The sequence below is a fragment of the Meriones unguiculatus genome, chromosome 1 (genome assembly GCF_030254825.1).
Source record: "Meriones unguiculatus strain TT.TT164.6M chromosome 1, Bangor_MerUng_6.1, whole genome shotgun sequence".
In the NCBI taxonomy this organism is placed as follows: domain Eukaryota; kingdom Metazoa; phylum Chordata; class Mammalia; order Rodentia; family Muridae; genus Meriones; species Meriones unguiculatus.
In genome coordinates, this window is record NC_083349.1 from 74,221,566 (window position 1) to 74,293,654 (window position 72,089).

The following is a 72,089-nucleotide window of genomic DNA, read 5'->3' on the forward strand; positions in this document are numbered from 1 at the left end:
GGTCACTTATATATAGTATCATCTCATCTCCAAATAGCAATATTTTTACTTCTTCTGTTCCAATGTGTATCCCTCTGATCTCCTTTAGTTGTCATATTGCTCTAGCTAAAACTTCATGTACTATATCAAATAGAGAGAAAGAGATAGTGGGCAGCCTTGTCTTGTCCCTGATTTTATTGGGATTGCTTTAAGTTTCTCTTCTTTGAATTTGATGTTGGCTATTGGCTTACTGTATATTGCCTTTATTTGCTTAGGTGTGTGTCTTGTATCCCTGATCTCTCCAAGACTTTTATCATGAAGGAATGTTGGATTTTGTCAAAGGCTTTTTCACCATTTAATGAAGTGATCAAGTGGGGTATTTTTTTTTCATTTTGTTTATTTGGTAAATTACATTGATGAATTTTCATATGTTGAACCATCTCTTCATCCCTGGGATGAACCCTACTTGATCATGGTGTATGATTTTTGATGTGTTCTTTAAAAAACCCTTTATTGAGTATTTTTGCATTGATGTTCATAAGAGAGATTTGTCTGAAATTTTCTTTCTTTGGTGAGACTTTGTGTGGTTTAGTTATAAGAGTGACTGTGGCCTCATGCAATGAGTTTGGCAATGTTCCTTTTGTTTTTAGTTTGTGGAATAGTTTGAGGAGTATTGGCATTAGCTCTTTGAAAGTCTGATAGAATTCTGCACTAAAACCATCTGGTCCTGAGGGTTTTTTTTGGGGGGGAGGACTTTCAATAACTGCTTTCATTTCCTTAGGGTTCATAGGTCTATTTAAGTTGTATACCTGATCTTGATGTAAAGTTGGTAAGTGGTATCTATCAAGAAACTCTTCCATTTTGTTCAGATATTCCAATTTTGTGGCATACAGGCTTTTGAAGTAAGACCTAATGATTCTTTGTACTTCCTCAGTGTCTGTTGTTGTGTCACCCTTTCATCTCTGATTTTGTCAATTTGAATATCTTCTCTCTGTCTTTTAGTTAGTTTGGCTAAGGGTTTGATTGTCTTGTTAATTTTCTCAAAGAACCAGCTCTTGTTTTCATTAATTCTTTTTATTGTTCCCTTTGTTTTTAGTTTATTGATTTCAGCCCTGAGTTTAATTATCTCCTGTTTTCTCCTCCTCTTTGGTGTATTTGCTTCTTTTTGTTCCAGAGCTTCTAGGTATGTTGTTAAGTTTCGAGTATAATATTTTTCCAAGTTCCTTATGAAGGCACTTAGTGTTATAAACTTTCTTCTCAGTACTGCTTTCATTGTGTCCCATAAGTTTGAGTATGTTTTGCTTTCATTTTCGTTGAATTCTAAAAAGTCTTTAATTTTTTTTTCTTTATTTCTTTCCTCACCCAGAAATCACTGAGTAGAGAGTTGTTCAGTTTCCATGTGTCTGTAGGCTGTCTGTTGTTTCTGTTATTGTTGAAGACCAGCTTTAATGCATGGGGGTCTGAGAAAATACAAGGAGTTACCTCAATTTACTTGTATCTGTAAAGGTTTGCTTTGTGACACTATGGTCAGTTTTGGAGAAGGCTCCATGAAATGCTGAGGAGAAGGTATATTCTTTTGTGTTCGGGTGAAATGCTCTCTAGATATCTGTTAGGTCCATTTGATTTACAATATCTGTTGGTTTAATTATTTTTTCTGTTTAGTTGCTGTGTAGATGACCTGTCCAGTGGTGAGAGTGGGGTTCAATGTGTGATTTAAGCTTAAGTAATGTTTATTTTATGAATGTACCTGCCCTTGCATTTGGGGCATAGATGTTCAGAATTGAGATGTCATCTGGGTGGATTTTTCCTTTGATGAGTATGAAGTGTCATTCCCCATCCCTTTTGTTTAATTTTGGTTGAACATCTATTTTATTACATATTAGAATGGCTACTCCAGCTTGCTTTTGGGGTCTGTTTGCTTGAAAAACTTTTTCCAGCCATTTACTCTGAGGTAATGTCTATCTTTGTTACTGATGTGTGTTTATTGTATGTAGCAGAATGACAGATCCTGTTATTGCATCCATTCTGTTAGCTTGTGTCTCTTTATTGGGGAATTGAGTTTACTAATGTTGAGAGAAATTGATGATCAATGGTTGTTAATACCTGCCATTTTGATATTGATGGAAGTTTTATGTGTGTGTGTGTGTTTGTGTGTGCGTTTTTCCCTTCTCTCAGTTTTGCTGGTGTGAACTTATTTATTTCTTGTATTTTCTTGGCTGTAATTAACTTTCCTGTGTTAGAGTTTTCCTTATAATAGCTTTTGTAGGGCTGGATTTGTGGAAAGTTATTTTTTAATTTGGTTTTCATAGGATATCTTGCTTTTTCCACCTATGGTGGTTGAACATTTTCCTGGGTATAGTAGGCTGGGCTGACAACTGGTCTCTTAGAGACTGCAAGACATCTGTCTAGGGCCTTCTGGCTTTCAAAATCTCTGTTGAGAAGTTTAATGTAATTCTAATAGGTCTGGCTTTATATGTTACTTGGCCTTTTCCCCTTGTGGCTTTTAATATTTTACTTTGTTCTGTACATTTGGTGTTTTGATTATTATGTGACAGCAGGTTTTTCTTTTTTGATTTAATCTATTTGGTATTGTGCAAGTTTCTTGCATGTTTATAGGCACCCTTTTCTTTAGGTTAGGGAAATTTTCTTCTGTGATTTTGTTGAAAGTATTTTCTGGGCCTTTGAGCTGGGAAGCTTTCAGTCATCTATTCCTATTACTTTTAGGTTTAGTCTTTTCTTGGTGTCCCGAATTTCCTGGATGTTTTGTGTTAGAAACTTTGTAGAAACTTTTTAGCATTTTCTTTGACTGATGTATCAATTTCTTTTATCATGTCTTGTACAGCTGAGATTTTCTCTTCTATCTTTTGTAATCTATTGGTGATGCTCTTACTTAGGTTTTCCATCTCCAGGATTCCAGGATTCACATGTTTTTTATTGCTTTTATTTTCGTTTTCGGTTCTTGAACAGTTTCATTATTTTCCTTCATCTGTGTGATTATATTTTCCTATATTTCTTTGGGAGATTTCTTTATTCCTCTTTAAAGTTCTCTGTCATCTTCATAAGATTGGATTTAAGGACATTTTCTTGTGCTTCAGCTATGTTAAGATATCCAGGGTTTGCTGTAGTAAGATATCTGGGTTCTGGTGGTGCCATATTGCCTGACCTCTTCTTAATTCCTCTCACATTGGCCTTTAGCCACCTGGTTGTCTATGGTGTTGACAGGCCTGTAGTAACGCAGACTGTGTTGTGGGCCAGAAAGTAGTGCCCAGGGAAGCAAATGCACATTACTGCTGTTGGTAGGAGCAAACCACTGCTGGGGAAATGGGGATGATGGGACCAGCAGGCAGGGGATTGGTGCATAGGTGTCTCACCTAGCTGTCCTGGGTGGCAGCAGGCCTTAGGGGAGGCAGGCGGAACTGTGAGGTGCACAGGGGACAGGGCAGCACTGCTCAGTTTGCCTTTTCATTTTGATTTTACAAGGGATTACAGGTAAGAGACTGCATGATTGCAGAAGAAACTTTGAACTTGAAACTCTTAAACAAATTTGAAATTAGACTAAATGCATTTTGCATTATGATATACAAGCCTATGGAGAACAGGAAGTGGAATGTGGTGGTTTGAGTAAAAATGACCCCATATGCTCATAAAGAGTAGCATTATAAGGGGTGTGGCCTTGTTGGGGTGGGTGTGGCCTTGTTGGAGTGGGTGTGGCCTGTTGGAGTGGGTGTGGCCTTGTTGGAGTGGGTGTGTCACTGTGGAAGCTGGCTTTGCTATCTCATAGGCTCAAGTCACTCTGCCTGCTGCCAGCAGATCAAGATGTAGAACTCTCAGCTCCTTCTCCAGCACCGTGTCTGCCTACAATCTGCCATGTTTCCTGACATGACAATAGTGGACTAAACCTCTGAAACTGTAAGCCAGCCGCAATTAATGTTCTCCTTTATAAGAGCTGCCATAGTCATGGTGTCTCTCTCACAACAGTAAAACCCTAACTAAGGTACTCCATTAAAATAAAAATAAGGAAATTCTTAGTTTAATAAATTAAATGTATAATGAACCTATTTACTTAAAAAGATCTTGCAGGCAAATGTGCTTCATTTACACACATCCCTCTGCCAACATAAAGAAAACACTAAGCTGGTAGCATTTTCTTAGCACGTACAAGGCTCTGGGCTTGTTCTGCACCATAAGCTGGGTGGTGGCACATGCCTATGAGGTCATCCTTAGCCATATAACAGATCTGAGGCCAACCTGGGCTGTATGATATGCTATTTTTTAATAGGGAAGAAAAACTATGGTGATTTATTCATTTCTACTATCATTGCCTTGCTTGTGATGCACCACAGCCTCCCCAGCCCATCCCAAACATACCTGAGATCTCCATCTCACTGCCCCAGTCTCAGAAAAATTAACTTTTCTCTGATATGGTAGAGCTGTGATTGTATGTTGAAACCATTTGGTGTTAATTGGATGGTATTCTGTGTGCCACGTTTTTCTTTATTGTTGCAACCTGCCATTTAAATATTTTATTGTTGGTCCACTTTTGACATTTTATGCCTTATCAAAAATATTAAATTAAATTATTAAAATTTGCTAAAGAAATCTATGACCAATGCCTGCGCATTTCCCCATGTGCCTGGCATCTGTTCATCCATTCAACAATTAGTTCTTGAGAACCATAATAGTGGAGTGGTTGATTAATAACCCAAATAAGGTAAAATACATGTACATAACTGAATTTAATGCCCTAATATTGCACAATCCAGGCCCTTCTGCACATAACATCCTTTGTGACATCCTCCTGAAGCAGATGGGTTAAACTGTCATACACGGCACTTAATTGGTAAATTCACTTTGACAGAGTTTCAAGCCAGCATGTAAAAAACAAAGATATTAAGTGGAATAATATAAAATTTAATTGTGGCATGTCAAACAAAGTCTTAGAACAGCATCATAAAAGTAGCAGAGTAGAGCAGTGATTTGGAAACTAAGACACGCTGGATCGATTTATGGCTGATTTGACTGAATCAACAATCCAGTAAGGAAAGCTAGCTTTTAAATTTGGACTGAAAGCTTGACAGAGAGTAAGACAGCCTGACCTCCATGCTTAACACATTCCATAAGTAGACAGCAAACATTAAAAATGCCCCGTAGCTCAATGTCTTCAGCCAAAAAGAACTAATCCAATTGAGCGAGACCAAAGCAAACGACTGGGAATGTATGGTTCTGGGGTGTCTCTGAGGTATTCAAACCTGAGTCAATTTAAGGACTTGTAAGTTAATAACTAGGACTTTACACATAATCCTGTACTTTACAGGTAGCCAGTGAAGGTTTTATACAACCAGGGTAATGTGATTTTCATGCTTGGTGTCAGTCAAAATGTCAGTAGCTGAGTTCAAGACCAAGAGGAGTTCCTGGTTCAGTCTGTTAGAGTCCCAGAAGGACAGGCAGGCAGGTGAAGTCTACATGCTGGGGAGCAAAGAGCACATGACAGTGAGGAAGAGCAGGGCCGGAAGCAGGATGTGAGGGGAGAAGGCTGCTGGACCACAGAATGTTTAAAGGCGTTTCTGGTAAATAAACAGGAAGCTTAAAAGATATGTCATGGTGGAAAATTAAGTGCAAATTCATAGTAGAAATCTGAGGAGTGAGCAGCCTTCAAAGCTGCAGTTCTGGGCAATTTTCAGATTTGCAGTAATGGTGAGAAGCCAGAAGCAGTATGGACTTTTCTTAGTGTGATTCATCATCAGCTGTTAGGCAGGCAGAGACCATACAGAAGACAGGCAATTAGGGAGTGAGTTTAAGTTCCAAAGGGCAAATAAGAATGCTTTTAAAAACACACACACACATAAACACACACATATACACAGAGAGAGGAAGACAGAGACAGCGAGACAGAGAGGAGACAAAGATAGAGATAGGGACAAAGATAGACAGACAGGGAGAAACAGAGACAGGCAGACAGAGGAAGAGGAGAGAGAGAGAGAGATGTTTGCATCTGTTTTTTGAGATGGGATCCTGCTATGTAGCCCAGGCCAGCCTTGAACACATGATCTTCCTGCTTCAGTCTCTTGAGTGCTTGGAATTACCCAAACGTACTACCACCACCCTCCATTGAGAAGGATATTGTTAATGCGTTAATTGGTTTTCTTCTTAAAAAGAGAATGAGCCAAGAACTGTGTGTGAGTAAAGGTCTATGTTTTGATTTCTCAGTAGAAGTACTCTGATGTAAGGTGGTAAGATCATTACAGAGTTACCCTTGTTTATGTTGAGAAAAACAAGATGGGAAAGACGCCCAAATCAGTCGACACCTTTAACATGTTCCAAACGCTGTGCTGCGTACTCGGCACATCCTTTTACTCTCATTTAAGTTATTGCAAGGCAGGTAGTAATCGCAAACAGTTGTTCAGAGGAGCATATAATGCTAGCTCCTGACCACCTGACATCTGTCATCTGTGTGTAAACCGGTCACACAAGCACCTCCTGGCTGTAGTTTGAAATGCAGAATTTCAGGACTGGCATTCCACCTGCTGCCTTAGTCAACAGCCATCCCAAGGGTCCCTTTTGATAGATAAAAATGAGTGATAATGTTGGGCCCCTCACCAAGAAAGCCCACTCAGAGAAGATCCCTGGGGTAGGACTAGGCAGCCAAATAAAGAAATGAGATCTGGCGGCTCTCAAGTGCAGAAGCTTATGGGCCTGAGGAGGAAAGATTCCAGGGAAACATGCTGAGCAACAACTATGCATCACAAAACAGAGGTCAAGATAGAAGGTTCTAGAGTCAAATTATCTAGATTTTGTTTTGGAACTTCTGAGCACTGGCTTTGCATGCCGGAGCCTCAGCGTTTGTCTAGTGGAGTTGTGAGGTGGTTTCCAGCTCCCCAAAGGTCACATGCTGGACTATGGAGGCTGTGTGTGGTATGGGACAGGCCTGTATGGTGCACCCCTGCTCTATTGAGGAACTTAGTTTTGAAAGAGGAAGCAGTCATTTTACTGTAATGTTAACAAAAGCTGCACTTTAAGAGCAGGGGACTCTGGGAATGGTAAGATTGCTGCCTGACCTATAGAGAGAAGGAGGGACTATCTCTGAGGTAATGGAACTTTCTCTTCTTGTGGTCTAAAGCTTGATAAGGAGACATTCATGGTGGAGAAACCAGCATTAAATGTTCTAATAAGGAATTTCTCTCTGTGGTGTCCAGATGATGCCTGAACAAGGGTAGTGAATGCAGAAGGCAGGGTGTCCTGGCCTGCGGAAGAGGTTGACGCCTGAAAACTCCTCCTATTCAAACAACTTGGAGATAATGCTACAGAATCAAAAATATTCTTGTCACTGGGATGGCAGGGGTAGCTCAGTTGACAAATGCTTGCAGCATCCTCAGAACACACAAAAAAGCCAGACATGATGGCACGTGTTTGTAATCTGAGTGGTGGGTAGGTAGAGACAGGTGGATTCCTGGGGCTCATTGTCCAGCCAGTCTAGCCGACTGGGTGACCTTACAGTCAGTAAGATACCCTGTCTTAGAAACAAGTGTGGGGCTAGAGAGGTGGCTGGTCTAGAAGTTGCCTTGGTCATGGTGTGTTATAATGGCAATAGAAAAGAAGCCAACACACAGGCCTAACTGTTTTAGGTTAAAATCACCGGTATGGCATATACTCACTTATAGGTGGATTTTAGTCATATAGCACAGGATAGACATACTACAATGCACAGACTGCAAGAAGATAGGCCTGATGGGCATCTTGGGCTTCATGTCGGCCCACTAGTGAGGGCATGGGGGAGATCTCTGACTCAGACTATGTTGCCTGCTTCCTTATCACGTCCCCCCACCAGGCCACTGGGGAGGAAGAGGAGCTCAGTCCTCATGTCAACAGATGAGCTGGGGTATCTGGGAGGGGGGTCCCCTATTCTGAGGAATAGAGGAGAGGGAATGTGGGAGGGAGTGTGGGACTGAAAGGAGAGGAGGGAGGGGCCTATGACTGCAATGTAAACTGAATTAATTAATAAAAAAAATTAAATCACAGGTACAGCAGCTTCGCATTAAAGAATCTTCCCCCAAAATCATTCATTAACACCTCCTGAGCTGCCATTGGTGCTGCATCTGGGATTTCTATTCCCCTTAGTGCATATAGAATTAGTTCACGGCAACAGTAACAGCAGTTTCATGGGTACTGGTATCCACACAGTGAATGCATACTGAGCATCATCTACCATGCCAGACAGTGAGACACAGCAGTAGGCATGACTTGATATATATGGTCCTGATTCTTAGGTACTTCAAGACTACAGGATCAAATCTCCAACTGTTGCAGCTCTCACTGCTTTCCCAAGTCCTCTTCTGACCTCTGTGGATACCAGGCATACAAATGGCACACAAATATAAATGCAAGCAAAACCCCCATATATATAAATTTTAAAACAAAACAAAAAAGAATAAGTATAAAGAAAACAAACCTGGGAGTCCCAGCATGTGGGAGACAGAGGCAGGAAAATTAATGTGAGTTCAAGAGAACCCTAGTCTACATAGAGAGTTTTATGCTAGGCAGAGTTACAGAGTAGGAGCATGTCTCAATAAGAAGCAGAAGAGAAAGGAGCTGGTGGGGTGGGGAGAGCATGGGAGGGCAGGAAGGAAAAAGGAGGTCTGATATTTGCTTGTCTGTTATTTTGCTAGATAACAATATGATGAATGCATCAGAAATGTCTTTCTGTGCTTAGTTTTTAGAAATTACTTTCTTTGAACTTCAGTATACTTAGAGTTGTAAGGTATGAAAGTTGACATAAATATGTAAAATTCTCATCGAATCACTATACTTGCTTTACTTTTTCTTATTAAAACCTAAAATTCTGGCACACTCTCTGATATTCTATCACTTGCATCTCTTGGGAAGAAATGTGAGATACGGTGTAAGCCTTGGCGTCCTTGTGTCTCCAGAGGGTCTGCTGGTGCTCGTGGCTGTGAGAGAAGAACTATCAGCTTAACTCCAGAGCTGCAGTGTGGAAGGCTAGAACTTGTCTCTTGGCTACAGCTGTGCAGAGGCACATCTGGGTAAGACCAGAGTTTTCCACCCTGTCTGCTTCCAGCTGCCCCCACCCGTTGCCATAGTAATCCGTGCACCTGTGAGTCACACTATTCGCTCTCTATTGAGATTGCTGTCACTAAGTAAAAACAACAGCAAAATTGGGTTCCTTGGTAAAAAGCAAGTAGGAGTTTGAATTTTGTGACAAAGAATGTAAGACAGTTCAATCAGACATTAATGTTAATCACTTGTGATATAACTTTCAACAGAAGACTTTAAATATATGCTTATCTCTCTATATATCTGTCTAGATATTAGATATCTATATGTCTGTCGATCTATATAGATACATAAATATATATGTGTATAAAGCAATCCTTTCCCTTTATACCCTAAATGGAACATGTATGTCACATGGGAGCACGTGCACAGACATACACACACACACACACACACACACACACCTCAAGGAACATTGTAGAAGGAGTGGAAAGAATGTAAGAGCTGGGAGACAAAGGGGTGCTGTGAAAATGCTGTCTTCTAGACAAGACATGACCATGTGTTCATTAGCTCACGGCAGCCATGGTTCCTGCCCAAGATCAAGCCAAGATCAGCCAATACTCCAACAGGCAACAATAATTAGACTCAGTGGCTACCAAAAAAGGAGGGAGGATATAAAGGGAAAAGTCGCTGGAGGAGTCTGGAAAGATGTAACGTGAGGTTGGGGTAGATATGATCAAAGTACATTGTCTGCATAAATGAAGTTATCGAAGAATAAATAAAAACACAATTCTTATTTTTTAGAGAACTTCAGCTAGAGGTTCTATCAGGTACTTAATCAGCCTTTTCTCTGATGTTCCTAATTTATAGATCCTTTATTTTTATATATGTGTGTGTGCATGTGTGTGTGTGAAGTACGAACAGAGGGAGGCGAGGGCACACTCACTCTGTAACCAGGCTGGCATGTATTTTATAATCCTCTGTCTCAGCCTCTTGTGGATTGCAGGAAAGTTGCATCTCTGCCTGATTGCTTTAACTGTTTGAGTACATTTTGTCTAAAGTATGAGAGGCCAAAGTTTATTATTTCATAAGTAAAAATTCAATTGTCCCACAAATATTATTGTTATTATTTACAGTTTATTCACTTTGTATCCCTGCTGTAGCCGCTCCCTCAACTCCTCCCAGTCCTACCACCCTTCCCCTAGTCCACTTATAGGAGAGGACCTCTTCCTCTACTATCTGACCCTAGCATATCAGGTCTAATCAGGACTGCCTTGATCCTCTTCCTCTGCGAGCTGGCTAGGTCGCCCTATCAGGGGGAAGTGATAAAAGAGAGGGCATCCAAGTTCATGTCAGAGGCAGCCCCTGCTCCCCTTACTCAGGAACCCACATGGAGACTGAGCTGCCTATGGGCTACACATGAGCAGGGTACCTAGGTCCTCTCTGTGCATGGTCCTTGGTTGTAGTATCAGTCTCTGCAGGGACTCCTGGGCCCAGATTTGTTGGCTTTGTTGGTCTCCTTGTGGAGCTTCTGTCCCCTCTGGGTCCTTCTATCCCCTGCTTCTTCCATAAGACTCCCTACACTATGCTCAAAGTTTGGCTGTGAGTCTCTGCATCTGCTTTGATCCCATGCTGGGTGGAGTCTTTCAGAGGACATCTATACTAGGCTCCTGTCCTGTTTCCTCTCTTCTGCAGGTTCTGGTGTCTATCCTGCTTCCCTTCTAAATGAGAATTAATCATCTTCTCTAGGGTCCTCCTTGTTGTTTAGCTTCTGTAGATTTTAGTATGTTTATCCTATATTATATGGCTAATATCCACTTATAAGTGAGCATATACCATGAATGTCTATCATATCTTCTGTGAATAGTGATACTTTGGCTTTTTCCTTTCCAATTTGTATCCCCTTTAGTTGTATTATTGCTCTAGCTAAGACTTCAGTACTTTGTTGAAGAAATACAGAGAGAGTGGGCAGCCTTGACTTGTCCCTGATTTCAGTGGGATTGATTTAAGTTTCTCTCCATTTAGTTTGATGTTGGCTATGGGCTTGCTGTATATTGCCTTTACTATGTTTAGGTATGTGCCTTGTATCCCTGATCTCTCTAAGACTTTAAATATGAATAGGTGTTGGATTTTGTCAAATGCTTTTTTTTTTTTTTGCATCTAAGGAGATGATTATGTTGTGTGTGTGTTTTTTTTCCCAGTTTGCTTATACATTGATAGATTGTCATATATTGAACCACCCCTGCATGCCTGGGATGAAGCCTACTTGGTCATGTTGGATGATATCTTTGATATATTCTTGGATTTGGTTTGCAAGTAATTTATTGAGTATTTTTGTGTCAATGTCCATAGGAGAGATTGGTCTAAAATTCTTTCTTTGTTGGGTCTTTGTGTGATTTAGATATCAAGGTGACTGTGGCCTCATAGAATGAGTTTATTAATGTTTCTTCTGTTTCTATCTTGTGAAATAGTTTGAAGAGTATTGGAATTAGCTCTTCTTTGAAGGTCTGGTAGAATTCTGTGCTGAAACCATCTGGCCCTGGGCCTTTTTTGAATGGGAGACTTGATGACAGCTTCTATTTCCTTGGAGGATATAGAACTGTTTAATTTAGTTACCTGATCTTGATTTAGCTTTGGTAAGTGGAATCTATCAAGAAAATTATCAATTTCATTTAGATTTTCAAATTTTGTGGCATATAGGCTTTTGATCCTTTGAACTTCCTCAGTGTCTGCTTTCTTTTCGTTTCTGATTTTGTTGATTTGGATAGTGTCTCTCTGCCTTTTAGTTAGTTTGGCTAAGGATTTGTCTATCTTGTTGATTTTCTCAAAGAACCAGCTCTTGGTTTCATTGATCCTTTGAATTATTTTCTTTGTTTCTAGTTTATTGATTCCAGCCCTGAGTTTGATTATTTCTAGCTGTCTACTCCTCTTGGGTGTGTCTGCTTTTTTTTTTCCCCTAGGGCTTTCAAGTGTGACATTAAGTTGCTTGTATGAGATGTTTCAAATTTCTTTATGAAGGCACTTAGTGTACCAATTTCATTGTGTTGCATAAGTTTGGATAAATTGTGCCTTCATTGTTATTGAATTCTAGGAAGCATTGAATTTCTTTATTTTTTCCCTGACCCAGCTGTCATTGAGTAGAGAATTGTTCAGTTTCCATGCATGTGTAGGGTTTTTGCTATTTCTGTTGTTGAGGTTTCCAAGCAAACAGACCCAAGAAGCAATCTGGAGTAGCCATCCTAATATCTAATGAAATAGACTTTCAACCAAAATTAATCAAAAGAGATGAAGAGGGACACTTCATTCTCATCAAAGGAAAGATCTGCCAAGAGGACATCACAATCCTGAACATCTATGCCCCAAAGGGCTCCTGCATTCATAAAAGAAACATTACTAAAACTTAAATCACACATCTATTCCAATGTGGCAGACTTCCCAAATCTACTCTCAACAATGGACAGATCATTGAGACAGAAGCTAAATAGAGGAATAATAGCACTTACAGAGGTCTTAAATCAAATGGACCTAATAGATGTTTACAGAACTTTTCACCCAAACACAAAAGAATAAACCTTCTTCTCAGCATCTCACAGAACCCTCTCCAAAACTGACCATACAGTTGGGCACAAAGTGAGCCTCAACAGATACGAGAAGCTTGAAATAACCTTGTATTCTATCAGCCCATAACCATTGTCGAAGGTGCTATTCTTTCCCCAGGAGTTACTAGTGCTGGGTTCTTATCGAACCAACTAGCTGTAGGAGTTTGGGTTTTGTCTGCGTTAAAACCTCGATGCCTGCCCTTAGTGACCCGCATCCTCCAGCAAGACAATGCCTGAACCTCAGCTCAGACTTGAGGCTCAAGGGTTTGAAGTACAATGCTTACCATTATGACGTCTTCTGCTCTTATAGACACATTGTAAGATCTTCAATATTTTCCTAACATTGGTCCTCAGCAAACATCTAAGCAGGACATCTCTGGATATACAAAGTTAGGGCATTTGGTTATAAAAGTTGCTGACTTGAATTTAGTTACAAATCATTCAATAAAATTTGGATTGGGATTAGAACAGAATTTCTAAAATTTCCCTAAACATACCTCTGCTGTTGGAGTAAATATTTATGTGAAGTGGCTCAGCATTGATAATTATCAAGTCAAACTATCAATCAACCCTGAAAAATGTTGAAAATGTTCTATGTCCTGTGTATTGATATTCAACCTCAAGTAACTCTTTATGTAAAAATAAGCAAGTACATCTCTCTCTTTAGTATCCAATTTTTAAAAAGATTTAATAAATAGTAAAGTTACATATATATCAAAGAATAATTTTAAATAAATTTCTTTAAGACTTATTATTGGCGAAAATTTGATTTGTATACCTATTTTATATACCCAGAGTCACATTTAAAAGATAAAAAAGAAGACACTAATTTGGGAGAGGATAGGAGTAGATTGGGAGGAGTTAGGGAAAATGGCAGATGTTGAACAGGATTGAAGAACATGTATGAGATTCTCAAGAGATTAATAAATTGTTAATTTTAATTCTTATCTGGTGAAGAAAGACACAAGTGACAGAAGTTCAAGAAGCTTTGCTTGAGATGCCCTGGGTCCTTCTATTGGAGAACAGGAGCAAAAAGGTCTGGCCTCAGATAAGTTCCTGTTATTAGGATGCTAATGCTTGTAGACCCAAATTAGTTTTGGCAGGGTCTGAATGCAGTATGTAAAGGTCTCACAGCTCTCCTACATCCCTGAGCACGAGACAGTAGGATACATTTGGGGGAACAAGTGACCCCCCAAATCCACACCCAAAGCCAGGGTAAACCCAAGAGTTTTCTCTTGCTTCCAAGTCCAACTCCTTGACAGCTTCTCTTACCTGGGGTTGGGGTGGGGGATCTAACTCTCCACCCTACCCTGCTTCCTTGGAAGCAAGAAACAGACTCTGCCTTAAAGATGAAAACAGTAAGATTTGGGGTAGAGCCTGTGAGAAGCCACACCAGCTTTCTGATAATAAATAAGAGAACCCTGACCTGTTTTCTGTACATGAGAGCACACCCATCTGTACATTGATACACGAATGAGAAAACATTTCCAGTTTTAAGGCCAACAGTCCACCACAAAGCTATGCACACCAATTGTTTTTAAGTATTTTTCTCTGATTGCTGGGAATTATTTGTGGCATTTAGCATTATTACATTCAAATTTTAAAGTTGTTAAATTTTGTTGTTAACAAAACTAAAGTAAACTACTTTGTCATGTAACTAAAGTCTATGAAGATATTTATAAAAGTCTATTCATGTGCAATAAAAAATCATACTGTAGTGTAAAATAGTTATTTGATAGTCATTTTCAAGTCTTTATAAACATTCACATTTTCTATTTTCTCATATATTACATCCCAACTGCAGTTTCCCCTACTATCCCTCCAGTCCTTTCACCTCCCACATCCTCTCTCCCTCAGGAACACCACCTCCTCTTCCTCTCAGAAAAGAGTAGGCCTCCCAGAGACATTAACCAAACTCAACATATCACAGTAAGACCAGGCACACACCATCACATCAAGGCTGAGGCAACCCAGTAGGAGAAGAGTCCCACAGACTGGCAAAGAGTCAGAGAGAGCCCCCTTCCACTGGTGGGAATCCCACAAGAATACCAGGCTCCTCAGCCATAAGATCTATGCACAGGACCTTGGCCCTTAATGAGGGTTTATTTATAAGACCTTCATATTTGATGGGTTCTGGAGCCATATTTTCTTTGTTAGGAAAAAAAGCAGTGATGGTTTCATTCTGCTCCTCTATCCCTGTTAAATTATTGATTATAATCACAACTGGGAAAATGGCTCAGTCAGTAAAGTGCTCGCCTTGAACACATGAGGGCTTGAATTCTATCTGCAGAACCCACATGTAAAATAACATTAGGTTGATCTAGAGAGACAGCTCATCAGCAGAGCATGATCTCTGTTCTTCCCGAGCACCTGGCTTTGGTTCCCAGCATTCACTTCAAATGACTCACAATTGCCTATAACTCCAGATCCAGGTTGCTTGACACCTTCTTCTGGACTCTGTGGGACCTACACATATGTGGAGAGAAAGAGAGGGAAGGAAGGAGGGAGGGAGACAAAGAAGGAGGAGACAGAGAAAGAGACAGAAGACAGGAAGAGAATAAATATTGTTTCAATATGGATTTTAAAAAATAAAAAAGATTTTTAAAATCATGTATTTGCATGCCTTTGTAACCCTAGCACTGAGGAAACAGAGAAATGTGAATCATTGTTTAGCCAGCTTAACTTACTGCACAGGTTCCAAGCCAATTAGAAACCTTGCCTCAAAAACAAAACACCAAAAAAAACATGGTTATGGAGCCTGAGAACCAACAGTCAAATTTGTCTCTAGCTTCTGCATACACACATGCGCACATGCATTTTTTAAAAACCACAATCAACACTACATGACACACTTGGGTCATTCTAGAGACATAGTCTAAGTTTTCAAAGCAAATTACAAGTTACATGACAAACAATTCTGCTTGTGAGATTTCCATTCTGTGCTCACATCTCCAGCCGCATGTAGACGTGAGCATGCCGGTACTACACGGCCAGCCTAGAGAGGGACAGTGCCAGCTCCTGAGTAGAAATGTTGACCATTAGGAATCTATTATCCCCAACATGATGCAAGCTCCTCAGTTTCTTATTTCTGTATGTTTCCTTAAGGTTCAATTTGTTAAAGCCTTGTGGCTTTTATTCCACAAGTCATACCTGTCATCTTTTTGGTTATAAAAATACATAGAATTATAGTTTCAGCAAAATGTGTCTTCAAGCCATAGGCTAAGCTGAAATTTGTTCTTTAGTCACCACAGTTAGGGACAGTCATGGCCTTTAACTACACAGAAATTCTGTCCTCATCATTTTCAAACTGTCACATGCCGTTGTGTGTCGTGACAACTGCAGTGCGTGTTTTTTTGAACTTTGAAGTGTATTGTACACTGCACACTGCACACGTGTGAAGGGCACGCCTCGGGGACTTTGTACTTAGAAACTCCCAGAAGTCCAGACGTAACTGGCAGACATTCAGTGATCTGTCGGCATCATCTGCCCCCCCTCCACTTGTAGCCACGTGGAGTTCCACTCACCAACAATTCTGCACGAACGTGAATGACAGTTCTGACCCCAGATATTGCCTTCAGAACCACTAAGACATCGAATTGGTAGACTCTTCAGCCTCAAGTTGCTGACTCAGAAATATTACAATGAATTAAATAGCACTTTCCACTTTGTAATATATGTCCACTCTTGACCCTCTGGGTATATGTATAATTTATAGTGTAAATTTATAATTTATATTTAATATATGTATAATATGCATAATTCATATTTATATTGTTGCTGATGTTTCAAGATAAAAGTTCGGAAGACACTTTCTTTGCTGCACTTTCTGCCTTCAGCAGTAGCCGGCTGGGGTATGGCTTTATTAAAATTACCAAGGCTACCACCATCCAAACGCTCTGCCACCCTTCCCCACTGTAAGTATTATGTGTAATCAGATGTGATAAAGCCCATGGTCCTTGCTTCTGATGATTTTCTTGGCTTTCTCAGCAGATGATATGGATTCTTAATTTTGCTTGTAGGCAATTGCATTTATATGTCTGGACAGGAAAGGGGATGTTTTAAAGCCATTTAAGCAGGTCTTGGGTTTGAGGTCACAGATATGTGGTAACTCCCACACCAGGCTGCAAGCATCTGGTGTCCCAGATGGAAGTAATAACAACTCTTGTTATTTTCATAACTGTATTATAGAAGATGTCTGCTGGCTTCCTCCTCAGTGAGTTTAATTCACACCAATATTTTAAGGAAGATTAGAAAAGGGGGGGGATGAAAGAAAACATCCCTGACAGCCAGAAAGCCCAGCTTTCATGTGTCCCTCACACAAAAGCTTCCGAGGTAAACTACAGCGCGCAGCAGGCCCTGTGGGCTTGCTTACAAAGTCAGCCGTGTGTTCTGTTCAGCCGTGTGCTATGTTCAGCCGTGTGCTATGTTCAGCCGTGTGCTATGTTCAGCCGTGTGCTATGTTCAGCCGTGTGCTATGTTCTGTGCGGAGAGCAACACACACCACACACGCACCTTTTAGCCCGACTTTAGAGTCTATGTTTATCCTATAAAGTAAGCTTCGCTACTGACTCTTGTCTTTTAATAAATCCAGGTAAGAACCCATCCCGTAGTTTTCCATGTTACCATTTATCCTCACTTGGAACACGGGCCTTAAGAGACGCTGCATCTTCACCAGCAGCAGCAACTGGACAAAGGAACTAAGGTGAGGCCCACAACCATATATTGCTTGTTTTGCTGGAGTTGTTTGGCCTCCAGGAAGTAGTGAAAAAGTCAGAGACTCGGCCTCTATCTGAAAGGGGTCCCTGAGAGACTGAGCACAGCACCACAGGCCCAGAACTGACAGTGTAGAGTCATGCTGCTGCTGCTTCCCTGTGAAGAGGGGACGGAGGGCAGTGTCCTAACTAACACAGGACTGGCAGTACAACAGTCCTCAGGAGCAGGCACTAAACGCAAGGGTGCTGGGGTGGGTGAGATGCTGCCGAGCTGCTTGACCTGCTTTTGAGCCTTAGAGCTCACTTGGTAAAAGGAGAGAATCAACTTCAGAGAGCTTCCTTCTGAGTATATGCATATGCATACACCCACAAATACATACATGATCAATATTATGCTACAATATAAGCAAGATCCCTAGGACTAGGCTGCTTTTGTTCAGTTTTGGGTATTGAACCCAAGGCTTCACACATTTTAAACAAGTGTTCTACCATTGAGCTCTGGCTCCAGCTAGGACCAGGCATTTTGTCTCCAAGGGCAACTTGGTGGAGTCTCTCTCTCTCCGTCTGACTTTTACGTGGGTTATGGAAATGGAACTCAAGTCACAAGTCTGTGTAGGAAGCACTTTAACCAAACGGGGCAGCCGCTGACCCGCAAAACCCTCTTGAAAAAGCCACGTGTGCGACATGCACTTGTAACCCCAGTTTTGGAGAGGTAGAGATAGGCAGACCTCTGAGGCTCGGAATCCAATGTTTGTGTGAAAGACACTGTCTAAGAATTAGTGAGTATTGTCATGAGAATTCTGGAGTTGTGGTTTCTTTAAATACACAGAAACATTACAAGAATATGCTTTTATTTTGATCCCAGGTGCGAGGTATGAGGCTGCTTCACAGCAGGTGAGGATGATCTGCCTCGTGCTCTAGCTGAGGGTTTGCCAGCTGCGGATAGTGTCTGTGATTGTGTGATGTTTGGAATTCTGGGGACTTTTCAGAGGGCATACAAATGCTAGGGCCCCAAGAATCAGGGTAGGTTGATAGCTGCTGATGGTTGCTGTTGGTTATTGTTAGGTGCTGTTGGTTGTGGTTTGTTAAGTAATTATGTTCAAAAAAGAAACAACAATATGGTGAAGACCAAACTCACCCCAAAGAGCTCAAGGCCCTAATCACCAGGAAGTTGTCTAACAATATGTTGCCCTGTTCTGAGCCCTAGCTTTATTCAGGGATCTCTCTTCTCCTCTCTATCATTTTTCCCTCTCATATCTAGTGTTAGAGGTTACAGGGGAAGAAGAGAAGGGATGGAGAAGTGGAAGAAAGAACCCACAGCAGAGCGAACAGTGGCTACAGGACAGAACTAGGGAACTTACTTACTGGCTTGAGCACTTGTTTCTGTTGCAGAGGACCTAGGTTCAGTTCCCAGCACCCACATGGGGGCTTACAACACCCAGGACTCCAATGCCATATGATCTGACATTCTCTTCTGACTTATAGAGGCACCGGGCACACACATGGTGCACATTTAGGCATGCAGACAAAACACTCATACACTTAAAATTTTTTAAATTAGTAAAGAAAAATAAATATTTTTAAGTGGCTGGTGTCTGAGCAGCAACACTCACCTTCTGGCTCCCATATGTATGTGCGCACACACACGCACACACACACACACATACACACACGTACACATACACCTACATACATACTCACACACACATACACACATACATACACACATACTCACACACAAACAAAACTTAATTGCTTTATAGTGCCTTAGCAGAAGAACTTAATGACTGCATTTCCAAGAGCAAATATCTTGGGACATCAGCTTTTTCATATAAAATTAGGTCATGGACAGTAAACTGCATAGTGGCACAAACATTACCATAATCATCAAATGACCATGATGGTTCAGCCTATTAATTACAAAAGTTCTACCTGGATAAAGCGTAGTGAGTGACTCTCAGGAGACATTCTGGCGGCTACCCCGCTGGGTGCTGGTGTGTGGGACTACACGTGGCCTCTGTTGGCCTGACAACCACCCAGATGGACCACTCCAGCCACCCAAGGAAAGAATCTTACAGACAGCTGGCATTCCTCAGTGTGCGCCTGAGGCTCCTCCAGACACTGCTATGAACGGCCTGAGGAGGAAACCCAGGCCGTTAAAAGAACTTTCTAGAAGAGAACTGCAGGAGTAGAGAAGGCACTCAGAAGGGACCTATCATGTACCCAGGGTGCCAACACACAATGCTTTAATTTTGCAATCTCCTTTGAAACATGCAAATAATTCATTGAAAATTTGGAAATATTCACTTATCCATTATCATTATAAAACAGTTAGATATAATGGCTTTCCCAAGAATTTATAAGGGGTAAGTATGAAATTTATTGGGATATCAAGAGGAGGCCATAATAATTTGGATCTGAAAGGGCTCCCAAAGATCCCATGCTAAAGTCTTGGTCACCAGCCTGTGGCACTGTTGGAAGATGAAGCAACCTGATGACCAGCCACCAAGAAGATAATCATAGAGGTGCCAACAAAAACAAAAAAACTGAAAATAGACCTACCACGTGACCCAGATTTAATACCTGGGCATTTCCCCAAAAGACTCCAAATCAAAATATCTCAGAGATACTACAGCTCCATTCGCTATAGCTAAGTTATAGAACCAATCTGGGTGTCCTTCAACAGAGAAAGGGATAAAGAATGTGTGGCATGTCCATAATGGCTATTTTTCAACCACAAATAAGAATGAAGTTATGTTGTTTTTTATGAAAATTTATACAACTCGAGATGATCATATTAAGTGAATTAGTCTCAGAAGCACACACGTTACGTACTTTAATTTAGCAAACACTTACATAGCAGTAGCTAGGTGCTAGGTGTTTCTTTACACGACTCTTAGAAAATCCTACCTTATCTACCAGACATCAGAATCCATGAATATAAAAAAGTCACACATAATAGCCTCCCATTAGAATTTTAAATCTCTACAGTATCTTTATTTGGAGGGTCAACACAGTCTGGATTTGGTGTCTCTCAGAATAAAGTTGTGTATTTATAATTTTCCTTTCAGTATGGAAGTAGAACATGTCTAAGTTTTTTTAAATAAAAAAACAGAAGCATATAAAGAAGGTAATAAAAATCACCCTCCACAGAGGTGATTGCTGTGTTGAAAACACAGACGTCTTTTGGAAAGCGATGAAATAAGTAGCTTTAATGTCTGCTCCTTCTGCCAGATAACACCCAAGGTCCAGCTACTTCCCGCTCTATTTTCCTGTTTGCCTGCATCTGAAATGAGCTCATTTGCTTGGTTTTTATTTGTGCTCTGCCTCTTATTACTAGGATCAAACCCTCCTTTGCATCACCAGTTCAGGCACATAGTTGATGCTCAATAAATCTTTCATAAATGAGTTTTCATCCTTTCTCTGACGTGTTTGCTCTCTGTGGCCAGTTCAGCATGATAACACATGTACACTGTACCTTTGCTTATAGGTGTTAGATCAGTAATTATTGTGTTCATTAGTACTTAGCTCAACATTGAAAAGAGGTAAAATTTTGTCTATATTTTAGTGACCTCCTAATTCTATGCAGATTAAAGTAGTTATAATAATGTTGCAAAAAGCTTTCAAAATGCAAGTGAGGTCTTTCTTGTTTCTAACTTAATGGATTGTTTTCTTTCCCTCCTGAGACCCTCATGGGTGGAAGTTTGGCAGTACACATTCTACATGAGAACATATTTAACTGGGTCAACAGAAAATGACATCTCTAAATATCCTATAGAGCCAGTTTCACTTTTACTCCAAATGCTTGGCACACCATTACTTGCTATGAAAATTTCACTGTGTATTAAGAAAATAGAAACAGGACATCTAGCCAGGTGGTTGTGATACACATTTTTAATCCTAGCACTCAGGAGGCAGAGGCAGGTAGATTTCTGTGAGTTTAAGGCCAGTCTGGTTTACACAGCTAATTCTAGGATAGCCAGGGAAACACAAAGAAACCATATCTCAAAAAATAAAAAAAAGAAAGAAAGAAAAGAAGAGCAAGAACAAGAAGAAAGGGAGGGAAGAAGAGAGAGAGAGAGAAGAAATGGAGCATCTGTTGGACAGTAATTGTCTGAAAGATTTCTAATCTCAGCCCTAGGACATGCTAAGACTTTGTTTGGCTTTTTCATTACATTACATCTCTTTGCATATATTACCACAATGTAGCCATGAAGTAGATAACAAGGATACATTATTGCTCTTGTACTAAAGGATTGGAAACAGCTCTATGAAGTACGTGGGCATCCATTGCTTGCCCAGTTCTAGACCAACTAAAGGATCTTAAAGTTTGGGGAAGGGTAGAGCTTAAAAATGCTTCCTGCAATTAGAAAGAAAATAAAGCAAACTAGTGTGGCTCTTATTTTTTGTAGCTATCAACATTTCAGGTAGGAGAGTACTGGCCTAGTTTGATTTTCTGTTGTTCTGACAAACCTCTCTGACCGTTAAAAACTCATGGAAGGAAAGGATCTCTTCCAACTTACACTTCCAGGTCACAGTCCATCAGTGAGAGAAGGGAGGACAGAAGCTCAGGGCAGGAACTGTACCCAAGAACTGAAGTAAGAAGCATGAAGAAATGCTACCTGCTGTCTTGCTCTCTGGTTCTCTGCTCAGCTTGTACCTGCCTGGGGATGGTACCGCCCACAGTGGTCCAGGCCCTCTGATCTTTATCATTAATCAAGACAGTTCTTCACAGACATAGCCACAGGCCAGTCTAGTCTGCGCAATCCCCAACGGAAACTCCCTACGATGGCCCTGGTCCACGTCCAGGCGAGCCTCACTGTGGAGAAGACACCGTGGGAGGCGGGGCCAGCCAGGAGGAAACTTCCAGTTACTTTAGGAGGAAGATGTGAGTCCTAGAAACAAAGAAGTCCGAGTCTTTTCAGACGAATATTCAGATTTTAGTATCATTCTTTAGAAAGCCCTTTTCTCCATTGAATTGATTTGCTCCAAATCTGGTCAGTATCAACTGAGCTGTGAGTCTACTTCTGGCTCTTTTTGGGAACACAGTTGATTTTTACCTAAGGATATCACTGTCTTATTATAGCTCTGTGAAAAGTCAGGAAATCACAAAGTGTGAGTCCTCTAAGTCTGACATTTTCAAGATTGCTCCAGTAGGCATGTCTAACTCATAGCTCTCAGACTGCCTGTGAGTAAAGGGAGCTATGAGTAGGTCCAACACAAAATCAGACATTTTTTACAATTATTGGTAAATCAGTCATGGAGTTTTTTAGCATAAACTTTAAAAATAACAATGTAGTGCTGCAGTGCCAAAAGACTGGGCATCCCTGCTGGGTATTTAAGGTCTTTTGCTTTTCTGTATGAATGTCAAAGGCCTGTTAAGCTTTTTTTTTTTTTAATGTAGCCCAGAATAGCCTTGAACTTTTGATCCTTCTGCCTCAGCCTCTTGAGTGCTGGGATTACAGCACATACTACCATACCCAGCTTTGGTTACTTTCACATCAAATTTTAGGGTCAATTTGAGAAGATCCCATCTTAATAATACTAAGTCTTCTAACTCAGAGGTCAGCAAGCTGTCACTTATAGGCAAAATGTAGCTTAATTTTATATTCCCCTGAGCAAATAAGGGCTTTTTACATTTTTAAAGAGTGATGAAAACCAAACAAAGAAGAAATGTGCTGCTAAGAACAATATAGGCCAAAAGCCAACATTGCCCACTCTCCGGCCTCTTAGAGAAAGCCACCACCTTCTGCTCTGATGTTGAAGTGTAATACATCTCTCCATCCATTTGCTATTCCAATTTCCCTTTTTTGTCATTTTATAGCTTTCAGTTTATGGGTCTTATAGCCTGTGTTAAATTAATGTTCAGGATTCATTATCATAGATGATGCTGTGAAGATTATTGCTGGGAATGGTGGGAACAGGAACAATGACAGGCTCGTTTGTTTTCTAACAACTCAAATGACATGGTAAGAATATTAAGGTATATTTTAATAACAGTATGGAAACTGGGTGAGGAGCAGGGAAAACAGTGGGAGTCTCCCCGATTTAAATTGAGAGGTGCTAGACAAATGGGTTAGAGAAGTGGGAGGGGAAAAAAGGTGTTGTTTTTTTTTTTTTCTGACGTATTTCAAAGGAAGGAAAGGCAGGATTGGTAATGGATTGGATAAAGAGGATGAAAGGATGGCGGAGTCAAAGACAACTTCAAGGTCTCTAGCCTGTGATGTGAAATGGCTCGTGCATGGTGATTTTTATTTGGTTTACTTTATCATCTGGACACACAAATGGGATTTCCCCACATCCAGCTATTGTAGCTCCCTACACTCAGATTTACTATTGAAATTACCTTCTATCTTGTCACACCCTGTTAGTGAACAGGTAGTATTTTGATGGATGTTACATGATCAGAGAAATCCAGGTCTTGGTGGCATGTGGAACACAGCTAGCTCCCTTTAAATCCTCACTTTAATTAATCATCTCTTAACATTTGAAATCTTTCTGTCTATACAATTATCTCTTAGAACATAATTTTTACAACATTGTTTGTTCAGAAATTATTAGCCCTCTACAAAATTTTATTTTATTTATGACATTTAAATTTGTGATTCCTCCCCCCTTTTTTCTATCCTTTGGCTTTCTTTTGAAGTCTATTAAACCTCCTTAAAAATATTTATGTGTGTTTAGTTAACAAAGCGCCTGCAAGTCGAATCCATGCTGGGAAAAGGTTCAGGTAAGCTCTCTATATAAGCTCACAGACAATTGTGTAAATCTTCAACCATTAAAGAGAAAGGAGAAAAAAGCCACCCTCATTACACTGCTGTCATTTGCTCTTCATCTCCTGTCCTCTTTAGCAGCATTAAGATGGGATGTAAATTTGCCAGTTAATGCTGTTAGAAAATGGATGGTTCAAGAAGGGCAGGAATTAGAGATCAGTATTAGGTGCAGATAAGCTCCTTTGCCTCCGCAGTGGCGGCTGTTTAACATTCATGGGAAAATCATCATCAAACAGCGTTATCACAGCTCTGTTGATGGCTGAGGAACTTCATCACTATGATAATTTTTTTTATAGCTGTGAGCCAAAAAGCTCCCTTTTATTTCTGCTGTCTTGAGCTGTGATAGGAGCTTGTTTATATGGGGAGAATACAGCGGGCCCTGGGCTCCGCAGCCGGGTTTGATTTCTTCTTCCCTCCCCTCTGCACCCTGCTCATCTGTGTTGCACTAAACAGCCCTACTGATAAAAATATATACATACAGAGGAAAATGGAAGTCCTCCAACAATCCTTCAAAGCAGAACAGATATTTTTATGATCAGTAATTCAAAGTTTGACAAGTGATGCCATTCTGTAATGAAACTGTCATCCATTTTATTGTGGGCAAAATGTTATGTCTGTAAATGGAACACAGAGGGGCTGAGGGCAGGCCAAAGGCAGGGAAAATAATGCCTGACTTTACATACCTGGAAAGCAACTGTTTCCCACAAGGTCCCCCCTTCCCATGGAATCTATTCCACCAATGGGCTGAGTCCACCAGGCTCCTTGCCTATAATTAATTATTCCTTCTGGAACCAGAGCTGGACACCTGGTTTGCCTTGCTTTTTTTTGGCTCAGTTATATTCTTGGGTTTGCAGTGTTTGGGGACAACATTGATTGTGTTGCTCTAAATTTACCAAATCAGTTTGAGAACACATAATCTTAGCACATGATATTTCCTTGACATGTTTAGACATCTTCACATATATTTGAGATAAAAGGCAGTTCTTCCTTGCAGCACAGAGGGGCCATATTCTTCTGAGCTAGATAAGGAAATGATTCAAAGAATATTTAAATTTATTAAGGTACTCAGGCTTATGCATCTTTGCAGCTTTGACCTCATTTTTTGGAGGCTTAACTGCTCTAAGTGCCCTTGCCCCCTCTTGGGGATGCAGCTAGGAAGTTGTGGTGCTCAGAATCAGTCTTGTATTCCAGACAGAAAAGAACCATCATTTAAACAGTGTGGATTTGAATTCGGGATTGATTGAACTACTTTGGTAAATTACTTTCCACCCTAACTCATTCTGTTTCTTTCCCTGAGAGCCGACTTCTAGTCCTGCCATAGTGGGCTGAATTGTGCTTGGAGTTTGGAGATAAGGACTTTTGTCTATGGGGCTCAGCTTAGACGACCAAACTCATTTCCCAGAAGACTAGAGTTTGAATCCAGTTAGGATCCTGGAGGTGAAAGGCTACCTTCCTTATCACTTAAGTATAGCTATTTAAACATAAGTTTAAAAGAGATACTGCAGGATGGAGGGACATCGTGGTCCCTCTAAGGATAATCTTGGGGACAGCTGGCTGGCTGTTCCCTGAAGATCAGATAACCCTCTTCAGCCTCAAATAGCTTTGGCCTCCTCTGACTTCTCAAGATCAAGAGCCAAGGATGCTTCCCCATTCCAAGATTTTCTGGTTCAAGCTTGTTTAAAAAAATAATAATAAGGTGTTTAATTTTCATGAGCACATTCCTTGAGCTGACTCTAGGTTTAAGGCTCAATACTGAGAGCTTCCCTTTGTTGTTGAGAAAGAAATCACAGCCCCCCCCCCCCCCATGGAAGATATTGGAGCTACTTGATGTTCTGACCAATAGAAGCTAGACATGGCTCTGCTCTACAAGGGCATTGCCTTCAAAAGCCTGCCCCATGACCCACAAGGGAGCCTTCTCTTGCCACCAAGGAGACCATGTCTGGAGGGGTCATCAGATCCCTCTCATGGGGATGCACTTAACCTCCTTCTTTGCTCATTTACTGCTTGCCTCTCTACCATCATGTCAGTGCTAGGAAGGGCACGGTTGTGCCTTTCTGGTCTTTTCCCTGCTCTGTCTCCAGTGCCTAAAACACTGCATGGCAGGTAATCTATGCTCATAATTTGCAGAATAAACAGGTTCTCATCCCAGGGATGAACAATGGAAATTAAAACACAGAACTCAAATCCCAAGGGTAGCAGCGATATTTCAGGATACTAGAAGTGACCTTTGCTTTCTGGATATATTACGTGAAGGTGGAAGTTTGTTTAACTCTGAAGATAGTCTTAGAGAGGCAGGTTCAGAGAAGACCTGCTTCACTCATCCTTTGGAATGGAACAGGTTGAGAGGTGTCTACATTAGAACTTGCAAGAAGTAACACTTATTGCCCTCCCTCATCCTTTGTTCCTGGGATAAGCCATCAGAGACTTCTGATTTGGGTAATGAAGACTATATAACTAAGCCATGAGTCATTAGTGGCCTTTTTATGGTAGACTAAGAAAAAAGTCCTGGGGAAAAGGTTGGGGGGGCTGCCAGTTGGAATGCCTGACAGGAAGTCTAGCTCCCAGAAGGCCCTAGGTCACACTGTGTCACTTACAAAGGCCTCAGGGAAGTCCTTACGACTCACATGAACTAGATGGCTTACATTTAGCAACACTGAAGTCACACATGTTCTGATTCAGTTCATTTTACACTGACAACTATAAAAAGGTTTTGAATTCACAGGAACCAACAACAATGGTAATTTCCTTTGTCTCTTTTGGCAAGCCGTCAGCAATTTTCTAGCTCTCTGTGCATTCTCTTAGATCCATGCATCTATCTCATCTTGAACAGTCTCCTTAGACCCTCCTTAGAGACAAGAAAATTAATAATTTAATGTAGTAACTAGGACCCATTATAAAGATGTCTTGTATACATAGTATGTAAGACTGTGACTCGGTTGTTAATTAAAGCACTTTTACCTAATTTTGACTTTGGAGTTAAGGATAGTTAATCTCCTAAAAATTTCATTTACCTTACTAGGCAAATTTGTGCACATACTCATATGCATTTGACAGTTTTATACCAGTGATCAGCTTTAATTCAAACCTAAAATTATATAAGTGCACATGTGCGCGCGCACACACACACACACACACACACACACACACACAAACACTCACAGATGAGATGGAATCGAAGCCACATGCTAAGACAGTATGTAGCCAGTCATCCATCAGCCCTGATACTTGTTTTCAGGTTTCCTGTGGTCATCAGAACTTCTAAAAAGCATAAAGATAATCTGAGTTTATGTCAACTAAAAATGAGCATAATGAGTTTGTTTTCATTGACACATTCTGATATGGAATTCTAACATGTATTCTCATGTGAGCCTGTTTATCTTCACCTTTAGAATATCAAAATGAAAAGATGCCATAACCTGAAAGCCATCTTTGTATCTTGGATGTGAGAGGCCTTCACAGCACTTACGTTTCTCTTGATTGAAGCAGCCATAGGCAAGAAATGGTTGGTGGCAAGGGGAAACTGCTTTCCAAAATTCAGGTCTGTTTGGCCTGTTTATTCATTGGGATCTTTAGGATGAGTCCTGACATCTAAGGAGTCAGTATGTGAACTCACCACTGATGCTTGAACCAACCATATACTTTGTTACATAGCCTAAGATATCTAGGTTGGGCATTTAGTTCAGTTGGCAAAGTGCTTGCTTTAGCACTCATAAAACACTGGCTTCAGTTCCCAGCACTACACAAACTGGGTATGATGATGCTCGCCTTTAAATCTATCTCTTGGTTGATGGAGGCAGGAAGATCAGGGATTCAAGGTCACCCTCAGCTGCATTACAAGTTCAAGGCTTACCTGAGATACATGGGGGACAACTGAGATGCTTAAACAAAATGAGCTCAGAAACTGCTTCCCCCTCCCATTGTATATAAACTCTATAGATCTTCCACACTACCATGTACACACTGCTAAAGTTTAAATATGTTACCCAGAGCTCATATGTTATTTCTGAATAACAGTGTTGAGGGCTAGGATTTTAAAGAGTTGATTCGATCATAAATGGTCTGCCTCAAGAAAGGACTAAGGCTGTTATCAGGAAGTAGGCTTGTTATCACAGGAGCAGGTGCCTAATAAAGAATAAATGTTTTTCTTTTCCTCTTCTTCTTACCCATTTGTAAGACAACACAAAAGCCCTCACTAACTATTGCACCTTTTTATCAACAAGAAATATAAATTATCTGTCCATTGTATTTCATACTAACATAAACCAAATAAAGACAGTTACATAGCCATAAGTCTGCTAAATCATTAGACTATTCATATGCTTTTTCATTTTTATTATTTACTATTTTCTCTTATTTGTGTCTTTATGTATCTGCCTGTTTATTTACCTCGGGGCCATGCAGCTTACTGGACAGCACTTGCTGCCCTGCTTCGGCCCATCTGCTACCTGATGGAGCCAGGAACTGGTGCTCTCTCAAAGTTCTGCCTTTACTCTGGGCCTCATTAGTCAGAGCCCAGCCAGGCCATAAGAAAACATCTGAATATATTTGTCACCTCTCACAGTTCACAGAGCAGTTTCTACATTTCCTTTGTTACACTATGAATAATTCCAAAGCTTCTCCAGTTTTATTAAGAAGCCTTTCCCTCGGTTTCTCTTTGTTCTTCTCATCTAATCTCTTAATGGAAGTTGCTAATTAAATTCCTATAGCCATTTTTTTAACAGTGTTTTGAATAGCAAAGTCTGTCAACTGCAGAAAGTGTATATTCTTATCAACACGCCTGTTGCCTGGAGGAGTAAAGGCCTTGCTGACAGATGGCTGCCGAGGAAGGCCCAGCAGGCCTCACATCTGCAGCACCTGTCAGCAGAGCGACGGGAGCGGTGCAGGGCTAGAGAGCAGGACCTGTTTGGGCTCAGTCAGTATTAACCAGATTGTTAGAATGTCTGTGCCTCACATGGAATGCAGCAAATTCCAGCCAAGACTCCTGAGTGTGCGCGTGTAGGTGAACATCGTCTGAGGCTGTCCCCTGAGAAATCTAAGTGGCGTCAAATCTCTGAAGGAAATGTGAAACGCAGCTGAGCAGCTGACATGTATGCCAACACGTCCTTTTATTGGACACAAGTTATCAAATTGAGAGGGCCGTTAAATTCCCTGTCACTATCTGCCGGGAGGTTCTGGGGCCTCCCAGAATGTAGGGGGTGGGGTGAATAATCTTTCACACTGACTGTACGTGGAAATTAAGACTTTAAATGCTGCCCTCAACCCATCCCTCACATAGTTATCTGCTACACTGTTCCTTGCAGTAGAATGACTCACAAATACTACCAGACCAGACCTTTAAAGAAAATATTTGTGCTTGATCAAGTATTGGTACCTCTCCAAAGCTACAACTACACACACACTCACACATGCATGCACAAGCACACACATGTGCACATATGAACATACGCATGCACACATATACACACACATGCATACACAGGCACACACATGTGCCCACTTTTCCACATATAGTGGTTATTAAATGTTGATGCTGGTCATGGGACATAGGACAGCTTTCCATCTGGCTCCACAGAGCAGGTTAAGCTCACTACCATCTTCTATGAGACAGCAGAAATGTGTGTGCATATGCCTGCTCTTGGTGGTGCTAGGAAACAGAAAAGAATGAACAAGGACTATAGAAACTTTTGAAGATAGAAAGGCACAAATCTATGGAAAAATGAACCTAACATTGAACTGAAACTGCAGCTCAAAATGAATAAAATGTTCCCCAGATGAAAACAATTCCCGGGAAGTGCTAAGTATCAAGGCAAAAGAAGAAACAGTTCCCATGAAAATTATCAGGATAGTTGAAATTTTTACTTAGTAATTGTATCTATAAAGAAGAAATACTGACATTTGTGTGCAAGTATCCAAGGATGAAGAGATGCACTGCTACGTGATCCATAACAAAGAACAGCCCAATCCCCATTATTGAGGTACATGAAATTAGGTAGAACACAATGCTTTGAGTTGAAAAGCTCTTCAAGACATGATATTAAGGGGTAAAAAGCAATTTGTAAAAAAGTACTAAGTGAAGGATGGATAGATAGGTAGATGATAGATAGTCAGAGAGATAGATATGATATATAGATATACAGATATACAGATAGACAGATAGACAGATAGACAGATAGACAGATAGACAGATAGACAGATAGATAGATAGATAGATAGATAGATAGATAGATAGATAGATAGATGATAGATGTACATTTAGAATGAGTGACTGGATTTAGAATAGTGTGGGTGGGTGAATGGGTGGATAGATGGTAGTTGAGTAAATGGATTGATGGGTGGATGGATAGGTAGAATAAGTGGATAGATAAATTATAGATAGATATTTACACCAATAGATGGGTAGATGGAAGTGTGGATGGAATATATGTATGCATGTAAATAAGTATGGATGTATTTGTGAATGCATATAGAGCTCTAAAATGAGAACTTCCAAATGGCTTCCAGATTTTAGACAAGTAATAGCATGTGTTAGAGTTTAGGTGATTGTTGCATATCAGTTTCCTCCAAGATAAAACTGTCCACTTTGGAGAGAGGCTTGTTAAAACATAGGATGCTTGTTTTAATAGCTGAGTAGTACTCATTGTCTAAATGTATCACAATTTCCATACCCATTCTTCAGTTGAGGGATGTCTAGGTTGTTTCCAGATTCTGGCTATTATGATTAAAGCTACTATGAACATGGTTGAGCAAATGTCCTTGTTGTATGGTGGAGCATATTTTGGGTATATGCCCAGGAATGGGTCTTGAGATAGTACTATTCCCAATTGTCTGAGACAGTACCAGGTTGATTTCCAAAGTGGTTGTACAAGTTTGCACTCCTACCAGCAATGGAGGAGGGTTCCCTTTTCTCCACATTCTTGCCAGCTTGTGCTGTTTTTCATCTTAACCATTTTGATAGGTAGGAAATCATGAAATTTGCAGGCAAATTGAATGGAACTAGAAAATATCATCTTGAGTGAGGTATCCCAGAACCAGAAAGACACATGGAATATACTCACTTAGAAGCAGATATTAGCCATATAATACTAGATAACCATACTGCAATCCACAGACCTAAAGAAACTAAATAATAATGACCCTAGGGAGGATGCTTAATTCTTATTCAGAAGGGCAAATAGAATAGACACTGGAAGTGGTTGAAGAGAGGGAACAGGACAGGAGCCTACCATAGATGTCCTCTGAAAGACTCCACCCAGCAGGGGAGTGAAACAGATGTTAAGACTCACAGCCAAACTTTGAGCAGAATAGAAAGACCCAGAGAGGACAAGAGCTCCATAAGAAGACCAACAAAGACAACAAACCTGGGCCCAGAGGGGACTGCAGAGACTGATGCACCAACCAAGGACCATGCACTGAGAGGACTTAGACCCCTGCTCAGATGTAGCCCATAAGCAGCTCATTCTCCATGTGGGTTTCCTAGTAAGGGAGGCAGGGGAAGTCTCTGACATGGGCTCTGTTGCCAGCTCTTTGATGACTTCCCCCTGGTGGAGGTGGGGGTGCCTGGCCAGCCCATAGACAAAGAGGATGCAGGCACTCCTAATGAGACTTGATAGGCTGGGATCAGATGGTAGGGGAGGAGGATAGGTGAAAGAGGAAGGGAGGGCAGAATGGGGAAGAGAGTGGGCTGGGGGAGGTGAGAGAGAAGCTACAACAGGATGTAAAATGAATAAATTATGAAAAATGAAGTTAAATTTAAAAATAAGACATAGGATGCTAAAAGGGAAGTGAGATTATAAGATGTTCTAAGGGTGGGTGAAACAGTTCATTCTGCAGGAACATTAATTAATATCGGGAAGTAAACAACTCAGAGATTTCAGGAAGTCTCTCAAATGACCAGAGTCACCAGGTCCCTCCTCCCCAAGCATAGCTATGTAGTTAGAACTGCTGAGAGATGCTCTGAGAGCACAAGCTGAGACCTAGGAGAGGCTCAAACGAGGCTGGAAGAAGCAGAGACTAGACCAGGAGTCTAGAACAGAGGCTCAGAACAACTGAGCTACCTGGGAAAGTGGGCTTTTGATTACTCAAATATCTGAGTTAATTCTGCTCCTGTAAGCAACCACGCCAAATACAACTCAAAAGTTGGACTTTCGTAATGTCCTTACTTTGGCCTGTTGTCATTTTTGTATCTGAGGTGAGCAGACGTTTGTTCATGTCTCCCTAGGAGTACCGCCATGGCAGGGATGTCCACACTTTGCCATCTACTGTGCACACATAGTGCCTAAGGTCATACTAATACAGCATGTGTATGATTCCATACATTATCACACAAAGAGAAAACAAGACCAGGTAGGCATGCTGCCCACCTCTGAGCTCACGTGGAAGGAACAGTAACACTGGCAAGTCAGTGCAGTAGGAACATGGCTGGAGTCAGGATGCAAGGTCACCTTAGCATCCTTCTCCTGAAACAGTGCATAAAGGTGAAGGGCTTCCCCAAAGAAGCAGGCAAGACTAAGCTAACTCCACTCAGATGCAGAGTGTAAGTGCCAGGGAGCCAGTCAACAAATCTGAGGCACTCACTTTGAACTAGGCATCAAAAATGAGCTGAGAGAAACCAAGAGAGACCCACAGGGTAAGACTTTCATTGTGGCCTGTCTGAGTTCCAGCCCTGGTATGGAAACTGCTCAAAGTATAACTCCAGCTGGTTCATCTCCAAGTATCCCCCCTTTCCAGTCAGAAACTGACAGCTGTGAGAATTTCATACTGGCCTGAAAGGAATTCAGAATCTCTTGGAAGGCTGAGTCTTCAGTTGGAAGTCTTCTCTGAACAGTCTAGCATGAATGCTGCATTCCTCCCTTTGTCATTGTTTCTTCTCCGACAGCCCACGTACCCTGATGGCCTATATAGGTGGCCAGAAGACTCAGGTCAAGACCACCCTGTTTTTAAACCCTCTGCCTTCTACCAAGATCAGCCAACACAGTAGTGACCCCTGCTACCAACCTGAAGTCACAATCCTGAGATGTTTACAAGTGAACTAGTCACCATTCCAGTCAGGTACACAGACTTCCAAAATGCTGTCATGGACTGGTAAAGCACTCAGTGAAGCCAGGAGACTCGGGCCACCTTGTGCTGCAGAACGGGCTCTTGTGTGTCCAATAACACTGCAGTTTCCAGTAGGCTTTAGACTTGGTGTTTTATATATGAAGACTGGTGTCTGAGAAGTGGTGCTATTTTAGGGACATACATCTGAACTCAGTTGCAGACAAACCATTAGGTAGATGGCAATCTTATCAAGAAGTAAGTATTAAATATTTGTCTCACTGTGTCTTATACAGACCCTTAGCAATCCCACTCTCACTGGGTAGAAGAGAAACAGTTATTTACCCTTCCTTCTTAGTACTCTCTGCTGAGGTCTCACATGGTTCAGTAACATTTTATCTCTCTGTATTTCATAAAAGTACGATATGCTGGTCTTCGCATTGCTCCAATGGGAGGTAAAAATTCTACATACTGTGAAAACAAAACATTAGAACAAATTCTAGGAAGTGTCACCACGGCATGGTTGAGCTTGGTAAATGAAGAAATAGTATAGTGCATCTCAAAGACAGGCTAGTATTTTCCTTGGAACCTGAATTAGGGACAATTGATCTGGGACAGAAAAAGGGAGGCTTGGTGCTCAGGACTCAAGGTTTAGCTTGATAGGAGCTCTGGGTGCCTGTGAATATCTGTTATGTAACATACACCCCAAGAAGTTGTAAAGTCATTCAGACAATGGCTAAACTTGGGATGTTCCCAACTCATGAATATTCCAGATAGCCCATTTTCTTCGCCTTCAGCTGAATCTGATACTTTTGAATAGGCTGTGAGGTGTCTGAGCCTTTATCCGAGCCAGAGCTGCTGAGCTGAAAGGAGCCGTGAATGGATGGGGGAGTCATTCAAAAAATGCTTTCATTTGGTTTCAGAAGCACCGTCTTTGTTTTGATGTGCTCGGAACAGCATCTATTTGAAGTCTGGCTCCACTAGAGTTTTTATCTCCAAAGCAAAAAAAAAAAAAAGGGGGGGGAGTAATTTAAAATAAATAAGCCATCCCAACAAAATATAAAAAAGATATGACTGAGAGAGATTTGTTCATTTTGAACATGAGTAATGCTGATATAAAGTCCTAAGCATGTGGATCTTAGCCACAGCCCAACTGCCTTTGTTCTTTAAGAAAAATATTCACATCTATTCAACTAAATTAACATATATTATCTCAAATGTGCCATTCTCAGGTTTCCTAAGCTTGCTTATCACTCACTGTCTTTTTCTCTCTTTTGCTCATGACTGTCTCTCTGAAAACAAAACAACATTATTCACACCAATAAGTGTAACAGGTACAATGGAGAAAGCGCCAGAAGCGACTTCTTTGTTCTTATCAGAGCGACCCTTCCTCCCTGGGCCTTTCCCTTCTTCACTTCTCTGGAGTCGACAAGTCTGAGAAGTTGATGCTCCATTAGTGTCCCTGTGCCCATCTGTCCTCTTGTTCCCTTTGTGCTTCAGGGGTATTTGGCGCCTCAGGGAAAGTCTCCCTGCCCTTTATCCTGCACTCGACGACTGTGTATCTTGTTTAAAGAGACTGAGTATCTCAAGTCTCTTACCATGGTACCCCTGTGGGTAGCTATACCCAACGAAACTTCCATTTCGAGCCAGAGCCCCTCTGGAAAAGCTTGGCCAGGTCCCAGTGAATAGTCACTTGTAAGATAGGAGATAATTGCCTTTGCACATGTTCCTACACTTGGGAATGGATCCATGTGATTAAACAATTGGGTATACACAAACTGCAGTCTCTACTAGAAAATGGAAAATCTAAGCCCATTGTACTTTCTAATTTATCCAAGAAAAGACTCCTCTAAAAGATTTTTTTATTTCTATTTTTAGGATTCCAAGCCAATATAGAGTAGATATATCAGGATTTTCTAACTAATGATAATAAGAAACTAAATGTTTTGATTTTATTTTACTTTTTTTTCATTCATCCATTCATTAGTCACTTACTGAGATCCAGATCTCACTATGTAGTTCAGAGGGCCTCCAACTTACAAGCCTTTCTCTTCAGCCTTCTAGTTGCTGGGATTACATAGTATTTCCTGTATCCCCCAACACCCAACCAAGAATATTGCTGTTAGGGTCACCACTTGAACCAACTTCTGTCATCAGTGTTCTGACTTAAATGAAAGCTGGGCTGTCTACCAGTACCTGGACATCACACGAGTACAACTTCATTTTCTGACCTATCTGGTAGATTACTGCAGTGGCTGGGGCTGGTTTCAGGCTTGCTAAATGTCCTTGATTATAAGAATGATCTTCAGCTTCATCAGTTTTATAGTGTCGAAGCTTAGTGAAGAACCTTACCTCTGCCTACTGTTTACTTTTCATACAAATATTCAGTTGTCTTTTGAAATAAAAATATTACCAAGTTCTGGGAGATTTTCAGACCACTGCTTTGATATGCACTGTATTTTTACTTTTGAAAAATTTAAAGACTTTTTATCGCTGTGCAATGGTGACATACACCTTTGATCCCAGCACTCTGGAGGCAGAGGCAGGCAGTTCTCTGCTAGTTCAAGGCCAGTCTGATCTACAGACAGCGAGGGCTACACAGAAAAACCGTGTCTCAACAAAAACAACAAAACACACTGTCATTTTAAATTAATAGCGCATATATATGTGGGGGGGTATATGCATATGAGTGCAGATACCTGTGGAAATCAGAGTTTTGGATCCCCTGGGAACTCTTCTCAGGCAGTTGCAAGCTGCCCCTCACAGGGCTGGGAACTGAGCTCAGTTAGCTGGAAGAACAGCGCACTCTCTTAACTGCTGAACCATCTTGCTAGCACTGTGTGGGGAAGGGGGAGGGAGTGTTTGTGTGTGGGTGTTATATGACAAGCCTCACCTATTTCTACCATCTTGCAGATACATATAGACTATTCTTTTCTTTCTCAAGGAATTCATGGTGTTATTACCCACTGTGGCTAAGGCACTCTGGTCCTACTTCCATCTTTGCCATAAATTAGCTTATTCATGTGTGCAAATGTGAGTACAAATAAGTCATCTCTTAATTCCACCCAGTATTCACGGAACACTTATCACTCTTGCTCAAACCTGGAAAGTCAGTTCTAGATGCTGGCTAACACTCTGTTAACTATAGAACCCAAAGCCCTGCTTGTACTAATGGGAAAGAGTCTGTGAAGTGAGTCTGGAAACATGGAGTCATCATTGCCCAGAGACTGAGTTTTTTCCTCAGCATGGGCACTCTCCTGTACAGCCTGTGTGGGACAGCTTGCCTGTGGAACAGTGTCAATGTTCCTCTGTTTCTCACCTGAGCCTTTAAGAAGACCAGTATAGGAGCTGGGAGATTGCTCCATTGCTAAAGTGCTTGTCCTGCAGGCATGAGGATCTGAGTTTGATCTCCAGGACTTGTGTGAAAACCAGCATGGTGGCTCATGCTTGTAATCCTAGCACCAGGGAGAGAAGACTGGAGTCCAGCCAGCCCACAGACTCAGCAGGCCCAAGGCCAATGAAAGACCTTGAGACTGAACTGACAATTGGGAAGCTTGTATGAGTCTGATCTAGGCTCTCTACGTGTATGTTATGGTTGTGTGGGTTGGTGTTCTTGTGCGACTCCTAACAGTGGGAGCAGAGGTTCTTTTACTCTTTCGCCAGCTTTTGAAACTCTTTTCCTCTTACTGAGTTGCCTCATCCAGTCTTAAAATGAGGGGAGGTGCCTAGTCTTATTACAACATGAAAGGCAGGCATGTTTGGCTGATATCCCTTGGAAGTCTGCCTATTGGAGGAGGAGTGAATCTGGGAAAGAGAGGACTGATAGGAGAGAAGAGAGGGAAAAGACAACAACAACAATATAAAAACAAAACAAAATGAACTGCAACACTGAAGAATATCACTTGAGATTGACTTCTAACCTACACACACACACACACACACAAAAGGGAGAGAGAGGGAGGGAGGGAGGGAGGGAGGGAGGGAGAGAAAAAGAGAGGGAGGGAAGGAAGTAGGAAGGGAGAAAAGAGGAGACCAAATTGAGGGTTATTTTTGGTGTTCAAACCCTGCAGAGACTATGCCCATGGTAGAAGCAACCACGGAACATTTTTCAAAAAAGAGTTTTGGTGTGAGGCTTCTTATAAATAAGGCTTTGGGGAAAATCAGGAAGGGGAGGAGGGAAGCAATCACGAGGATTAAGTTCACAAAGAGACTACAGTCCTCCACATTATCTCAGGAAAAAAAGGCTAAGCAGAGCTGCAGCCTCCCTATCAAGCAGGCAGACATTAGAGTGCATTAGCACAACCATTTATACGCCTGTAAATATAATAAAGTATGCAGTTTGGCCTCACTTTCACCTAAAGAAGGGAGACTATCCCTTTCAAAAAATTTCACAGAGATACTCACCAACAAAAGTTCAGTAATTTAATCTTTCTAAAGCTCAATAATGTGAAGTTCGAAATTGCAGGTTTTAAACTAATGTAGCTGATAAGTGACGGTGGCTGAACTAAAGGGCCATTATTAGGTAAGGCGATAGTTCCAATTCTAGCTATCTGTAACGGAGAAGTGTCTCCCTAAAATGGCCGTGATGGGTTCTCATCTACATTAATCTCTGAAGTAAAAAAGAGGCATTCTTCTTAGGCTTTATCTGCTTCCAAATGTCTGCCTCCGTGAGGGCTGATTTCGCACGCCAGAGGCAGCCATGCAAATTTCTCTGATTCTGATGACCAACAGGTGATATTTTGTTCGGATACCTGAGGTGTTGTCTGCAGACTGGACAGGAGTTAGAGACCCAAAGCCTGGCGAACTTCCTGCCTTACTTCTCCACAGCTACAGGCCCAACGCTGAGCTGTGGGGAGTGTGCATAAGTGCATGCGTGTGCAGAGTAGAAAGCAATCGATCGCAGGTTTTCTCTTCTCGTGGGTCACACTGCTTCCAACTTTCCCCAGCACAAGTTTCCTCTTGCAAGGTGTCATGATGCTAATAGAGAGACTTTGGAGCACCTCCCTCTTTCAGGCTTATTCGCGCAGGGCCACTTATCACTGCTAGTGATTTGAGACATCTACTTGTCTTCCGCCTGAGTGGCGGTCTCTCTCCTCAGAGCTGCAATAAGCATGGTCTGCAGGCTAATCATTATTCAAAAACATATTAAGAGATAACACGAAAAAGTTAACTAAAACTTACTGAATGTGATATGTTTCTTTTTCCCTCTTAAAACATTAACAACTACTTTCAAAGTGTGTATTTATGTTACCCTGTTTCATATGTTCTAATTTAGCATGAAATAATTCCCATTCTAAAACAAACTGTTACAGCTAGTATCTAAGCTGGATGTAAGACCACCTCAGTGGGATCCAGTGGGCAGGAGCAGGTAGATGATTCAGTTGAATTAGCTGCCACTTCTCTCTAGCCTTGACTAGCTCTGGCCTGGAAACGCACATTTCCATAAATGAGTAGATTCCCATACATGAATTTGCAAATTGTATTTTCCACATCCACCTTACTTGATCTAGTGGGCATCATCTTTGGCAGATCACTCAGGCCAGGGTTTTCATGTTCCTGCAGGTGGAGTGATAGCAGCCTGCCAAGGAGAACATTAGTTTCCTTTCACCAGCTACCCAACCTGGGATAGCTCCCAAAAGACGTCATAAGAGAGAAAAGAAAAATCAAAATGAGGACACTCTCTCAAGAACTAGCACTCTAATAATTTTCATGAGCCACTTATGGTTCCATAATTTCTTGAACTCAAAAATTGTACGTTTAAATGAATCAGGAATTCTCCAAGACACACCAAGTCCTTTCATCTTTTTAATGACTGTCTGAAGAAGGTACCTTTTTTCTTTCCTAAGACTGTGGCCACTGGTCCATGATTTACTCAGAATAGTTTAAGAATAGCTACCCAGTTCTTTAAATTAAGAATTATCATTCATATTATCTGTAGACTACCATGTTTGAAAAGAAACTCACTAACATACTAAATTCTGAAACTAGTCAATAAAATTCACTTAAGCTCAGGAATCTATAACCTTGCCAAGTTAATGCTGAGTCCAGTTGTTAATATCCTATTATTCCTTAAAATGTGTGAGACTGGACAGACCACATACTGCATTTATTAGGATACACCTGGAGGAGTTGGCTTTTTAAGCAGTCTGGTATTTTTGCTTATTATTGTCAACTGTTTCTTGCCAATATAAGTAGAGCAAAGACTGCAGCAGAAGAGGAAATCAATTAAGTTCTGGGGGTAGAATAGAGTGGAGATTGTGAACCCCAGAAGACTTGTAGGATATCACATATCTAAAGTAGAGATTCCTCAGTAGACTTGTACAGTAGAACAAAAGGAGTCCCTGTTGATACAGGGTGTGGGAACCAGACTCAGAGATTCTGCTTCAGTAGGTTCAAGAGAGACTCTAAGAATTTGCTTCCCCCCCCCCCATATGAACTCACAGAGACTGAGGCAGTATGCACAGGGCCTTACACGAATCTGAACCAGATGGGGCCCTAGAGCTGAAAAGAAAGTGAACATATTCCCCCATCTGTAACCCAGAAGCCATTTCCAATTGATAAGCTACTTGCAAAATGATAGTTTTTGCCAAGGGGTCTCATTGGGGAAACAAACCCCTCTTAATGGTAAACTTGATGGTCAGTGATTGACAGCCAACAGAAAGCAAACTCAACTGCATCTTTGAAGGTTCCTAGTCTTACAAAGTCATGCCAGGGCTTTCCTTTTTAAAAATTTTAATGTCTTTATGTCTTTTTACCCTACAGGCCCTTTACATAAATGTTATGGCTTCTAGTTTAGTGCTTCCTATGGGATCCCTGAACTTCCAAACAAGTGGAAATTCCTCTATATATGTTTATTGTCCCTTTTCTTGGGCTCTTTTCCTTCTGTTTGTTTTTCCTGTTCTGCTATGCTAGTGTTTGTTCATCTTATTTTATTATTATCCCTTAGAAGCCTGTTTTTTTTCTAATGAGAGACAGAAAAGGGGTAGTTCCAGGTGGTGGGAGGAGCAGAGGAAGGGTAAACTGTACTCAAGATATATAATGTGAGAAAAGAGGGGAAAAGAAGTTGTATTTTTAAAAAGCAAGTTCCCGGTGATGCTGACTTCATTGGTCTGGGGATCACATTTGTAAAGCCTTGCTGGAGAGCTGCACAGAGCCAGCTAGCCTGCTGGGTGAGTGAATTGGTTAGTCAGCTTATCAGGCTACTTGACTACATGGTTGTAAACTCAGTGTTTTTGTTCAACAAAACTCCATTGTACTTCTATAGATTGGCCTGACTGACTTTTGATCAAGTATATAAGCATCTTTTATTTTATATTATTCCACCTTGATATGGAATCAAGAAGTTGTATCCCACAACCACAACTAGCACCTCAGTTTACCCTGCCCACGGCTAAGCAGACAATCTTGAGTTCATAAACACCAGAGTCTTTCCAGCTACCATACATCAGACAAGTTAACTGGTTCTCCAAGCCTACTGATGGAGCTGAAGATGCAGACCCCAACGGGTCACTATGAGAATTATAAATATATTACAAACATAATCCCTCTCTCCAGTAACACTTTAATAAATATAAGAAACTGTAGATAACACTGAGAAAGCCGCAGAATTTTTGAAAAGGATGCAACTCCTCAATGTGAATATGATAGCCTTTCATGAGTTATCAGTTAATTAGAACATGAGAACTGATTTAATTTTCTGACTAGCAGCATTTAAGCAATGCCTTACCTCAATCCTGGTTAAAGTTCCTTTTAACTCCCTATCTTATGGAATAGCACTCGTTTCCAAATATTCTTCATGGGTGGGTTAGGGTCACACCCTCTGCCGAGCCAACACTGGCCTCAGTTTGGCCCTGTAGTCATGGAATGCAATAAAGCAAGTTTACTCCCAACTTTTTTTTTTTTAATATGAGACTCCTATTTGGGGGTGCCTCTCTTGCCATATACAAACAAAATGTCTAGCACAGGAAAATATAGTTAACAAGTGACTTAGTCAGTTAAAACTTAGTAAATTGCAAATACAGTGTGATGTAGGGAGCATTGATGACTGATGAGTGACCAGTGAGCCCAGATCCTACTGCCACATGAACAGATAAAAAGACACCGGGCCTTCCAGGTGACAGGAAGTGCCACTGCTTTGCTAGGCTCTCATCTTTGCCTTTGTCAGTAGCTTACTAAGTGAATAACTTGAACTTCAAGTTATTTTTGACATATGCCAATTTTTAGTTCCCAGATTCCATCCTAATTTTATGATTACAAGGAAGTGCTGATTATCCAGAACACAGCATATCTTTAATGTCTTTTCTGCCCTGCATTGTGTGGCTATTTGTAACTATCCCATGACTGTAAGTGGGCTGAACTCTGGAGAGCTATCATGCCATGGCACTACTTCTGAGCCTGGAGAGGAGATTCTGAGGAGATTCCAGCAGAATAGATGGCTTATGTTACATGTGAATATATTCATGGAGGATATTTAGAAGCAGTCACTCTATAGGGAAATATACAAAGTAAGCAAATCAGTAGCTATGGGCCTTCCCAAGGCTGTATAAACAAAATACATATATGATTATACATGTGTGCATACATAAAAATTTAAAGATCTTCTTATGTTATGTGTATGAGTGATTTACCTGCATGTATGTCTATGCATCATGTGCACACCTGGTGTCTGCAGAAGTCAAAAGGGGGTGTCAGATCCCCTGACCTGGAGCTGCAGACAGTTGTGAGCTTCCATATTGGTGCCTGGAACCAAATCCCAGTCCTAGGAAGACCAGTCAGTACTGTTACTTGCTCAGCCACCTCTCCAGCCCTTACAATATTTTTAATAGTAAAGAATCTAACGGAGAATTTATTCCTGCCTTTTGGGAGGTTAAGTGTCTTTTTTTTTTTTTTTTTCTTCAAGACAGAGTTTCTCTGTGTAGCTCTGGCTGTCCTGGAGCTCACTCTGTTGATTACACTGGCCTCCTACTTATGAGATCTGCCTGCTTCTGCCTGAGTGCTGTGATTAAAGGCATGCACCACCACTTTCCAGCAGTGTCTTTTTATCTATTTGTTTGGCAATAGGATCTAGATTCACTCTGGGCTCATCAAACATCAGCCAAATGACTGTCATTGTCTGGTGACCCTAGCACCCACTCTCCATGACCTGGGCATGCAGAGGGAAATAGATAAGGCCTCTGTTCTCATAGGACTTTCTTCTCTAATGTAGGCTGACAGATAATCAAAACTAGAAGCCAGAGGGTGGTGCCAGAGTCTTTTGTCCAGTGGAGAAAACCAACTAGTGCAACGTGTTATGATGCTCGGGGATCTGTGAACTTGGCTTGAAGTCACCTCCAACCGACGGCCTGTTTTTATATGACCGCGAGCTACAGATGGTTTTTACTTCAATCCGAAGCAATGTTTTTCTCCGTGAGAAGAGTCCCTTTCTTCCCATTAGTAGATCTATAATGCGGAAAGCACTAAAAGTCACTCAACTGTTCTGTTCCATTTTGAATTTCATCAAAGTGCATGTTTACTCCTGTGGTTGCCCCGTATAGACCTGTCTAATACTAGTTCTGCCTCTAGGCCTACTGTGTGTGCATTAGTTACTTTTCTGTTGCTGCGGTAAAACAACATGATCAAGGCAACTTCCAGAAGGAAGGGTTTGTTTGTGATTACAGCGCTAGATGAGCGTCCATTACCATCACAGTGGAGAAGCATGGCAGCAGGCGGCATGGTCACTAGAACAGGCTGGGAGCTCACTCACATCTTAAAACACATGAGACAGAAAGTGCAAACTAGAACAGCATGAGTCTTTGAAACATCAAAGCCCTTCCCAGTGACATATTTCGTCCTGCACAGCCACACTTCCTAGACTTGCCCAAGCAGCACCACTAATGGGAACCATTAATGCCAAGACCATGGGGGCACGCACATTCAAACCACCAAGGTCTTTTCATGAGAAGTTTGGCAGCTTTTGTGTTGGAACCTGCCCCAGCAACAAGGAAAAAAGGCTTCACAGAATAGTCAACGTTGAAGCTGAGACCCAAGTGGCCACAGAATTATGAATTCTTCCGTAATTCTTACAAAGTCATCTCCCTTTTTTTGCTTGTAAAATATCTCAGCTGTAGGTCTATTTTTGCACCAACTCCACATAGAGATCTGGTTTTCTGGTACATGGACATGATGTACCCTTCATCCTCTATACCCATCATCCCTCTATATCATCCTTCCATACAGAAGAGAACAGTAGAGATGAGAGCAAAACTCCACCTTCACACATAGCATAGCATGTCAAGACTCAATAAAAACCCGATAAAGTTGAGTTCCCTCACTAATTTCCAATATATTTACATGATTTCAGGCTGTGTGGATATCCACTGGAGCACAAGCACCATTTTGAAACACTAACTAAAGACCAGTCCACTCTGACTTGGAATGACTGTAGCCTTTCAAAGTCTATACAAAATAATATGCAAGGAGACAAAGCTATTTTACCAAGCAGACAGATATTCCAAATTACTGGCTCTTAACAAGCGTGGTAATACATCAGTCAAAAGCAATAAATTTAAACTTAATGAAATCTCAATTTGCCTACAGTGCATTTCACTTTGACATTTTCTACATTGCCATGGTGCTTTGATAAAGTTTTTTAAAATGCAAAGAAAGTGTCTGTAAGGCTAAAGACCAGACTTGGTACCATTGTGGCCAAGGCAACATTACAGCACTTAAGTTGCATCGCTCCGTGCCCTGTGGCAGCCAGAGCCCCAGCGCTAACACGGGTTCAGTTTCCATTATCATCCTATGATTATGCATTTACTGCATTTAACTGATAATACAACTACCAGTTCACCTTAAAAGAATTAGCTTGGAGGTTTCATTGCTTTCCAAATGGAATTCATTTGACAAACAAATGACAATTAGCCTAGTCTCCCTGTTCTGTGTCAGGATGCTTTTTGATTGAACCTAGACCAATTTACCATTTTTAAATGAGTTTAGACATTTACATTTAAAATGTCTAGAGGAAATTAGCCCAGGGACATCCAACAGCCAAAATGCTTTTTGAAGTTGATTACTATTTGATCTAGTACCCTCTACCTGTGCATTTTGTTCCGACTTCAAAGTTTGGGAATGTAAATGTCACCTCACCTCAAAGCACAGGGAGAAACTTAAAAGCAGCTTTGCTCATTATGGTATGCAAAGGAGCCCATATTTTAATATTCGTTTAAATGGTTAGTTAGCTTTAATGACACTGGTGTGGCACTGTCATAGTTTTGGGGTCCAAAAGCACTGATTGAAGTTTCTAGCTGCTACTTCTATTTTTCTGCACGGAAATATATTTGTGAATCGTGCGTTTGAAGGACAGAGCAGCTCTTGGCTGGATCCTTTCTGGTGAGAACTCACAATGGCCAGTTCCAGATGAACTGAGCTGCTGTGGTGAGGGAACCAGAAGCCAGGGATATCAGGGTCTTTGGAGACCCCTAAACATCAGACTCCAGATTCACTCTGGATTTTTTTTTAATTTTTTTTTACTTTCTTTTTTTTTTTTTAATTTTTCATCAATTACACTTTATTCATTCTGCATCCCCCCCATAAGCCCCTCCCTCCTCCCCTCCCAATCCCACCCTCCCTCCTCCCTCTGCTTGCATGCCACTCCCCAAGTCCACTAATAGGGGAGGTTCTCCTCTCCTTTCTGATCTTAGTCTGTCAGTTCACTTCAAAAGTGGCTGCATTGTCCTCTACTATGGCCTGGTAAGGCTGCTCCCCCCCAGAGGGAGGTGATCAAAGAGCAGGCCAATCAGATTATGTCAGAGGCAGTCCCTCTTCACATTACTATGTAACCCAATTGGACTCTGAACTGCCCTGGGCTACATCTGTGCAGGGGTTCTGGGTTATCTCCATGAATAGTCCTTGGTTGGAGTATGAGTCTCTGGGAAGTTCCCTGTGTTCAAATTTTCCTGTTCTGTTGCTCTCCTTGTGGAGACCCTGTCCTCTCCAGCTGGATTTTTTAAGAGCAAGCCCTTTATCCACTGGTGCTGAGAAAGCTTCTGGTAAATCTGGTCCAGCCGCATAGTGACGATAACTGGGCTGTTATGACTGCTCTGACGTTTGTTCCAGCCTGTAGTATGTTTTATTTACTTGTTACTGCTAGGATCTACGTGTCACTATCAAAATGAGGTAGCCACCCCCCACCCACCATTGCTCAAGCTGTATTGTTTAACTGCAGGAATAAAATCTATTATGGCACTGCTGTCCCACTACCATGTTCTGAAGACTTGTCTTCAATATTCTCCACAACATATTCCAGGGAGCATTCCGGAGGGGAAAGTGGATGCCATGGACCTGAAGAGCCTGTCTCTGTGGAGTTGTGGCTTTCACAGATCAGCCTTGAGAGTGTGTCAGAACAGTTTAAAATTTAAGTTTTGTCTGGTATTATAAGACACACACCACATGTTTTCAAAATAACTTAAAGTTCAAAAGAATTCGTAGTTGACAACACAGAGCTGCAGTGCAGAGTCAGCTTTGGAGGAAGGTGGCAAGTTCAGGGACCCAGACCCAGAGCGCCATGGAGCAAAAGCATTAAGATAGTGACAAATGTGAAAACAGACATTTGAACATTGGTCACAGGTCAAAATAAATACAGGGAAGGACACAACTCCAGTGTCTAACTCTATCTTCCCACTACTTGGGTGAAAATGATGATAAAACAATTTAAAAATAAAGTTTCTTCCAGAACAACTTCAGTTTATTGCTAAAGAATTTAAACTTCCCGGGGGTCTTTTCCATTGGAACGCTGATTTCTTACGGGTTCACTTCCCTCCCTTGCTCTCCACTGGCCCCTGCTCATTTTCTTTAATGAAAATGGTCTTTGCCAAAGCTCCAGGGAAGAAACAGTTCTGTTTTCACATTTAACACTCCAGCCTCAACTTCCCTCACACACTCAGTATCCAAACCATGACAGAGAAGCGTCAAGTCCTCTGTCAAGAACTCTTTATGCCTATGTTTCTTCTAGTGCAACGAGGATTTTTCTCTCTCTCTTTCTTTCCTGGGCCCTACAACAGCCTGTGGCTTTGAGGTACCTGGCTGTCTCTTGCCTAGGTAGAGCAAGCTTAGCCTAGCTAGAGATTTTTGTTACCTCGCCTGCCCTCTGCTGGACAGAGCCAGGAATGCTTCCCAAGCGGCTCAAACGTAGCCACAGGGTTCCCTAAGACCCACAGGGAAGGATTGTGATGCCTGAGGGGTTTGTTTCATTTTGTTTACTTCATACCTGTAATCTTCATACATGGGAGGCAAAAATTTGCTGTGGTTTTGATGCCAGTCTTAGCTACACAGTGAGCTCCAAACTAACTGAGGGTGAAACACTGTCTCTTTCTTTCTTTCTTTTCAGAGACTTTAGAAATGCAGTTTTCTCATCTGCATACACTGGCCCACCACCAGCTTACCTTCCCTATTTCATCTTCAGGCATAAATGGAAAAAAAACTTGGAAATAATTTGTTTGAGCGAAACCCACAAGACATTCTAACACTTCTAACTCTTGCACTCAACTGCTGCTGCAGACCCTTGCCTGGGTGCCAGTGACCTGGCAACAAGGAGAAAATACACTACCCAAAGAAGGTCCTGTCCCAACATCGACAGTATCCAGATGTTAATGCACGGTAAGACCAAAGCCTTCTCCAGCAGCTATTGGCTGGGTAAGCTTAGACCAGCCGAGCAACTTCTTTATGTCTTCGTTTCTTCCTTGCAGCTACAAGGTTTAAGATTTAAAGATTTAAAGATTTAACCTATTTGTACACGTGAGTGAGTGTATTTGCACACTGAAAATATTCACAAATGTTGGGGAGTATCATGTGAATGATCCAAAATTAATGCTCACGGCGTAGTAGAAAGGAGAGCAGATCTTTCTGGTTTTTGGTTTTGTTTGGTTTTTCCCCAGAATTTTAGCATTTACTCCAATGGGATGAAACCTATAGCTCCTAAATTAAGAATAGGCACATCTCCAAGGAAAGAAATATACCTTCAGTGAGAGATTACTTAGAGAAATACCTTCCTTACCTCCGCCGGCACGAAAGTCCGGAGCATGCAACCGATCACACGGTTTATCTGATGGGTCTCCAGGAAAGCTTGGCAGGCCTTGGCAGGGGCGGTTCTCTTCCTGCAGGCCTGTGAGGGGCCCGATAAAGAGCTTCCCTATTAGGCACACATTAAAGAGCAACTCCCTCACCCATTCAGGCACTTATTAAACATTTAAACATGTACCGATGCAGAACCTCCAGACCCTGGGCTAAGCAGAGAGAATGAAGACATGGCCCAGGGCTGCAGAGCAGGCTCAGGGTTTACCATCAGTTCCCAGCACCCACAACACAAGCAGCTCACAACTGCCAGCTTCAGGGATCCAACACCCTCTTCCAGCTTCTATGCACACACTTGTACACACACACACACACACACACCAGAGACATAAATAAAATGCTTCAAAATTGGTGGGAAATGGGGCTGGAGAGATGGCTCAGCGGTTAACAGCACTGTCTGTTCTTCCAAAAGGACCCGGGTTCAATTCTTAGCAGCCATATGGCAGCTCACAACTGTCTATACCTCAATTCTAAGGGCTCTGACACCTTCACACTAATGCACATAAAATAAAATTAAATAAAGGTGGGAAATATAATCAGTAAACATGTGATTAAAAGTTAAGAACCATGCACAAGGAGACGGTCAGGGGACAGCAAACACAAATGTCATTCTGGACAGGGGCTGATTATTTATTTATTTACTTACTTTGGTTTATTTTTTTTCTTTATTAATTACACTTTATTCCCTTTGTATCTCCCCTGTGGTTCCCTTCCTCCTCCCATCCCAATCCTTCCCTTCCTCCACCCTCTCCATGCATGCCCCTCCCCAAGTCCACTGATAGGGGAGGTCTTCTTTCCCTTCCTTCTGATCCTAGTCAATTAGGTCTCATCAGGAGTGGCTACATTGTCTTCTTCTATGGCCTGGTAAAGGCTGCTTCCCCCTCAGGGGGAGGTAATTAAAGAGCAAGCCACTGAGTTCATGTCAGAGACAGTCCCTGTTCTTATTACAATGGAAACCACTTGGATACTGAACTGCCATGGGCTACATCTGTGCAGGGGTCTTAGGTTATCTCCATGCATGGTCCTTGGTACTTTGGTTTCTTAAGATAGGGTTTCTCTGTGTAACAGTCCTGGCTGTTCTGGAACTCTCTGTAGACTAAGATGGCTTGAACTCATAGAGATTCCCCTGCCTCTGCCCACCACCTTTATGAAATATTATTATTTGTTTTCTTAATTTTTAAAAATGATTTATTTATCTTCATTTTATGTATGTTGGTGTCAGATATCCTGGAACTAGAGTTGCAGACAGTTGTGAGGGCCCATGTGGGTTCTAGGAATGGACCCAGGTCCTTTGGAAGAGCAGCCAGTGCTCTTAACCACTGAGCCATCTCTGCAGAGGGAGCGACTTCTAGTTCTCAAAAGATTTCTCTTATAGCAAGAGCTCTGTGCGTAAAAGAAGAGCTATAATGTCCCCGGCATCAAGGTGAACGGATGCTTCACCTGGGAGAAAGGAACAGCTGGCATTGATCAGATGGCTCCGTGGGGAAAGGCACTGGCCACTGAGCCTGTCGGACATGAGCTTTATCCCAGGTGCCACATGGTGGAAGGAGAGAGCCAAATCCCCAAAACTGTTCTCAGATCTCTATATGTGCACTGTGGTGCATGGCCAACACACACACACTGCATGTAAAATAATTTTAAAAGAAAAACATCTACTGGAAAAGACATGTTTGCCCGCCAAAGGCCAATGGGGCTTTACAACATCTCCTCCACAGCCAGAGGGAAGTGTCACAGCCTTGTGCTCAAGGCTTCATTTGTATGAAACAGAATTGCATTTCCAGTGCTCAGTAAAACACTATGGCACTGTGGGTGCAGGATGTTCTTGAAGGGTTCTCAGAATTAAAGTGGCTGGCAGGCTGTGCAGGCACTTCCTCAAACACCCTTCAGGGCCTGCTCAGGAGTGGCTGGGGAGATTGCAGCGCCTCCAGGAGGCATTTTTCTCTGCTAAGAAGAGAAGTCTCTCTAGGTATAAAATACAGATGTGCACAGTGTGCACAGGATATAATGAATCTTCCCTCCTCTTAAATCTCCCAAATAGCTGAAGTGATACATAGAAAATAATTGCATAGGGCCTATTAAGCCAAGATGCATTGTATCTGTATGAAACCTCAAGTTAAATTATTAGAATCTGTGGTATATTGGATTGTGTTTTTCTTTAATGAATTTCCACGGAAGGAAACAATTTGAGGTTAACATTCTTGGGTTACAGAACAGTTCGCAATGATGGACCATTTTTTTTCATTAGAGTGTGTGAAACCTCTGTTTTTATCTGTTTTTAGTAATGGACATTCTACTCTTGTGGATTTTTTTCACTGCTTTCTCAATAATCATTTTTAGGTCAAAGTTATAAGCACACCATCTAGTAAAAATGAGATACATGTGAGAATAGTATTGTGTAAGAATCTTAATTATGAAACAAAATTAGCCAAATGATTTCCCAATGCTTTACATGTATCTATATATTCATCTATCTGTAATATGCACATAGAGATCTTTATGTGTGCATGTGTATGTACACACATGCGTAGCTATGTTATGCAAGTACCACACACACACAGATAATGGAAAATGTGGCTCTGGGAATGGAGCGATGGATCTGTGTAAAGAGCACTGGTTGTTTTTGCAGAAGTCAGATTGGGTTCCCAGCACCTACATGGCAGCTCAGAGCCATATGTAAGCACAGGTCCAGGGGATTCAATACTCTCTTTTGGACCACCGTGGGCACCAGGTACCCATGTATAGCACAGACATACATGTAAGCAGAACACTCATATGTGGAAAAAAACATGGTTCGCTTGATAATTGCGGTGCATATATAAGAAAAGTTTATTTATTTACATGTTATTTTTTAAATTTGCTTTACATCCTTGTTGTAGCCCCATCCCTTCTTCCTTCCCAGTCTCCCAGTTCCACCCTCCCTCCCTCTTTGTGAATTCAAAGAAAAGGTATTTCAAGAGTTCTTCTAGGAAAAAAATTCACGGAGCTGAAGATTCTTGTAATTACTGACTACTGACCATGAATCTAGGACAAAGAGGTTACTTGGCAGATTTAATTTAATATAATATAATTAGAAGGAAAATGTAAATTTTTATTAGGTCAATACATCACTTATTTTGGTAAATGTTCTGTTAAATTTCTCCAGAGGAAATTTTAATTAGAACCAGAGTAAAACATTTCTTTTGTATAAATATATATATGCATATGAATACTTGTAATGAATATATTCATATGTATAGATACAAACCTATAGATATAAACTTACTTATCACATAAAAAAATCAAACACCCTTGGACCTTAGGGACCCATGGAAAATGGTCCATGATTATTATCTTTGTAGTAAACATGGTATAATAAAAAATTCCACTTCAAAAGAATTTTTAATTGCCTTTTTTCACCTTTAAGAGTCACAACCTTGGGACTCAGGATACAGCTCAGTTGTTCAACTGCTTGTCCTTCAAGCATGAGAACACAAATTTTATCCCCAGAACCAATATTTTAAAAGCCATATATTGGTGACACATATGTCTAGCAAAGGTGGACTCACTGGCCAGATAGTGTAGCCTATTTGGTAAGTTCCAGACCAGGGAGAGAGATTCTGTCTCGAGAAACGAAGTGAGCGGTATTTGGGGATTATAGCTGAGGTTGTCTGCTTGGCTTTTCTAATGTACACACAGGTGTTTCCCAAAACACAGTTACACACACCAAAGTCACAACCGAACAGTCTGAATCTATAACCTCACCACTGAGGCCAATCACGAAGCTTCTTGATGTTTGTAGTAAAACATTAGATTCCTCTTGAGTATGAATTTTTGGCTTACGTTGAATACTCTTCAAAGGCTCATCCAGCACATGGTTGCCTGCCTGGAAATAGCAAGGCATTTTCATCTGCTTGAGCACATTACATTGGGTGATATGGTGGTAGAGATCAGTAGAGCTACTGTTTGATACAATTAATTCCCACATGTAAATTGTCTCTTCATGCAGGAAAGAGCCACAATGAAAGACCATTCATAGACCCAGAGTCACGTGTCTCCGTGGAGGCTGCAGTCCACTCTCCCAAGGTGCACGTAAGCGAGACTCGGGACCTCTCAAATGACAAATCTCTTTTCATGTGAAATCACAACTCCTTTCCCTCCCTAGCCAAAGTTGGTTCAGATCATTGTCTCTTCCAGGGGACAGGAAGAGAAAATAATCTATAAACGTCGAGACTCCACTCTGGGTGCCAAACCCTGCAATTACATTGTGCAGAGGGACTTCATGAATAATTCCCGGGGTATGAGCTGACATTAATCTGGATAGTTAATACAGAGCTGGGAAGTTGCCAGGAAAAAAAAAAAAAAAGAGCTGACTGATTTCTTTCTAACAGAGCACTTTGGGTGAGGACACAGCCTCCTCTCTAAACTACACTTTCATTCCACATTGATTTAACCATCATCTTTATATCTGTTTCCATTGTAAGCTGAGGCCTAAGTACTGTCAGCAAAGCATTGTGTTAGAACGAGAGCTCCGCCCAGGCAAAACAGCTCTAAATATTTACCGATGGCTCACCCACACATTTCAAGTGGCATCATCATCATGTCCATCAGTGTCATCATTTAAACAGCCTGTGTGCATCTCTGTGTGCCCTGTGAGTGCCTGGTGCCTACAGAGACCAGAAGAGGGCACTGAATTCCCCTGGAACTGACAGTTATAGGCCACTGTGTGAGTGCTGAGAATCAAACCAAGGTCCTCTGGAAAAGCAACCAGTGCTCTTAATTGATGAGTCAGCCCTTAAATGGCTTTGCTGTAAGAAAATCCTAACCGATCCCAGTGCCCCAGCTGTGTGTATGCCACTGTTTCTAGGCAGAGTGTCAGCTAAAACCCTGTTTGTTTCAGAACAGAGTCAATCTCTCTTTGTGTGTGTCTCTCTCCCTCTCTCTCCTCTCTCATGGTACCAAGGCTGTCCTTGAACTCACTTTGTAGCCAAAGATGACCTTTAATTTCTGATCCTGTCTCCACTTCCGTAGTCCCAGGATTCTAGGTAGGCACCACTAGGCCCAGTGACAGTGGTTCTGCAGATGGAGCCCAGGTTTATGCATGCTAGGCAAGCACTCTGTTGACTGAGCTACACCCCCACTGAAAAACAGGGTATATAATCTCCAAAAATCTTTGGTCATTATTGGTGGGTCAATATTGGAATCTCTTCTTGATGAAAACTGATGTATGGATGCATGGTGAATACATGTTCTTTTGTTAGTTAAAATAGTTCATTGGTTCAAGTGTGTACTTCCAGGAGGTGGACCTTATGTTCAGCATCCTTAGGAAAACTACCAAAAGAAATTAAAACAAAAGGCAGCACGTTTTCTGCCTCAGGGATCAGTTAGGGAAGAAGGCACAAACTAGAAAGATGACTCCATGGGTTAGAAGTGCTTGCTGCAAAAGCATGAAGTGCTGGATTTGGATCCCACCATCTCCAGAAAAAGTCAGATGTGGCCACAAGCACCTGTGACCCCAGAGCTGTGAGGAGCAGCTACAGACTGAAGAGCCAGGGGCTGCCAGCCTAGCGCCAGGTTCATGAGAGCTTCTGCCTCAAGGGAGTAAGTTAAAGTTACAGAAGGCCATCCAAAGGCCTCTGTGTGTACACATGTGTAAGTGTGCACATACACCTACCATACTTACATATGTGTATTCTCTCTCATACAGAGAAGGGGGAAGAAGAAGAGGAGGAGAAGGAGGGAAAGAGGATGAAGAAGGAGGGTTCAAGATGGGTGTCTGTAGAACTCTGAAAAGTGAAGGATGTTAGGATTTATTTACAAGCTTTGTTGTTTTAAATGTACATTGTTTTTTTTCCCATAATGCTTAAGTACCTCACTACAGATTTTATATTGCATATTTAGCAACATATGTGGTAAGATACCAACAAATCATTGTACCCCAGCCTGAAATCCACAACCAATCCAGTTGTACCAATGCAGGATGGTGAAAGATCAGCCTGCCCTGTGACCCTTGGATATGTTCTTGCGTTGTCTGCTCACTTGTCTGTGGACTCTTCTTCTTCTAGAACATGAATACACCTGGATCGGGTAAAAACAATGACTGAGTGTGACGATGTCAGTGTGTGTTCAGTGGCTGGAAATCCTCAGGTTGGCTTGGCCAGAGCCAATAGCTCATCTCAGAGAGCTAGAAATGAAGTGAGGCAGATGACAGGCAAGAGTGGGGGTAACCTTGAATGGTGAAGATGGGAAGAGCAGTCGGTTTTCTGTGAACTGTGGAGACCATCAAGAATAAACACTCATGCAGTTATCATCAGTCCCCAAAATGTCGCTACTTCCACAACCTTGATGGAGTTCCCTTTAGTGCCACACATGAGACCTGGGTGCGGTACCTGCATTCATCTGGACTCACAACAGCTCCGAGTACATCCTATTATCCAAAGCCTAAGGGTCCCCAGGAACCTTTTCAAGGCCATGTACTTACTAACCATTACTCTACACGCAGGCACAAGCACTGGTCAAAATAATTTATCTAACAAAATTATATAACACTTTAACAAGGAAAATTGCCTGTAATTTCAGCACAATGCCACTCATAATTTCTTCATACTTTCTTTCAGGCTGTTACTCATATTTTATATAGCTGTACCACAACTATTAAACAAATTTGTGACACACTCTTCTACTTAATGTTATCAATTAAAATTTTTCATTTGAGTTTTTCATCTTAGCCATTTTGATGGGTGTAAGGTGAAATCTCAGGGTCGTTTTGATTTGCATTTCCCTGATGACTAATTATGTTAAACATTTCTTTAAGTGTTTCTCTGCCATTCAATATTCCTCTATTGAGAATTCTCTGTTTAGCTCTGTACGCCATTTTTTAATCGGATTACTTGATTTGTTGCTGTTTAACTTCTTGAGTTCTTTATATATAGTGGATATTAGCCCTCTGTCAGATACAGGGTTGGTGAAGAACCTTTCCCAGTCTGTAGGCTGTCGTTTTGTTTTGACGACAGTGTCCTTTGCTTTACAGAAGCTTTTCCATTTCATGAGGTCCCATTTATTGATTGTTGACCTTAGAGCCTGTGCTGTTGGTGTTCTGTTCAGGAAGTTGTCTCCTGTGCCAATGAGTTCAAGGCTCTTCCCCACTTTTTCTTCTAACAGGTTTAGTGTGTCTGTTTTTATATTGAGGTCTTTGATCCACTTGGATTTTAGTTTTGTGCAGGGTGATAAGTATGGATCTATTTGCATTGAGCCCTGATAGACTAGGATCAGAGGGAAGGGGAGGAGAACCTCCCATATCAATGGACTAGGGGAGGGACACAGGTGGGGAAGAGGGAGGGTGAGGTTGGGAGGGGAGGAGGGAAGGAGCTACAGGGGGGATACAAAGTGAATAAACTGTAATTAATTAATTAATTTTAAAAAGTGAAAATAAAATAAACTGAGAGAGAGGGAGATAAAACATTTTTTTAAAAAGAAAGAATAGAAGCCAGGCATCTTGGCAGAAGCCTATAAAAAAAATTTCATTATTGCTGCATATTTATAGTTATACTTTGTGTTTTTGTGTTTCTTAAAGATTTATTTACTTTTACTTGGTGGCATGCGTGTGTGTGTGTGTGTGTGTGTGTGTGTGTGTGTGTGTGTGTGTGTGTGCACGCGTGCATCATTAAGTTCCCTGCAGATGCAGCTTGTTGTGAGCCTGTCCTATGGGTGCTGGGAATCAAACTCTGAAACTTCGAAGTACACCAAGAACCTCTGAGTCGCTCTCTAGTCCCTGCAGTTGTGAGTTGTAACCGTTTTTGTTTACTTCCTATTCTTGTCTTTTTTAACATTTGCTCTAACAAACAGTAGACATACTCAATAGACACGATCCTCATAGATAGTGGTTTACTTTTTCCGTGTTTTCTCCACATTGATCCCCAAGAGGAGTTGTCAGAGAACACTAATATTTCATAACTCCTGAATGTGAACAATTTCTACTAAGAATTATTGCTTGTCAGTTTCAGTAAAAAGTATCCTATGATCATCACATATTAGGTAGTCCAGTTTTTCATTAAAATAAATAAATGATATTTTAATTTGCATTTTAATTACAAAACATGATGTGTGTTTTTCATGTTTAAGTAGCTTTGAAATGTTTTTGACCTACTTATTAAATAGAATTTTTGTATTTACAAAGTTAGTTAGGATCATCATATGTCAAGAAGACTACTATGTCTTGTCATTTTTATAGAAATTATTTTCTAGCAAGCTTTTTACATTTATTTTTATTTTCCATATTCTTAGTGTAGAGGCATTTTTATTGATTTATAATTATTTCAGCTGCTTCTATCTTTAGACTGCTTTCACTCTCCCAAATAACTGAGATTCTATTCCATTTTTGGTCAATTTTTATTGATTTGATTTTTGTTTTTGCTTAATGTCTTTCTCATATGGTGGTTATTTGGGGCATACAGGAAGGAAGGAGTAATTTTCCTCACCCTCCAGCTTTATTGAGTAAGCTTTCATTTCCCTATTGTATATGATGCCTTATGGTATATTATGTTTTATGTTTAAACATAAAATACAAGAGGGCTTCTTTCCTGTTTCACATATCTATTTAAATTCTTAGCATTCCAGTCTTAAAATAATCTCCCGCTACTTTTATAGTATTGTTTTACAATTGACAGGGTTGATATTTATAAATAATATTTTTGAAAGTCACATCTATTTACTTTTTCCAAGAGAAATAAAAATTATTTTCATTCTTTTCAAAATAAGTGTCTGAAATCTTAAACAAATGTTTAAGTCCTTCTGTTATCTTAAAACAAATACACATCATTATATTCTTCATTTATGTTCATATTTTCAAACCATTTATTGTAAACAATTCTATTTTTAGGTAAATAATTTTTAAGTAAGTGATTTTTTATTATGCACTTCTTAGGTTTGTATATAGGTATGCCTCCATTTTTAATGAGACTATCTTCCAACAAAATCTAGGGTCAGATGGAAGGGGAGGAGGACCTCCCCTATCGGTGGACTTGGAGAGGGACATAGGAAGAGATGAAGGAGGGAGGGTGGGATTGGGAGGGAATGGATGAGGGGGCTACAGCTGGGATACAAAATGAATAAACTACAATTAATATAAAAAATAAAAATCTAATAAAAAAAGAAAAACTGATTATATGCTGAAAATGTAAAAACAGAAAATCAGTTAATATACCTAAACTATTAAGCATCTTAGCTTAGCTCATAGCTCATTGTAGTGTGTTGTCTCTCTCGTTAACTGGGGGTCAGATGAGGAGGTGCACCTTAGCTGTCGTACCCATTAGCTGCAAAGAGAGCATACTATCACATAGTCCAGGAAAATATTAAAATTCAAAATACAGTTTATACAAAATATGGTTTCACATCATCACAAAGTAGAAAAGTAGAAAGCCAAGCTATCCTAAGTCTTGGACAGCTGCAGTTGAGTCTGGTCCTTTGCCTTTTCATGGGCGCAACTTTGTGCATTTGTATTTATTTTCATTTAGTTCAGTCATTTTGAACCATAGGCAGAGATAATGATTCTACACACACACACACACACACACACACACACACTGGTCAAAATGATTTTCCTAACAAAAGTTTATAAGATTTTTAACAAGAACAATTGCCTGTAATTTCAATACAATGACATTCATAATTTCTTCATACTTCCTTTGAAGCTGTTACTTCCTTCTCTCTCCAATTATCCATTCACTATTATAAAAATGTGTCAAAAAAGGAGATCTTTCTTCAAGATTTGGTAGAAAAATAGAAATGACAAGGTAATAAAATAATTAAAAGACAATGCAATAAATAACGTGGCTAGATTAGCTAACAGTGGAGTAACAATGGGAATGAAAAACCAGCAAACAAAATGACTGGCCATGAGATAATGCTCTGATTGATTTATACAGCACGGATGCTCTGAAGCATTAACTAACTCAGTACATCGCTCTGTCACTTAGCCACTTGACCCTGTGTACGTCCCAAATGCTATCCCTATTCTTGGGAATTTTTGATGGTTGGCATTGGTTGTTGTTGTTTAGCACTCTTGAAGCAAGGAAAGCACATTTCCCTGAAGAAAATCCATGAGAGTTGCCTTCAGCTTTCTTCCAGAGCACCCTCTCATTCATGCACAGCAAGTCAGCAGGCTTATCTGCTCAACAGTGCTGAGCTGCAGTGCAAGGCAACCCTGTCTGCTATACTGTGAGTCTACTGTTTGCCCTTCATCCAGACAGGACAATGAAAAAGAAACAGCAATAGACATTGATTCTCGCCCAAATATTACCAGTATTACTGACATCCTATTTTGAGTAGTTCAGTCTCTTGACATGTGTTCTGCAAAGATCTTGAAAAGAAAAACCAAAGACCTCCCAGCATTGAAAAGTGGTGAAAATGTAACTTTAGTCATCTGACCAGTGAAATGGACATATAATTCACCAGGGCCAGACTAATTTAACAGTGAGTTTTACTGTTGTGTGCCCTTAAGTAGAAACAGATTCACAGAACAGTCAAGGAGGAAGAAATGATTCTTTAAACATCTAAGAGTGTGCAGAGACCCTGGCCAGTGGGTAGGACCCCAGTAGGGACCCGAAAGGTATGTGATGACACACTGCCTGGAGAAAGGCTTTCCGTACTGCAAAAACTCATATAAATGGTGTGGAGTGTAAAATGTTCAGAAGCCATAGATCAGCTCTATTTCAAGGTAACTGGCAGGAAATGGCCCAAAGACATTCTACTTTAGATGGAATTGAGAGTTATGTATGTACCATTCTTGTCTGCCTCTATTAATACAGCAGGTGACCATAAATTCCAAAGCTGTGACCTGTTGCTCAGCAATTGCTTGGGCTATTGCCTTAGAAAAGCCATCTAATCCTTTAAGTTCCTCCATTTAAAAAAAAAAAAAAAGCTTTACTTTAAAAAGCACATCAGTGTCTCACTCCACAAATATTTTGGGTTACCTTCATTGTGCTGTAGATGCTGACACAGGCAAAGATGAGGAGCCCCCGACCCCTGGGGACTTACAGAGTTGGTTCTGCACTGGCATAGGACACAGTAAGGTGTGTTGTGACAGCTCTGTGGGGCAGTTCAAAACCAGGTAGATGCGAAAAAGACTAGAACTGGAGGGTGGACAGAGAGAAGAGTAGCCTTACTGGAGGGGTGACTTGTAAATGTTAGGGACCAGAAGAGTCCCTGGCCTCTGAGGATGCTCTGTGCCTTCGCCATCAGTCGCGGCATTGTAGCACAGTGCTGTGTGAATGTCGTCTCTGCACCTCACAGTGGACATTTAAAGTCATATACCAAGTCATATTCACTCTTCTACTGCTTATTAAATAAGTAGGTGAGCAATAAGTTTGTCATCCAAGTATAAGAAAATTTGCCATGTCCATGTATAGAGGAGAAATTGGCTTCCTGGTTTATGTTAGTGAGGACCAACTGGGAGGACAATATCCACTGAAGAAATATTTGGAAGAAGATTTAGAAGATAAGTTCCTAGTGGAACAGCCCCCAGGAAACAACCGAAGGCTGAGCAACAGACATCACTAGCTGGACATCAAAGCTGGAGGGGCTGTGCATGAGTAGCTGAAACACAGAACTGGTGAGGATGGATAGCAGATGCCCTGAGGTAGCAGGGTCCATGATCACAGTGGCTATGTATACCCACAGGAGCCCTGACATATATATATATACTCTTTGTTTATCTTAAATTCATTTACAGCTTGGTATCTAATAATTTTGTTTGATAGTATTCTCAACTTTATTTTAGTGGAATTGCATAGATGAAAATAAATGTGAATAAGATTAGTGGAATGGAATTGTTCAAAATTAAATCCCATGAGCCTCATTACTTTCCAATTTTACTCAATTGCATTATTGTTTGGTGATGAACAAGCCTCCAAAATGACAGAATAGTAAGGAATATGATGAGGTGGTAGCAAATGTGGTTGGGTTTTCTCCTCCTTAGATTTTTCACTGTACCAGGGTCTCCTAAACCATAAACTTTCCATATGACTTCTTTCCTGGAGCCAGCCACCTCCCCAGGAGACTCAAGAGTAAAAAATTGTTTTCTCTACCTGTCTTTTCTACGAGAAACACAAGACCAAATGGATTTTCCACACAATGTGTAGTGGGTGTCCTTAGTGGGCATTTTGCTAAGTCTGTGCATAAAGAAAGAGTTGGTTCTTCTACAAGACATGTGGAGGTGGGAAACTGTGCACAGTGGGTTAGCTGCTTAGCCATGCCCAGGCCACATGCTAAAATGATTTAGTGTTCATCTCACGCCTATGACATAGCTGCTATAGCTTGGGCACTACGGCCTTGTTCAAGAAAAAGTGAAAGGAGATGACAGAGCCATCTAACTCCTTCTGACATTATTCTCCCTTCTCTAACAAAGCGAGTGTGTCACTGAACACTGATCATCCCCACAGACTGATGGTTGTTATTGATAGAAGAAGCTTTGAGCTTCTTTAGGACAAGGAAGGAGGTGGTCAAATAACAGCAAAAGGGAGCCCTACCCTGACCCTGGGGAAAAGCCCAGGGATAGCCATGACACTTACTGATCGGGTGCAGGCAGCAGCCCGTGCCATCCATGGGCCCCTGAGAAGAGCACTCAGCTTTCCTGAAGACAAATTCTTCATGTGCAAAAGGTGAACAATAGCGGGAAGTGAGGAGCAGGGAATTGTGAGCTGATGAATGCTGTTGCCCTCTCTGAGGACTCCTGGTAAGTTGTATACTTACCACAACTATGGTGTTTCTCTAGGGGGTCTTTAGAAGGTGGGTGGAATGAGATAAGGTCATTAGCATAAAACTTTCAAGACTGAATCCTAGTAGCATTATAAGAAGAGGAAAAGAAAGGACTGAAGAGATGGATGGCTCTGTGAGTAAAAGTACTTGCTATCCAATCATGAGGACCTGAGTTTGAATCTCCAGAAGCCATGAAAAATATTAAACAGGCATGTAAGGCAAACACTTATAATCCCAAAGGTCTTGTAGGAGAAAACAGAGGCAGAGGCAGGAGAATCCCCAAAAGCTGGTGGGTCAACTAGCCTTACATATACAGTAAAACAAACAAGCAAACAAAATGAATGAACTGTGTCCCAAACAAGAAAGAAGAGGACCAACCCCTGAGGTTGTCCTGTGACCCCTACACCTGTGTTGTAACATGTGTGTGCCTAGATTCCTACATACGAACGTGGATGCATCATACACAGAGACTCAGACACACACATACAAACACAGACACACACCGGCATACACGCACACACTGAAAGAAGAAAGGATAAGCAAGAGAATCGGAAAGGAAAGAAACCAGAAGGTGCACAAACAGTGTGTGCTGCCTGTGCCCTGCCGTGGACCCCCTAACCACCACGACTCTGCCATCAAGAACACCAACACCAATGCGACCCTGCCACTTTTGCACCTCCACCACCATGACCAAAGTAAATTCCCTACCCTTACAACTCAGTCTGTGGGGTTGGGTTAGTGGCAACACAGCAGTGGATATTACATGAAGAGGAGCAATTATTATCTGAGGTGAATTTTCTCCCATTTAAATAAAATGTGCCTTGTTTGAAAAATAATTTTAAAAACTATGTTCCAAGTTACGCACCAGTTATCTCTGCATTAATTCTGCAGCTTACCAGAACCAGTGTAGAGAGATTGCAGCAGTGATGCTTGCTACCTGGATCAAGCAGGGGCAGTGAGTGACACAGTCACATTCCTTAGCAGAAACTAGAAAATACTACAGAAAGATACTGACACCAACACACAGGCAAGGCACTGCTCTGCATCTCTAAGTTGTTTCTTTCCTTAGATTATAATTTTAAAAATTGATCCAAATAATGTTGAGCTCTAGATGAGACACCTAGGTGACATCTTGAAGGCCTTTCATTTAGAAACATATTTCACATTCAGATTTCCACTGAGGAAAGCTGCAGAGCTCAAGGTGATCAAAATTATTTTCAGGGCCAAACAATGGCAGGACTGATGGTCTCAGTGTGACAATCATCTTTAAAAATAGTCTTGGAAGGCTGTTGACATGTCTTCTGCTTGAGAACTGGAGTCCTATGAACTCTTCATAAGGATTAAAGAGAATCATGTATGTATGTCATTGCAATAGTCAGATAGTAAGAATCCAGATATGAGCTGGAGAAATAGGCTAAGCTATACACAGATGTTTAAAATTTACCAGAATGCCCACATGCCAGAACTCAAGAAAAATGAAAAGAAGTAATAGCATTAGAATTCTTCATTATTTATTAAAAAACAGTTTCTACACAAGCCAATTTAATACACACACAAATAGCAATGACTTATCCAGGGAAATATTGAAGTCCATTAGGTTGGCATGTGCATAATCTGACTCAACAAGTTGGGATACATTTTCTGGAGAACAAAAGATCTTTGCCTCACTGTATGAGATGAAGGTTGGATTACATTTCATGCCTGTGCAATAACTCCCACATCATAAATTCTGACGAAATTATATCAATATACAAAGCAAATGGATGTCTGACCCACCATCGTTTTCTAGTTCTTGGAGAGAGAAGCTGACACACAGGCAAATCCCCAGCCACATGGAGCGATGCTCTGACAGCCAGCCTGCGCTGGGAACTGTGATTAACTATCTTGACCAGGAGGGGCTGTTAGAGTTTGTGGTTTCTGCTCTGAATACTAAACTTGGGCATACAAGAGTCCTTATTGTGGGGAACCCTTGGAAATGGGAATACAAAATTGCATTATATTTGCAGGATTTGATTGCCTCGGATGATGCAGGTCTAGCTAGTAGGCCTCTCTTGCTGCTTGTATTTCCAGATTATAAATCATCCCTGTGACAGGGCGTCTGCCACAGCCAGGTCTCTCTGTGGTATCATGTTCTTGTTTTATATTATAATTTTTAGCTGTTCTTCTAGGCTGTTCTTCTAAATGACACATTTTACACAGTTTATGAGAATGAAGTCAAAATCAAAGCTAATAAAATTCTCCCCATCATTTCTTAGCCATGTCAAAGCATCTGTGGCTTTGAGTTCTGAGGATGCTGGGACATGGATAGAAATGGTAGGTTTGTGTATGACGTAGTTAGGCATTGTGCTCCCCAATACTGAAATTCAATACTGCAAAAGCCAACACAAAGCAAAGCCCTACTGACCAGTGTCCAGTCAATTACTTCACGCTGAAAAACAGGACACTGTCTGCTTGGAATCTGTGTCAAGAGACTAAGGCATTTGTGGCTCCCACGCATAGAAATAGAGGCTAAAAATGAGTCTCCTTTCCCCCTCTGAAAATAAGCATACAGAGTGGCAAGCTTTGCACACTTCCCTCCAATTCTGCCACTTGGGTCACTGGTGGAATGGACAATCAACTCAGGTGATGGTAGTGGACAGATGCTGTTTTCTTGTAGACATCTAATTTAGATCCAGACCTTTAAAAACTTGAAGTCACTTCCTCCTCCACCTGGAAACCCACAGAGCTCCATAGCCAAATCCATTTCTCAGTTTAAACATTTTCTGGCTTTCCCTACTCAACCTAAAATTTCTGGTTTCTGTCAACATGAATATAGGAAGGTATTAATTTGAAAGAGGGTGCTCAACGAGCTAAAGAGGCCCAAGTGTGGAACCTCCAAGTGATGCTGTCTCAAATCTGTGAATAAAATTGTCTATAGTTTAAAAGACGGTTTTGAAAGAGTCTTGATCCAGGAATAAGATGCTCTCTTTACCTCTCTACTGGGATCCCTGGCTTCTTGATCCATTCAGTTCTTATTAGATTAATGTTTCTAGAACATTCTAGTCATCATAACACTTATCAGGAATTTCCAAATCAGGTCAATAAAGAAGTTTCTGTCTCCTGGCTTTTTGTCCCAGGCCACACACTCCAGAGTGACAGGCTTGACTCTGCACAAGAATAGAGCGGGACTGATAGTTATTGAACACCAAAACTGATTGGGGAGATTTTTCCTAGTTTTAGATGTTTAAGACTGAGAAGGCTTTATAGACAATGGTCCCATTTTACAGATGAGAAAATGAAATCAAACAGAACAAAATGTCCTGGCCCAGGTCATTGAGGCAGTGGCAAATTTACTATATAATGACTTTGAAGATTTCTTGCCACAAGGGATGCATTTTCTTCTGTAGCCCACTCACACCTTTGTCCCATGATGGCTGTGTTTTCAGAAGGTGTTCTCTTCTTTGCTGCATTTGAGGTTCTCTGACCCTCTGAACTTTTCTGTTCTGTCTCACATATTGTTTTCTTCACTCTGGTCTTGAACTATGTGGAGTTATAGATTGCTGCTAAAATTCTGTTCTTGGGGCTGCCATGGCTCAGTGGTTATAAAAGATCAGTCATATTAGGATGGCTCAGAGCTTCATGTAACTCCAGCTCCAGGGAATCTAACACCTTCTGGCCTCCTTGAGCACCTGAATTCACATGCACATACCCACACAGAAACACATACAGACAATAACATAGTTAAAAATAAAATAAAACTAGAAAAAGAACCACACAGTCTAAAGTTGAGCCTCTAAAGTATTGCTTATTATAGTTTTCTTTAAAAACTAAAAAGGCCCTCTAAAAGTAATTTTCACTTTATTTCTCCATCTAAAAGGCAGATGGCATGAGGTAAGACCCCATCTAAGCCCACAATTTTGCTTACCTGCAACATTTCATATTTCATAAAAACAAAAGTGAAGACTGTAAGAAGATATAAGAATTCTCAAATATTAAATGATTGAAAATATTTAAAAGACTGAGTGGGGAGTCAAATAATATAAGATTCAGGAGTAGCCGTTCTGATAACAGTGAACTGCCCAGAGAGCAAGGGCCTGCTCTTCAGCAGAAACAGATTTGCTAGCTGAAAACTAACCCAGGCTTGCTAACCTATCAATGAGAAGGAGAGGAACTCTCTTGTGGGGTGGTGTTGGAGGCTTACAAGATTTCAAATGGTACTCACGGTGATCCATGCTTGAATCTCCCATTCCACAGAACACACGGCATTTCAGGCTCAATACAATCCTCATTTAACACGCGATGACTATCTTTTCCTCACCAGCATAAAGAACAGAGACAAATCTTAGTGTCTGTAGGAGCCCATGAGTCCCCCAGAAGCCTGGAGTGGGCAGTATGGCAACATGCTCAGAAGGCAGATGCCTACCTCCTGGCCCACCATGTACACACACTCCCCCTCTGAATTGTCAGCCAGCCAACTCTGGACCTCAACAAGCAGAAACTTCCCTTGTCCACTTCTCCATGGGCCCAACCAACTGTATCACATCAGCTTCTCACATACTGGACTCAGCCCCGAGTTAATCCTCATGGCCTGGACATGGAGCCTCTAAGCTTCTTTTCTTATAAGTCTCTGCGCCCCTATCCTGTGGTTATTTGGAACCAGCCAAACATCGATTTCTATTCAGGGCTGCTTCTGGCAAAATTCCCACTGCAGGACTCTAGCACTGACAGGGGTTAATGGGCACCATTAGCCACTCTCTGCAGCCTGAGTTTGATCTTCTTGGCACAAGAAAATTCAGCTTTTGCCCTTTATCTTGTTATCCAAGAGGGTGAAAGCCCATGACAGCCAAGGCTGGCTGCAGATGCTACCTCTCCAAGTTTGAGTTGAGTTGGAAAAGGAAAGCAACCTAAGTAGTGTGCATTGGGCTCTTCTTCCCCCTCCCAGCCAGCTGGACTGTTAACCAAGACTAATAAAGGAACACACACCAGCCCGTGCCTGACACTGCTTTGCATCCCTCCTCCCCAAGAAAGCAGAAAATAGTGAAAAGCTGCAGGTAAAACAGCTTTTGAAGCCTGCCTTGGGCCCAAAGAGTTCTTGACACTCTTGCTTTCCAAAGTCCCTGGAGGTACACTCCATGCTGGCATACACTGATGACTTTAAAAGACAATGGGCAAAGTCAACTGGATAAATGTGCACTGGTCGACTCCTTGGGAGCATCCATTTCTTCTAAGATTAACTTGGGAATTCCTGACCCTTAACCTAAGACTCCACAGCAAAAACTGAAAACAATAAAGGCATACCAGACAAAGCCATATTGCTCTTGAAAATACTGCTAATTGCCCATAAGGTCTAGTCCTTGCACCTGCCTCTGCAGGAAGCACTGGCTTCTCAGACCACAGACCAGGCGGCTCTATTCCAGCAAAGAATCAAACTGCTCTTTTTGTGTAGTGGATGAAATAGTGGCTGAAATTAGGAACTCAAAACTCCTGATAAGAGAAGGAAGCAGCTTGATACAGTCTTAACCCCACTGAGGACACTGTGCCACTACAGCAGATGACCACAGTGGGTAGGCACTCAAACTGCTGTGCTAGGCAAACATCTATAAACCTTTTCTCTCCAAGCGTGGAACTGAGATAGCTCCCGTGCTGAGGGTTTCTGGGATCTTCATTTCTGAGTTTAGCTAGAAGGGGAAACTCAACTTTCTCTTTAGAAGTCCTATGTGGGAAATGGTTCATTGGGTAAATCTCTTGCCACACAAGAATAAGGGCCTGAAACCACATAAAGCTGAGCAGAGCAGTGTACACCTGTAGTCCCAGTGTTCCTACGAAGAGGTGGGAGGTAGAGACAGAAGAATGTCCATAAGCCTAGGGCCACTATGCTGGCATTCACAGTGAACAAAACCAAGAAGCTCTGACTCAGATAAAGTGGAGGGCTAAGATCCACTTCTGAGTTTGGGCTTTGACCTCCACACATATGGCACACTCACATTCAAATACATAAATGGACATGTGCACACACACACACGCACACACACACACACACAAATTGTAAAGTTGTTCCACAAATGTTCCAGACCAAACCTACTCCATTTCCATCTACATTTAAGTTGCAAAGTCTAAAGATGCTCTGAAATAAATATTCTGTTTGTAACACGCAGGGGTGGGGATAGGGTGGGAGAGGGCCTGGAAAGGAGAGCTCCAGGGACTCCTTTCTGCAGCAGGCAGCCTCAGTATAACCAGCTCTGAAATGGACATAGGGACACACCCCTTGATGAAAGGGCAGAATCAAATTAATTAATTGGCTTCTTCAGAGTAGAAACTGTTGTTGTCTTTAAAACCTTAAGATTAATGGTGTGAAATGATGTTGTTGGTTCACAAATTGTTACATCAAACAGAGGATGCCTATAAAACCCGTAGCAGGTAATTATCATAAAAGTAACACACTGTTAAAACTCCCGGGGAGAATCAAGCAGATTTGACTCTAGGAGAGCAAACGGGCCTACTGGCCCCTGAGGCCCAGACTGGGCCTCCCAGGGTCCAGCCAGCACCTCTCCTGAAGTTCAGCAATGTGGCAGTGGTTCTCAGCTTCTGTCTGGGTATCTTGACTCTTCTGTGAGTCCAGACAGAGTAGACTCAACATCCCCTCCCAGCTGACCCTGATAAAGATTCCAGTCTCCTGAAGTGACTGTGAGACCTGAGACCAGTTCTTCACCTGAGAGCCTTTTGTTGTGTTACATCAGTTCCTATTCCTACCCTCAGCATCCAGACCTGGGCTCTACTCATTGGGATCCGCACCACGCCAGCAGGCTCATGCCCTAGGCCCCTGGCTAGCTTTCCTTTCTTATCCCACAGCTGTACAGCCTGAACCTCTCTCCTTGGGCTTTCAGGTACCTCAGTCACCTTTTCTAACTACCTAGTTCAAAAGTACAGCAGGTACCCCACACTCTTCTCTTTCCCAAGAATTGTGGTTTACACAGTTCTTTCCTATCTGACCCATTGCTGATTTTTCATGTCTTCACTTAAGACATCAGTAACCCTGCAGGGTGTACCAGGGGAACTCAGTGGCTAGTATACCCATTCATGCATGCAATTACAACTTTCAAAGTCACAAGTTCTATCAGGTCTCTGAATAGGAGGCAGCTGTGGTGCTTCAGGCCTGCTTAAGAAGAAGACTTCCTAGGGTAGATAGACATGGTGTGGTCCTACCCACTCCAGTTCTCAGGAGAGTGCAAGAGTTGTGAGGGGTATCTAAAGGGTCTTCAGTGAGCAATTAACCTCTTCAAACAAACAGCAAGATTTCCATCTAGGATAGAGAATCTGACTGAGAAATGTTGGGAACACAATCCAGAACAGGCCAGGACCAGCAAAGGAAGCATCCCTGTGAAACTGTGGCTAAGCAACCGGTCAGCAACAAGGCCACACGTGAAGCTGTGTTCTTAAATGGAGGGAGAAGTAGATGCTGAAGAAAAAGGGGGAGAACAAAGAATAGAAAGAGGGAAGGAGGAGGGAAAGAGGAAGAGCAGGGAACTCTAGAGCCTGGAAATGAGAAAAAGACCCTTTGACTACCCCTACCCCGCTAAGTGTGACACAACAGAAGAGAAGGGTCTTGTAGTAAGGCTCCCCACACAAAATGTGCACCTGTAAAGGAGAAGAAGCAGGCCAACGGTAAAATCTACCCACAAAAACATGGCAAGAAATTCAGCTAACATTTCACAGTAAACTAGATGACATGTAGAAAGCGATAGAAAAAAAATACAAAAATATAAAGTCAAAAGTGAGGCTTTAGAAGTCAAAAATAGAAATAAAATAATAAACAACTTTATAAATGAAGACGGAACTGGGATAAGTATATAAGTGAGTCAACTTATATACTTATATAGCTATGTTTATTCTCTTGTGAGAAAGGCAAAAAGTTAAAATTAAATAAAGGCAAGAAAGATTTTTTAAATGACAGATCTAAGATATAGGAAGAAAAAGTAACATGTGGAATACGGCTTCCATTCTCAAAAAAAAAAAAAAAAACAAAAACAAAAACAAAGAAGCAGCAGAGAGCAGAGATCAAATACTCAAAATGAGAATTTAAGAACACTTTCCTGAAACAAAAATCCTTTAGGACATCAGTTCCAAATCTACATATCAGATACTTACATTACAATTCATAACAGTAGCAAAATTACAGTTATGAAGTTGCAATGAAATAAGTTTATGCTTAGGGGTCACCACAACATGATGACCTGCATTAAAGGGTCACAGTATTAGGAAGGTTGAGAACCGCTGCTTTAGAACTACATATTGAAAGACATAGCATAGCCCTGGAGGGAGAGACATGGAGGGAGGAGAGAGGTAAGAGAGTGAGTGAAAGGGAAAACAATATGTATGTAATCTTAAAAATTACTGGACTTTAAGAGAAAAAAAAATCTCTGTTCCAAGGGGCTGTCTCTGATATGAACTCAGTGGCTGGTTCTTTGATCACCTCCCCATGAGTGGGGAAGCAGCCTTACCAGGCCACAGAGGAAGACAATGAAGCCAGTCCTGATGAGATCTGATAGGCTAGGGTCAGATGGAAGGGGAGGTGGATCTCCCCTATCAGTGGACTAGGGGAGGAGCTTAGGGAGGAAGAAAGAAAGAAAGAAAGAAAGAAAGAAAGAAAGAAAGAAAGAAAGAAAGAAAGAAAGAAAGAAAGAAAGAAAGGAAGGAAGGAAGGAAGGAAGGAAGGAAGGAAGGAAGGAAGGAAGGAAGGAAGGAAGGAAGGAAGGAAGATCATAACATAAAGAAGAGAAGTCACTTGGAAAGAATGTAAGGTTATCATTAAATGGTTGAATAGTTATGCCTTGTGCCCAAATAAAATAAAATGATATCTTCAAGATAATCAAAGAAATAATGTGATTTTACATTTCATATCCAGACAATTTATGTTAAAGTACAAATACATTGCTATTATGAATATTTAAAAAAACTCAAAATATTTTTTCCTGTGAGCTCTTCCTGAGGAATATATTCAGTGGCAAGATTCAGTCAGCACAAATAGTGAACAGGATGACCTGAGAGCAGACAGTTCAGTGTTCATCCAAGAGAAAAAGAGACACCAATGTAAAGCAGAAGCTTTACATAAAGCCCTGTAACCCTGATTTTGCATCAAAAGAATTAGTATAAACTCATTATGTTTTATCTTTAAAATTTCCCTTTTACAATGCCACTGAAAAAGACTAGAGAGAAGTAATGACCAGCCTGTAAGAGAAGGCACCTTCAAAAGCTTGCGGTCTGCAAACACTAAACAGGGCCTCTCAGAACAATGGGAGACTCAGGGTACACAGGGGTGACCCTGAGTCAACTGTGAGTCATCAGAAGCAAAGATGTGTCCCAAGACAGCAGGGACTTCAAAGGATCGAAGAGTCAGTGTGAAAGCGTCCGCTGGCCTACCTCCAATAATTTGAACATCAGAAGAATAACTACATTGAGTTGAAATACATAAAACATATTTAAATCTACATATTTTAAAAGCACAAAATAGGTAAGTTAAAAGAAAGAGGGCTGGGTAGATGGCTCAGTAGGTAAATTGCTTGCCTGTGAAAGTACAAGAACTAACCAGAGTTATGACCCTCAGCACCCATACGAACGTCCATGCCTGCCTGTGATTGCCCAACTCAGGAGGCAGAGGCAGGAGATCCTAGCGCAGTCTGGCTAGCTAGAATAGTCGAATCAGAAAGCTCTGTGTCAAATGAGAGACACTGCCTCACTATCTTATATATTGGGAACAATCAAGGAAGATAGTTTACACACATGCACACAAACACACACATACACACACTCAAAAATAGAAAAGAAATTTAAAAAGAAAGAGATGGAATGGGAACCTAAAAAAGAAAGAAGCTTTAACAAACAACAATGTGTGCTCTTACTGGAGAAAACCAGTTCAAATCCAAACTAAACCCAAATAAGCAAAGGAATAAGCTTAAAAAATAATAATAATAAACGCACCACATTCATGAGAAAAGTGGAAGTGTTAACAGTCATTGCTATCTGAGGCGTCAGAGTGCTTCGAGTTGAGTGTGGTAAACCATTGCAGAATTGCAATAGTTTTGTAGGAATATAAAAAAGCAAAACGTTCTGGTTTTTATCATTTTAAGTCTGGGATTTGTTTTAAAATATTGTAAGAGAAGAAACAAGAATAGGTGGTTCTCTGTTTCCACCACTACCCCCTTTTGTTTATCTTTGGATATTTTGGAAATTTTCCAAGGTACCTCAAAAAACATTTTTTTGCAGGGTTGAAGTGATGGCTCAGTGGTTAAGAGCATGTGCTGCTGTTGTGTGGAACCCAGGCGTGGTTCACAGCTCCCATGTCAGGCAGCTTATAACAACCTGTAACTCCAGCTCCAGAGGATCCAAAGACCTCCTCTGGCCTCTACAGGTACCTTCACTAACATAAACATAGTCCTCATATAGACACACACACATACATATACACAAATACACATATGCACACATACAAACACACACAAACACATACCTACAAGCACACACATACACAGACACACACACCACACAAAGCACACATAAAGAATTTGTCATTATCACCTTATTTGAGATGCATGAATGTTTGGCCTGCTCATGTATGTCTGCACCCTGGACTTCACAGTGCCTGCAGAGGCTGAAAGGGGATATCTGAGATTCTGGAAGAGCAGTACTCAGCCCCTGAGCCATCTCTCCAGCCCCATACGCATAATTTTAAAAATAAAAACACATTTTAAAAATTGGCATTAGGCTTCAATCCTACAAAGATGGGGCTGTTAGAAGCATGGTCCCAACATGGCTAACAGGGCAGAGAAGGATGCTTAGGCAGACCAACACCAGCAGTGCCAGGGTGACTACCTTCTGGTCACTTGGCATGTTTAACGCTGCCAGTTCATCCATTTTCATTTTTTTTCCTCCTCAGTTCAATATGTGTTTGGTTTGTAAAACAACAAGTTCTTGTTTGAAAAGTTGGGTAATTTTATTTTTTCTAATGATTTTGTTCTTAACTTTTTTCCTTTTTCATTTCTCCAGTTTAGCTCAATTTCTTCTGAAGAGCCTCTAGCAAACTGGCTACTAAAACTTGGCAGCTTTATTGTTGAATGCATTCAATTATCATTTTTTAAGTCTAGCACCACATTCCTTTAATGATTTAGGACCTTGCACGGTTTTAAATGTCTCCCAAAGCTTTCGCTGTAAATTGTGCTAAACATCAAAGGAGGTAGTGATGCCCAGATGCTGCTTACTGCCTGTGAAATTCCCAGCATTAAAGAGGACACACAGCCCTCAACAGATTCCCAGTCAGGCCAAGCAGAAGGAAGCAACCTGCATTTTGGATGCTGTTCCAAATCCAAGCATCATGTATGAAAAAAGCATTAGAAAATCTTGTTCCAAATGGACCTTCTGCAGCGGTTCCTCCGCTTTTGTTTCAAGAGCCACCGGGAAACACTGTGATGATTTCCTTATCCACAGTGGTGGCAAGACACCCCCCCCCCCCGAGGCTGTGGCTAGCTTAGGGCTAGTGCTTCTGGGTCTCAGTAGCATTTAAACACACACACGGTGTAAGCCAGAACTTTAGACAAATTCTCATCCTTTGCACACTGTCATCATATAACAGCAAAACTAACGTATGCGGACATTACTGTGTTTTCCTCTGCAGTTCTGCCACGATATGGCGCTCCTATGATACTCCCAGTGCCTCTACCTCTCATCCTTTGATTTTAGAATGTTGGTGTAATTCCTCTTGGGGAGGACATGGTAAACTGTTTGAAACTATTTGTCTTGATCCCAGGAACCCCCCATCTCGGGAGACAGGGTCTCTCTCTAGGACACACAGCTCACCAGTTTAGCTAGACTCCCAGGGCTCCTCCTGTGTCTGCCTCTGCAGCGCTGGGGTCATGAGCACGGCCTCCCCAGTGCTGGGAGCATGAGTGCACACCACTACACCCAGTTTTTTACATGGGTGTCATCAAACTCAGGTCCCCATGTTTGTGCCACAAGCACTTCACCAACTAAACTTTTCCCCAGCCCTGGTTATTGCTATAAGTCTTTGAGGGTTTATTCTAAATATGTATCTTGGATGTTACCAAGCAATGGATTTTTAAGGTAACAAAAAGCAATCTCTATTCAGCCCATACCACCAGTAATCTCCCTTGGCTTGAGTC

At 41.3% G+C, this 72,089-nt stretch overlaps 1 long non-coding RNA gene across 2 annotated transcripts; it reads left to right on the plus strand.

Annotated features, from left to right (window-relative positions):
* Positions 1–3,719: 3,719 nt before the first annotated feature.
* On the plus strand, positions 3,720–53,861 carry LOC132656792 (uncharacterized). Of its 2 annotated transcripts, XR_009594503.1 has the most exons (5): positions 3,720–3,888; positions 17,179–17,289; positions 42,311–42,510; positions 46,469–46,737; positions 51,197–53,861. It is a non-coding gene; the product is annotated as an uncharacterized LOC132656792 (long non-coding RNA). The 2 variants fall into 2 exon arrangements; XR_009594504.1 differs by lacking the exon at positions 42,311–42,510.
* The last annotated feature ends 18,228 nt before the right edge of the window (positions 53,862–72,089 follow it).